Source organism: Chiloscyllium plagiosum, unplaced genomic scaffold, assembly GCF_037043375.1.
Source record: "Chiloscyllium plagiosum isolate Xiang-an unplaced genomic scaffold, Cpla_swu_hap1 HiC_scaffold_46, whole genome shotgun sequence".
NCBI lineage: Eukaryota > Metazoa > Chordata > Chondrichthyes > Orectolobiformes > Hemiscylliidae > Chiloscyllium > Chiloscyllium plagiosum.
In genome coordinates this window covers 63515029-63587117 of record NW_028270184.1, presented here as the reverse complement: position 1 = coordinate 63587117, position 72089 = coordinate 63515029, and positions in this window count along the sequence as shown.

Genomic DNA, 72089 nt, shown 5'->3' with positions numbered 1-72089 from the left:
ACTCCGGATTCAACCCCATGAATCTCCTCTGCACCCCATCCAGTGCCAGTACATTCTTCTCAAGTGAGGCGGCTTAATCTTCATACAATACTCCAGGTGTGGCCTCACCAGCACCCTGTACAGCTGCAATACAACTTAGCTGCTTTTAAATCCAATTCCTTCAGCAATGAAGGGCAACATACCATTTGCCTTCCTCAGTACTGCCGTATCTGCAGACCAACCTTTTTTGTTTCATGAACATGGATACGCAGGTCCCTCTGCAGAGCAGCATACTGCAACGTTTTGCCATTCAAGTAATAATCCTTTTTTACTGGTAACTCCTAACAAATGGATGACGTCACATTTACTTACATTGTATTCCATCTGCCAGACGTTTGCCTACTCACTCAAAGTATCTGTGTTCCTCTAAAAAGTTTCATAGATCTTTGCACACTTCGCTCTGCCACTCATCTTCGTCTCATCTACAAACGTTGACACACTAACGATGCTCCCAATTCCACATCATCTCTATAAATTGTGAATAATTGCAGGCTCAACACTGATCCCCGAAGCACACCACTCGCCACTTATTTCCCAATATTTATTTAGCACTCATTTAGACCCACCCTTTGCTTTCTGTTACTCAACCAATCTTCTATCCATGCTAATACTTTACCCAAAACGCCATCCATCTTTATCTTATGCAGCAGCCTGTGTGGCACCTGCCGAACACCTTTTGGAAACCTAGATACACCACATCCACTGGGGCCGCGTTGTCTACCTTGCTCATAATGTCGTCATAAATTTCCAAAAGACTTGTTAAGCATGACCTGCCCTTCAGGAATCCATGCTGTGTCTGCGCAATGGGCCGATTTCTATCAAAATCCCTTTCTATTTCTTCCTTGATAATACAATCAAGGCATCTTCCCCACTGTACAGATTAAACTAACTGGTCTTTAGTTCCCCATCTTTTACCTACCAGACTTTTTAAACAGTGGTGTCTCATTTGCTGTTTTCCAATCTGCTGGGACTGCCCCAGAGTTCAGCAAATGTTAGAAAGCTACCACAATTGCACTTGATATTACCCCCGCTATCTTTGTTAGTACCCTGGGATGCATTTCATCAAGGTTTTGTCTGCCTTTAGATCCATTAGCTTACCAAACACTACCGCCACTGTAATAATGATTGTAAACATTTCCTCACCTACCCTCATCTCTTTGTCAATTACTGGCATGTTATTAGTGTGCTCCACGAGTAAGATCGATACAAAATCCCTGCTCAATGCCTCGGCCATTTCATCCTATCCTATAACTAAATGCTCCATCTCATCCTCTAAAGGCCCAACATTTACGTTAGCTACTCATTTTCATTTTATATATTTAGGGAATCATCTGCTATCTGTCTCCATAGTCTATGCTAGTTATTTTTTTCTTGTGTTCTATCCTACTTTTCTTTATAGCTTTTTTTCGTGGCTTTCTGTTGACCTTTAATGTTTTCCCAATCTTCTAGGCTCCTGCTGTTCTTGGCTACTTTGCATGCCTTCTCTTTAAACTTGATAGTCTCGCTTATTGCTTAGACAGCAAATGCAGATTACCCCTTTTCTTAGAGTGTATCCTTTTCACTGAATATACTTTTGATTAGGACTTTGAAAGATTCCTTTGAAAATCCTCAAACTGCACGTCATCTCTCACCATAAAGTCTTTGTTTCCAGTCGACTTCAGCCAAGTCCGCCCTCATTCTATTTTAGTCTCCCTTGTTTAAGGACAGGACCCTGGGATTGGATGTTTTCTTCACACTCTCATCTGTATTTTAATTTCAACCATACTGTGATCATTCCTTCCAAGTTGATTCCTAACTATGAGATAATTAATTATTCCTGTCTCATTACAGATCTAGCATAACTTGCTCCTCATTGGACGTGTTTTTATTTTAGAGTAGTCAAACCCAGACTTCTCGGAATCACTGCTTTTAAGACATCCATGAAAAAGAAACAAGGACAGTATCACCTTGTTAAATGAGTAGCATTGTCACAACACTACACTTGGGACTTCATCAAAAAGTTTCTGAAAATCCAAATTCACTGCATTTATTGCTTCACCATATTTTATTTCCCGGTCGGTTTCTCAAAGATGATTCGCCTTCAATAATTTGGCATTGACTTGATCCATGTTCATTACTTTCAAATTAATTTAATTCTCAAAGATCCCTGGCAAAGCATTCTTTCTAATCGACTCTTGTATTGTCCTGACTGCTTCTTTAGTGCTAAGCATACTGTAATTCCCTGCTGTCTCCCTACCTCCGTTAGAAATACTGGGGTTATATTTGCTGCTCTCAAATCTGTCAATTCAATCATCAGGAATTTGGAAGACAGCAAGCAAAGTATCCATTATTCTCATGGCCACCTCCTTTAGGAATCAGAGATAAAGATTATCAGACCATGGGGATTTATCATATTTCAGTCCAAAGAATTTCTCCAAAACTATTTATTTACTGATTTGATTGCATTTCCTTTTTTTCCTCAGTAGATCGAGAATTGCTTGGATGATTTTTTTTTCTCTTTCGTGAAGGCAGAACTGAAGTAGTTGCTTCACAGTCTGCCATTTTCCTGTTCTCCATTCGCTGGTTTCAGACTGCAAGGAAGCTACAATTATTTTCGCCAACATTTCACCTTGGTATATTGTACGTTGAGAACCTTTTACATTGCACGCTTGTTAATGTGCTCTTCCGAAAACTATTACTTCCTGTCTTAAGCTGTTCAATGATTTACTTTCCACAGCTATACAATCACAGAAGCATAGACTCTGTAGCATCAAAATACAGTACGGTCTATATTATTCCAACTTTCCTACATCAGTCCCATAGCCATGAATCGTTTGACACTTCAAGTGCTCATCCAAATACTTTTAAAGGTTGTGAGGTGACTCGTGATACCTCCCCGCCTCAGGAAGTCCATTCCGGACCCCATCACTCTCTGGGTGAAAAACAATCCCTGAATTCTCTCTCAACCTCAACTAATTCCCTTTAAAAGTGTGCTCCCCTGTTCTTGGCCCTTTGATTAAAAGGAACAGCTGCTGTCTATCCACCCGGTCAATGCCCCTCGTAATCTTATCCTTCTGAATCACGTCCCCTTCAGCCTTCTCTGCTCCAAAGTTAACAACCCGAGCTTATTCAGACTCTCTCCATAGCTGATATACTCCATCCCAGGGAACATGCTGGTGAATATCTGTACCCCCTCCAGAATAATCACATCCTTCCTGTAATGTATCTCCCAGAACTCCACGCAGTATTCCATCTTGGCCCAACCAAAGTGCTGCATAGCTCTTGCAATCTATGCCTCGACGAGTAAAGGCTATGCCTACTGTTTCCAATAATTTCTTATGTAAACTTTGATCCTTCCCCGTTACATTCAGTGATGTGTGGAGAAGCACCCGCTGAGCTTTCTCGTGTGCTGCCACTCATTGTGTACTCTCCTTCTGGTTCCTTCCTCCAAAGTGCATCACCTCATATTTATCAGGGTTACATCCCATCTACCATTCATCTGCCCATCTGCCCATTCCATCTATATCTTCCTGTAACATAAGAACTTCCTCCTCACTGCCAAACACTCAGCGCTGATCATTGTGGTGCACCAGGGGACACCGGTCTCCAGTCACACAAACAGCCTTCTACCACCACCTAGTTTCTGCAATAATTTCTCTAACACTGATCTGATACACACTGGTCTATAGTTTCCTGCTCTATCTCTACCACCTTAACTATAAAGGGTGTTCTCCAGTCCTCGGGCACCTTATCTGTGACCAGATTCTATGTAAAAATTTGCATCAGTACCTTTCATCCTTTGTCTCCAACAGAAGCCTGAGATGTAACTGAGCTGGACCTGGGGATTGGTCCAATTTTATACCAGCCAAAACTAGTTCTCCTTGCTCACATCTTACATCAATCTGTTCAAGAGCTTCCCAGTCTATCTTCTTGAATTCTGTACCTGCCTCCTCCTTTTCCCAAGTAAAACAGACGTGACGTTCTCATATAACAATCAATCAGCGTTGTCCAGCTTGATCCCAGACCAGGTCTCCTCAGCAGACCATCGTGCCTTCTGAGGGATTAATCTGGAGAATGCCCATTCAGTATATGTGATCAGTAAATTTTACTTAGATCACGACATCAAAATTGTACCGGTACAGTCCAGTTACAGTCTCCCCAACTCTCTGTGTTACTAGTGCAGAATGTCTTTACGTCTAGTAGGAGCAAATTACTGCAGAAGCTGAATCTGTACTGAAACCAACACATGGTAGAGATCACAGTGATTCAGTCAGCATCCGTAAAGAGAGAGCAAGCTAACACTTTGAGTCTAATTGATTCTTCTGTATTCGGATTCCCTTTAAATGAAGGTGTTTAAAGGGACACAGCACTGACACCTGTGGCACACAAGCGTATACCGGTCTGCAGTCGCACAATAACCTTCTACCACCACCTCTGTTCTCCAACAATTTCTCTCATGCTTACCTTCCCCTGTTTGCATATGTTCCTACCAATGCACTTTGCTTTAATGTTTTCTGCTAACTTACTGTGTGTGCTGATGAAAACTCCTTCTGAATATCTGACTGTACCACATTCACTGATTCGCCATTGTTTACAAATACAAGAGATATCTTCAAGAAAAAAAAGTTGTAAATTATAATTTCCCTTTCATAAATGCAGAACAATTCACTTGAAAGTTGTTATTACTTTGTCAGGGTCCAATAAGATCTTCGTTACAATAGGTTGCAACAGATTCCATACTGTGGATGACAGCTAACTGGCCTGTAATCCTCCACTTTCCCACTTCTTCCCTTCGTAAATCATTTGAATGCATTTATGACCTTCTGAAGTGAATACAGAAAAATACAGTGGTCCCTATTGCAATCAACATGTGTATTGCTGTTTTCTCTGAAATTTCAGTTTGAATTACATCTGGTCTGTCAGACTTATCAATACTCATCCCAGTTCTGTTTCCAAATACTACCTCATAACGGTATATGAATGATTTTAGTCTTTAGTTACAAAGGTCCCATAGTGACTTGGTATTTCTGGGAGATTTTCTGCATCTTCCTCTTAGAAGCCAGATGCAATGTAACTGTTTCGTCTCCTTGTCATTTTTCTGTTCTCTACAATAAATTATCGTATGCACACATTCGCTGTGCCACGTTTGATCTTGATTTCATTTTCCTTTCAAGTATTAACAGACGCCTTTCGCCAGTATTTACAATTAAAAAAGAAAATCACAGCACTGGAATAGGCCCTTCAGCCCTGCAAGCCTGTGTCACTCCAAATCCTCTATCTAAATCTGTCGCCTATTTTCTAAGGATCTGTATCCCTCTGCTTCCTCATATTAAATGACGCTATCGTCCCCTCCTCTACCACCTCCGCTGGCAACTCATTCCAGCCACCCATCACCCTCTGCGCAAAGAACTTTTCGAGCATATCTCCAATAAACTTTTCCCCTTTCATCTTGAATTCGTGACCCCTAGTAATTGAGTCCCCTATTCTGGGAATAACCCTGTTTACATCGCTCATGATTTTGTAGACCTCCATCAAGTCCTCCATCAACCTCCGTCTTTCTAATGAAAATAATCATAATCTACCAAACCTCTCTTTATATGTAGTTCTCTCCATACTAGGCAACATTCTGGTGAAAATCCTCTGCCCTCTTTCCAAAGCATCCAGATCCTTTCAGTAATGTGGCAATCAGAACTGTCCGCAGTATTCAGAATGAAGCCGAACCAAAGTCCTATACAACTGTAATATGGCCTGCCTACTCTTGTACGCAATAGATTCTAACAGATTCACTCCTGAGGGTGACGTGTTAACTGGTCTGTGGTTCTCCACTTCTTAAATTGTTAGAATGCAGGAAGGAAAGTATGCTGTATGCCTTCTTGATCATTCTATCGACATGCCACTTTCAGCGAACAATGGACCTGAAAACTCAGATCTCTCTGTACATCAATTTTCCCCATGGCTTTTTCCAGTTACTGTATAATTCGTTCTCGAATTGGATCTTCCAAAATGCATCATCTCACATCTGCCCTTTCTCCACCCAACTCTCCAATCTATCTACAGTCAGCTGTGTTTTCTGACACTCCCCTCAACTTTCTGCTACTCTACCAATCATAGTGTCATCTGAAAACTTGCTAATCAGACCACCTATACCTTCCATCAGATCATGTAAGAATATCGCAACAAACAGTGGTCCCTGCACGGATTCCTGTGAAACACAACACAGAACAGTTGTCCATTTTGAGAAACTCCATTCCATTACTACTCTCTGTCTACTGTTGCCCAGCCAGTTCTTTAATCCATCTAGCTAGTATGCCATGGGCGCCTTGCGACTTCACCTACTCCGTCAGTCTATCTCATCAAACGCCTTACTGAAGTCCATGTATATGACATCTACAGCCCTTTCTCCACTATCAACTTTGTCATTCCTCAAATATTTCTATTATGTTTGCTAAGATGTGACCTTCCCTGCACAAATCATGGAAAGTCTTGTGTGGAGTCCGACTTGTTTTACACTGGAGTCATACTGTTTTTATTTCCAAAATATAACTTTATAAAATGCCACAATGATTGGCTGCGTACAAATTGAATGTTGTTTTGAACAAAATACAATCTTTCCACAAATATAAATCTGCAAACACAAATTAGCTACCCAGATTAAGAAGTGTGTCTATGCGAGAGATGCGGCATGTGTGTGTGTGTGTGTGGGGGGGGGGGGGGGGAGAGGGTGTGGATGTGTATGTTTGTGTCTGTGTGTGAGAGAAAGAGGGTGTGTTTGTGTGTATGTGTGTGTATGTTTAAGGATGAGAGTGAGAGCCTGTGCTCACGTAAAGACACAGACCGATTTGGCAGATCCCTTTCCCCACACACACCCAGTCCGTGGTGTCAGAGCTTCCATGCTCTGCAGCCTCTGCTCCATTTGTTGTTCATGTTACACACCCTGATGCTGTAACTATAGTCCCATGCTCCATCCAGAGTTTGGTCACCAAATCCTCTGGTCTCCCTGAATGTCTGAGGCAGCTCACAGCCCAAACTCCAGCAAACCATCCCAGCCCCTCCATTAACTTTTCAATAACAGGAGACAATCAGACTTCCCTCCGCTAAAAGTGAGATATCTACTCTTTTATAATTATACTTCAGGGTCCGCCTCGTGTTTCTGACAACGTGATCAGCTGAGAGGGACAAACACAGGCGTTCAGTGGACAAAAACAGACCAAGTTTTAAAGACATGAGTCAAGGATGCTGAAACTCCCTGTCCAACATGGAGGATCATATGGGAAACCCCAGCAAGTGAACATCAGCCCAGCACACACACCGCTGTCCAACATGGAGCACGACGTGGGACACACCGAGAAGTGAACAGCTGCCCTACACACACAAACACCTCTTCATGAAGAACCTCAAGGGACATACCAGGAAGTGAACAACAGCCCCGCACAGACTCCCCTGTCCAAGGAGAAACACATGGAACACAGCGGGAAGTGAGCAATAGCCTGACACACGCCATTACATTATTCCTGAACTTCATAATGCCAGTATTCGATACAATGCACAACCAAAAACCAAGGCCAGTGAAAGCTATAGATGGACAGAGCGATTCACATTAAAATTGAAACGGACAATTCAGACAGAAACAGAGCATGTTGTTGAAATCTGAGAAAAAAAAGGAGTGGGTCTATCTGGAGCAGCGAGACCTTGGCTGCTCAAGTCACAAGAATGAGAACATGGAATAAACGCATTGCCAGATCAGCTGACAAAATTTGTTCCACTAAATTCTGAATTTGCCTAACAGAACAAACGCAGAAACAATACACTGGGATAAGTAGACAATCCAGCATGGAGAGCAGCGCAGTTTATGCCAGTGTATTGCTCAGTAAACCGGACTATCTGGCCAACTTGGGGAGCAGTGCATCTGTACCAGTGTATTGCTCAGTAAACTGGACTACCTGCCCAACTTGGGGAGCTGTGCAGACTATGCTAAAGTATTGCTCGGTAAGGTGGGCTATCTGGCCAGCATGGGGAGCTGTGCAGACTATGCTAGTGTATTGCTCGGTAAGGTGGGCTATCTGGCCAGCATGGGGAGCTGTGCAGACTATGCTAGTGTATTGCTCAGTAAGGTGGGCTATCTGGCCAGCAAGGGGAGCTGTGCAGACTATGCTAGTGTATTGCTCGGTAAGGTGGGCTATCTGGCCAGCATGGGGAGCTGTGCAGAGTATGCTAGTGTATTGCTCGGTAAGGTGGGCTATCTAGCCAGCATGGGGAGCTGTGCAGATTATGCTAGTGTATTGCTCAGTAAGCTGGACCAGCTGCCCAGCATGGCAGTATTGACAAGCTTTGCCAGTATATTGCTACTACATTTGCACTGCGTAACTGACTAACACGGGACAATTTGCCGCTTATACCGCGAGTGACAGTAAATGGGCTCCCACAAATTAATGTCGCTGTATCTTCATGCATGGGTTCAAGGCAAGGGGTTTTATGTGTGCGTGTGTGTGGTTATGGGGTAGTGTTAGATGTGAAACTCTTTGTCTAAGAGAGAGCACACCTGGAGGAAATCATTTTAAATGTGAACAACTGTTAGGCCTTGGTATAATGGACAGAGAGAGATAGTTCATGGGAAGCTGTTAATGACGTGCTTGAGAATAGAAAAGTAAAGGCAGTGCCCGACCCAATAGCATTATAGATCAGTGTGCACAGGAATGGTGGATGGATGGGGAGTTCTGTGTGATATCAGATATGAGCTGTTGAGTATTGACTGAGATTTGTTTCTGCAGGTTTGCAGCTGTGAGTGTCAGCAACAGACGAATGCCATCTTTAAGACTGTATTTCACAGCTCATGGTTCAAATAGCAGATGGGATGAGCCAATGAAGTATATACTGGATTTATTAGTAATTATAATTAGGAATGGTCAGGATATAGTGTCAAGAATTGTTTCATGGCCAAAGGGATCACCATTGTTGTCATTTCTCTATTTCAGCCTCAGATATTAGCCGGGGATGAGATGGAGTCAGAGGAAGGAAATGCAGTTTGTAACCTGAACAGAAGATAGTGACCTAAATGCTTTCAATATTTAGATAGCAAGTGCAGTAATACAACGAATCATGGTTCACAGTTGAAACTGTGCAGGTTAACATAGCAACCCATGAGTAACATTGCCAGAAACAAGGAGAGAGAGAGTGATTTAACAATTTAGTAGTGGTTTGTCAAGTGAATATTTGGATTTAGAGTCGTAGCAGGAACAATAACAGTGGCAAGGAAAGTAGAGTGAATGAAAGATCAGTATTACTGTCAAACATGATTTATAGAATTAAATACTGAACAGTGAGACTTACCAGGTACACCAACAAAAGCCAGGATTGGATAATAAAAATATTGTATAATGTAAAGTACATATTTGATCCGCCTCGATAATGACCATCGATCATAATATGTAGAAAGAAACCAAACATTCGAGATTAAACTCCTGTCCATTCTTGGGACATTCCAGTCTACCGTTCTCAGATTGTGATCCATTGCTGTAACATTCCAGTCTAATGTTCTCAGATTCTGATTCATTGTTGAAACAGTCCAGACTCTTGTGCTCAGACTCTGATTTCCCCTGTCTCTCTGGAGCTGCTGATTCCTGTTAACACTGTTGGTGATGCTCTCACCATACTGTGGGATAACACGTTGAACGGAGCCCACTTATCATTAAAAGATAGAAACCGTCCACTGGGGTAATTGCAACCCATGGAGACGAACATTAATCACAGTCACTGAACAAACAGGTCCAGTTAACCCCTTCCTGACATCACTTTTCATATCCCAATAAAAGGGAACATTTAGTCTGTGTGGGTGGAATGGATGGGCGTTGCTTAGGGATGGACCATAAATCTTCCAATATTCTTATTGTTTCTTCCGTGCATGTGGGAGTAGTGCCAGAACACTGCAGGACTGTGTATATTACATACTGCTTTTCAAGGGCGACAGTGAAAACGTAACAGGCCCGCTGCATAAAGTGACTGGTGGGGTAATTTCCAGAGCCAATAAACCAGTGTACATATTTATTGTCCATTTACTTTGTGTAATGTTGCTCCTGGTTTTATGTGCACTATTGTCAAATTCTTCCATAATCTTGGGACATCATTCAGAGCATCGAGACTGCTGCGCAGGAACAGGAGGAAGTAATTCTGTCCGCATGCCCCTGTTACAAAGGGACAGGGGGAGGCCATTCAGCCTCTCAAATCTGTTACAGAAGGACAGGAGGAGGCCATTCTGCTGCTTGAGCCTGTTATGCAGTAACTATCAGTTGTAAAATACATATGGAGAAGAATACTCCTAATATAAATTTTAAAGTTTTAAGTTGAGTCAGGCCAACTTTGAACGTTTTATGTTGGCACTTTGAAAAGCTGCTTTGGAGAAGCTATTGGCGGGAAAGTGGGAGGCTTCACAAATGAGTTACAGAGTCTAGCGACAGCATTTCAGTACAATGAAGGGCATGAAGGTTAGTCTGACCTTAGAGTAGGATAAACTGCCGGCACAACATCAACAGCTCAAAGGCCTGTACTGTGCTGCACTGTTCTATGATCCATGAACTAATCAGACGTACCCCAGATCTGTTGGGAAGCTAGGGAAGTAATTGTTCGGTCTCTGGCTGAGATATTTGTATCATGGACAGTCAAAGGTAAGATTGTGCCATTGGTTAAGAACAGTTGGTAAGGAAAAGCCAGGGAACTGTAGACAAGTGGGACTGATGTCATTGGTGGGTAAGTTGTTAGAGGGGATTCTGAGGGACAGCATTTACTTGTGTTTGGAAATGTAAATTCTGATTAGCAATAGTCAACATGTCTTTATGTGTGGGAAATCGTGTCCGACTAAATTGATTTAGCGTTTTGAAGAAGTGACGAATAAGATTGACGAAGGCACAGAAATAGAACTGTAATAGAACATAGACTTTATTAAGACATTCAAAAAGGTTCCACATGGTAAACTGGTTGGCATGGTGAGATCACATGTAATACAGGAAGAGTTGGAGGTAATTGGTTGGAAGGTAATAGATGAAGGAAATGTTTGTTTTTGGAGGCCTGTGACCAGCAGTGTACCACAAGGATCGAATGGATTTTTTTCATTTTATGTAAATGATTTGGATGTGAATACAATAGGAATGGTTAGTGAGCTTTCAGGTAACACCAAAATTGGTGAGGTAGTGGACAGTGAAGATGGTTAACTCAGAGTAAAACGAGACTCTGATCAGATAGGCTAAAGGGCCGAGGAGTGACTGATGGAGTTCATGTTAGACAAACGGAATGTGTAACGTTTTGTTGAGGCAAATTGTGTCAGCACTTATAGGTAGGATCCTGGGTAGTGTTTTCAAAGACAGGCAGTTACATAGAAATTATATAAGCCCTGCAGTGTGGAACCAGGGCATTTGGCCCTTCGAGTACACACTGACCCTCCAGATAACATCCCGACCAACAACCCATACGTTACTCCAGTAACTCTACATTTCCCATAGACAATCCACCGAACCTTGACATCCCTGAATACTGTGGATCAATTTAGTGAGGTCACAAACCTAACCTGGACATTTTTGGACTGCGAGAGGAAAACCAAGCACCCAGAGGAAATTCACACAAACACAGGGAGAAGGTGCAAACACCGCACAGAGAGTCAACAAAGGGTGGAATCGAACCCAGGTCATTGGTGCTGTAAGGCAGTATTGCTAGCCATTGTACCACTCAATGACCAGCTGCGAGAAACTGCATCCTCCCTCTTTCTCTGGATCTGTCACAGCCTGTTCAAATGATGTCGAATTCCAGGGTGGTGCTTCTGCCAAGACCTCCTTTACCTTCACCCCAGGATTCACATTCTGGTGGACAGAGCCCTATTTTGTGACTGACACATTGCCTGCTCTTCTGTCCTCACCTCTTCCCCTTCTTCCCAGATCAAGCTAGCCATTAATGCTGCAGCATGCAAGATAATTGCTGATCTAAAATAAAACAAAGAGCTGCATATACTGGAGATCGGAAACAAAAACGGTTCCGATGAAGAGTCCACAGATTAAAAATATTGACTGACTCTCTTCCTACAGAGGATTAGGAAAAAGTGAATTCAGAAATGAATTCCCAATGAAGGGCTTATGACTGAAACATAGACGTTCCTGCTTCTCGGATGCGCCCTGACCTGCTATGCTCTTCGAGGGCCACACTTTAGACTTTCTTCCTTCAGATGGTACCAGACCCATTTGGTTATGCCTGCAAACGCTTGTATATCTAATTTCCTGTTTATAACATACACGATTCTTTTTCCCTGCAGTATTTACTTCCTTACACATCTCCCACCAGTGTTTGTTTCAATCTCTTGTTTTTCAGGTCCAGTTAAACTGTTTCTGTGTAATCTGTTTGCCAGGGTGAGATGTGTGGTAGATTCAGCGAGATCTTTCCTGAGGCCCTTCTTGATGTCACAAAGTAGCATTCGGCAAAATAAGCCAGTATTACCAGGAATGATGGTGAACAGGATAGAGGTGTGAGTTCAGATGATGGAGAGTTTTGGATGAGTTCTTGTTCTGCAGCTCTGTAACGCTGAATGGGGTCAGCAGAGTCTTCAACTCATTGGTCTGAATCTGACAATAATGTATCTTTGTGTAATTTTCATTGGGTGTAACAGAGGGATTGACAGCACGAAGCTGAGCTAGTTTCCTGGTGCTATCATATAGAAGTCACCTCATTAACTACCCACCCTACCCCATGGTATCCCTCTCATTCAATGCCAGCCCGATTCTTCCACCCGTATTGGCTGGAGGTACCCACCATCGCCCATATGCTCCTGGATATTCCATGATCCCTGGCACTGGTGCCATCTTTAAAAGGACAATGGGCACAAGATTGATCTTTCCTCAGTTTGGAGCTGCCCTGTACAGTTTACCCAGAACATTGCAGATTAAGGCCAATTACACTCCGAGTTGCCAACAGGGTCACGGATGTCCTGGTAGATAGATTAGTACGTCTCTTCACAGAGTAGGCCACACCACCAGACCCACCGAGCATGGTCTGAGCTCACCACCTCGCTCAGTGCAGTATCTTGGGTCTAGAGAATGTACAGTAACACAGGACAAGCATCAAGAACCTTCCCCACTCTGTCAGGATAAGGGTCACCGTATACTCTCTGCTCCCTCACACTCAATGTATATCTGTTATTGCACCCGACAAAGCTCATGCTCCACCACTCACAATTCTGCATGCAGCACCTCCCCCCGCCTCTCTCTCTCTCTCTCTCTCTGTCGCTTGCCTTTGTAATACCCCCACAGAATGTAGAATGCTCTGGAGAATGGTGATTATGGAATGTTCCAGATAATGTGGGTGGCACGGTGGTAGTGGGCGGCACGGTGGCACAGTGGTTAGCACTGCTGCCTCACAGCGCCAGAGACCCGGGTTCAATTCCCGCCTCAGGCGACTGACTGTGTGGAGTTTGCACGTTCTCCCTGTGTCTGCGTGGGTTTCCTCCGGGTGCTCCGGTTTCCTCCTACAGTCTAAAGATGTGCAGGGTCAGGTGAATTGGCCATACTAAATTGCCCGTAGTGTTAGATAAGGGGTAAATGAGGGGGTATGGGTGTGTTTCACTTCGGCGGGTCGGTGTGGACTTGTTGAGCCGAAGGGCCTGTTTCCACACTGTAATGTAATCTAATCTAATCTAATCTAATCTAATAATATTCCAAATAATTCCAAGTTTCAGGAAAATGGCAGTGCCCCAGTGTGTAAAATATGAGGGGAAGGAATAGAGTGTTTTTTTTAATCACACGCATTTAAAATCCATGATGAGACCATTCAGCCCTTCAAATGTGCTGTACCATTTAATGAGATCGGGGCGATCTGACTACCTTCTGAGCTTCACATTGCAGGAGCATTCAATCATTCAGCCCCCTGGTTTCCTGTCACTGATCAGAGGACACTCAGGCACTTTTTACCGCGGGTTTCTTCACGCATGTGTTCGGGAAGCATTTCCCATGGCGATGGACCCTCCAAATATTATGCTGCATCACCTTTTTACTTTCATGCGATGGTTAGCATGCTTCACAAAGGCCAATCAAAAATATGCCCTTATTTTATGGTTATCAATATCAAATCATAATTAGTAATTCTGGTTATTTCGCTTGTGTCACCCTATTTCATTTAACCAAAGATAACATCTAATCACCTGTCTCGTTATAAAATACAATTTCCAGTGGAGATTTTTTTTCCTCAGCCGTTAACTTCACCATTGTACCTTTTCCTTCTTATCAACGTTTATATTTTACTTTGACTTTGGCTATTTATGTCTATAGCAGTTATGCAGTCTCCCACTCTGTTGGCTGGATGGCTGGCTTGTTATGCAGAGGAAGGCAAATAGCACAGATTCAATTACCCACACAGAGAGAGGTGACCATGAAGGGTGCGCCCTCTCAACCTCACCCTGTCACCCGAGATGTGATGACCCTTTTTATGAACAACAATTTGTGGTCTCTCTAATGAGAAAGTGGTCCTTTGGGACTCGATTCTATCCATGTTAACATGTTAATTTTTTCAAAGATATTTTTATTTAGAGAAAATCTTTTTTTAGTGCTACAATGAACCAATAACTCAAAAAAAACAATGCAAATTGAACAAAATTACACCCATGTGCATGTACATACAAAACAAAAAAAGGCAAATAAAGGGACAGAAGAAGAAGAAAGATAATAAAAAATGAATAATAGAACTCAGTGTAACAAAACTATAGCTCCCAAATTTAAAGAGCATTAACTAATACACGTTCATTTGTCCGTAATTCTTCCTGCCTGGACATTAGATTCATTAGTCAAGTTCGTTATAGCTATATAAAAGTCCTTATTAGAGTGGCAGATCAGCCTGTACTTTGGTAATTCAAAAAGGCCTGCCATGTCTTATAAAAATCCATTATTATCTGTTGCACAATACCTTTAAAAATGTCCAGTGGGCTATGCTCTATAACGAGCTTACGAAAACCCAACAGACCCAGGGGTTTTTCAGACAACCAACAGAACAGAATTTTTTTTCTAAACACAGAGAGTGAGTGTATTAAAGTATTTTTTCCTATGCACAACTGAGTAAGGTACACTGGGCACGCCCAGGTAACGGGAAACCCGATCCATCTCCAATTCGGACCCCATGATCCTCTCCATAACACCGCTCCGAAAGCGCCGGTGGAAGGTCAACAAGCAATGAGTAAGAGTGTCCATAGTCGTACTGTATTTCATACATACTCCCATTTTGAATTTTGAGAGAGGATCTGGGGCCAGATAGACTCTATGAAGAATCTTCTACTACATGGTAAGAGTCTTCTTACAGATCAAAATCTTTCTTGCATTCTCACAGATGTCCTCCCCTGTATCCAAAGAGGTCTGAACGCCCAACTCTCTTTGAAGACCTCAGAAAGGCACAAAGCCTCGTCTGAGGGGCCACTCTCCAACAAATGATAAAGGGTACTGACAGAGAGTGTGGTCTTAGCACTAAGCACCCCCTTCTCTGTATCGGATTTGTACGGGTCTGTTAAAAGCGTGGTTCTTTTTTGAATAACATCTCTGATCTGATAAAAAGAAAACAGAAGAGATCTCTGCTTGGTAGTCTATAGTTACGACTTATTTGATCAAAGGACATCCTTGTTTCTCCCTCAAATAAATCATCAAAGCAAGATACACCCACGAGTTGCCCACAGTTTAAACATGGAATCCAATAACCCCAGTCGTAAACACGGTAAACCAAGTTTTGGGGTAAGAAATGAGATTTGGCTATATTGCTCTCGATCGGACACGTTGCCCTCAATGCTTTAAAATTATTGATACTTATTGGGAAATGGCAATACTCCATAACTATCCTCATTGTGTCCATGAATAGCAGACGAATAATGGAACACTTTGCCTGAGAAGCTTCAATATCGAACCATATTGACGCCGAGGCCTCAGTAACATCGGGTAAAGAAGAGCTTAATTAATAGCATTTAATATCCGGGAGATCTACTCCCCACAAACTGTGGGGTCGTTGTAATTTGGTTAACTTGATAAGGGGTCGCTTTGGAGACAAATCAAAGAGCTAAATCATCCATTAAGCCTCCTAAATGTCTGTCTGGGAAACATCAAAGAAAGTATTCGCACGGGCTATAGCAAACAAGGGAGGGAATTCATTTTAATAAGAACTGTCCAATCTAGCCAAGATATTGGAAGTCCCTACCATCTTTGAAGGTCTTGCTTAATTTTGTCAAACAAATGGACAAATTCCACGTTAAATATAAGTTCAAACATAGGATTAATGAATATGTCTAATTAGGGAATATCCCCATAACCCCCCTCCTCTGCCCCCCCCGCCTCCGGAACGCTGAAAAAGCAACCAGGACTCTCCCTCGACATCAGGTATTTCCCTATGATTGCCATTAGGCATGGCCTCCGACTTTGTAAAATCAATGGTATAGCCGGAAAAGACGCCAAACTAACTGATGCATTACATGAGGTGAGGAACCAAAACTGTGGGATTTAACAAAAATATTAGACCATCATCTGCAGGCAATGTAATCTTACGTGACTTCTCTCCCACTTCTGGGGCAGATATGTTGGTGTCCTTGCAGATGGCCTTCACCAGTGGCTCAATCACCAACTTAAACAACACCGGCGAAAGGGGTCTACCTTGTCGACTGCCTCTAGGAATATTAATGTTATAGGATCGCACAATATTGGTGAGTAACGTGGCCAGAGGATCGCTTTCAATGACCCTCATCCGCTTGATAAAAACTTTGCCTCGACCAAACCAATCTAATGTATAGAATAGATACAGCCACTCATCCCAATCAAATGCCTTCTTTGCGTCTAAAGGGATCACTAATACCTATATAATTTGTTCTGGACACGCTGGGACCATATTGAGTAATCTCCTAATATTGTTGGAGTATCTGTTGGAGTGGATAGTGAGGAGGGCTGTTGTCGGCTGGTGCAGAGATATGATGCAGAGCTGGGCTGAGGAGTGGCAGATGGAGTTCAACCCTGCCAAGTGTGAGGTTGTCCATTTTGGAAAGACAAATAAGAATGCGGAATACAGGGTTAACGGTAGGGTTCTTAGTGAGGTGGAGGAACAGAGGGATCTTGCGGTCTATGTTCATAGATCTTTGAAAGTTGCCACTCAGGTGGATAGAGCTTGTAAGAAGAGCTATGTTGTATTGGCGTTCATTAGCAGAGGGATTGAATTCAAGAGTCGTGAAGTGATGTTGCTACTGTACAGGAGTTTGGTTAGGCCACATTTGGAGTACTGTGTGCCGTTCTGGTCGCCTCACTTTAGGAAAGATGTGGAAGCTTTGGAGAGGGTGCAGAGAAGATTTACCAGGATGTTGACTGGAATGGAGTATAGGTCGTACGAGGATAGGTTGAGAGTGCTAGGCCTTTTCTCGTTGGAACGGCAAAAGTTGAGGGGTGACTTGATAGAGGTTTATAAGATGATCAGAGGAATAGATAGAGTAGACAGTCAGAAACTTTTTTCCCGGGTACAACAGAGTGTTACAAGGGGACATAAATTTAAGGTGAAGGGTGGAAGGTATAGGGGAGATGTCAGGGGTGGGTTCTTTACCCAGAGAGTGGTGGGGGCATGGAATGCGCTGCCTGTGGGAGTGGCAGAGTCAGAATCTTTGGTGACCTTTAAGCGGCAATTGGATAGGTACATGGATGGGTGCTTAAGCTAGGACAAATGTTCGGCACAACATCGTGCGCCGAAGGGCCTGTTCTGTGCTGTATTGTTCTATGTTTTATTTTCTATGTCTAAGGCAAGACGCTATTTGGAGTTACCCCTGGAAGATCCCAGATCTTGAAGAACCTATCCTTATAATGCTCAGTCTGATATAATTAGGAGTAAAATCTCACTGACCCACTTAAACTACATATTCCTGTTCACTCTGGGTAATTTAGCATGGCCAATCACTTTAGGCTGCACACCTTCGGACTGTGGGAGGAAACTGAAGAACTGGGAAGAAACCCACACAGACACGGGGAGAATGTTCAAATTCCACATAGAGGGTCGGACGAGGTTGGAACTGGCCTCAGCTCCTTGCTGATATGAGGTAGCAGTGCTAACCACAAATCCGCCATGCTGCTCCATTAGCCCTATTAGTTACCTGCGGCTGATGAAAGAAACCTGCCTGTTCCTATCACTGAACCTGACCCAGTCTGAAACCTTTATAATCTGTCATATCACCAACCTGGTTACATTTAAAATGTGTTGTGAGCAGTGGAGGAGTGGGACAAGAAAAGGAAACTGTTGACACCCTCCAACCTCAGTCAGAACCGGAGTGAGGGGAAATTCTCAAAGTTGGATATCATTCAAGTGGGAACTCTCTTTCCTAGAAGTTTGGGATGGCTGAAGAGATAAATGAGAGGAGGGCGGGGTGGGGACAAAGTAACATAGAGTACAATAGGTGAATGGGGGTAGGGATGAAGGTTATAGGTCGGGGAGGAGGATGGAGTGGTTAGGTGGAAAAGAAATACTCATTTCCCCTTCCCCCACCTCACCCTATTTCCAAACTTCCTGCTCAGCACTTGCCCGACCTGACTATCTTCTTTTCCACCTATTCACTCTACCTCCTCCCTGACCTGTCACCTTCATCCCCTCCCCCACTCACCTATTGTACTCTATGCTACTTTCTCCACAGCCCGCCCTCCTGTCATTTTAATATCCACCCTTCATGCAATATGCCTGTATTCCTGATGAAAGGCTTTTGCCCGAAACGTCGATTTTACTGCTCCTCGGATGCTGCCTGAACTGCTGTGCTTTTCCGGCACCACTAATCTAGAATCCGTTCCAAGTTTGTTGCTCCCAATATTTCACATTGCATCCCTATTTTGATTCAGACAGACAGAGGCCGAAACCAACTTATGATGTGGTCAAGTCTCATTTTAGTCAGGTTTTATAGAGGGGGTTTCTCTCCATAAAGTGAAGTGCATTTTCTCATTATACCATCCCCAATCTGCCTCATTAACTACCCTCCCTGGCCACGTGGTTGTCTTCTCTTCTGATACTAACGCAATGATTTTTCCCCTTCGTCATCACAGCTGCCCACTGCCTGGATATCCCAGAATGCAGTGGCCTCCCTGTTCCAAGTGCCATTTTTAAAAAGACATTACACTCTTAGATTGTCAATCTGAAACTGCCCTGGACATGGCAGAGGAGTAAAACTGGGGCTTCACTTTGTGGACAAGCCCCTGAGCTTCTGATGAATGGCATGTTGTAGGAGAGGGACAATATCTTCCTCCAGGACTGGCAGGGAAGGCTATGACACCAGACTATGCCAGCTTGGTACGAGGCTGACCCCTGGGTCAGTGAGGTGCCAGCCTTCTGGGTGAATGCCCAGCAGAGTAGGAAGAAGGTCAGTGACCTTCCCCACTCTACCAGGGGAAGTGCCACCATCTGCATTTTGTGACCTTTCCCTCACTCAATCTCTGTGTCTGCACCCACCTCCCACCAAGGCTCATGTTCTCCCACTATCACTGAATGCAGCACCTATTTTCAGTCTCTCCAATCTCATCACTGCCCCTCTACCCAACTCTGCCTGGTGTCTGTGCTGCTTAATCACTCACTCAGGACACCTCACCAGCTTACCCCCAGCTGTACAAGCACCAACAGCTGCACCAACCTTTTCCATCTCCCTTAATACCTCTTGCCATTTTTTACATTCCAGAAGGAACCATCCCACAATACGAGAGAAACACTGTTCCACCATTACTCTGTATTCTATGACCAAGCAGTTCTCTATCCATCTTACTAACTGACCGCTGATCCCATTTCACTTCACCTTCTATATGAGCCTGTCATTCGGAACCATATCAAAGGCCTTGCTAAGGTCCAAACGGCGAGCATCCAGTCCCATGCCCTCACCAATCAATTTTCTCACTTCCTCAAAATAATCAATCAAGTTTGTGAGACAGGATCTTCCCCACACAACTGTGTTGCCTGTTGCTAGTAAGTCCATACTAGAGTACTGTTGGAGCTGCAATCATTCAGATAATTGATTATTCCATCATATTCCCGACTTGAACCTTGGAGAGTAGATTAGATTCCCTACAGTGCGGAAACAGGACTATCGGCCCAACCAGTCCACACTCACCTTCCGAAGAGTAACAAACGCAGACCTATTTCCCTCTGACTAAAGCACCTAACACTATGGCCAATTTAGCATGGCCAATTCACCTGACCGGCACATCGTTTGCCTTTGGAAGAAAACCCACGAAGACACGGGGGGAACGTGCAAACTCCACACAATTACCCTAGGTCCGTGGTGCTGTGAACCACGGACCACCATGCCGTTCTTGATGGCTACCGGAGAGAAGGAGGCATGTTGGATCGTGATGGTTACTGTACAGTCGGAGGTGTGTCAGGCCGTGATGGTTATTGTACAGTGGGAGGTATGTCGGGCCGTGATGGTTACTGTACAGTGGGAAGTATGTCGGGCCGTAATGGTTACTGTACAGTGGGAGGTAGGTCGGGCCGTGATGGTTACTGTACATTTGGCTGTATGTCGGACCGTGATGGTTACTGTACAGTATGAGGTATGTCAGGGTGTGATAGTTACTGTACAGTGGGAGGTATGTTGGACAGTGATGTTTACTGTACAGTGGGAGGTATTTCGGTCCGTGATGGTTACTGTACAGTGGGTGGTATGTCGGGCTGTGATGGTTACTGTACAGTGGGTGGTATGTCGGGCAGTGATTGTTACTGTACAGTGGGAGGCATGTCCGGCCGTGATCGGTTCTGTACAGTGGGAGGTATGTCGGGCCGTGACGGTTACTGTACAGTGGGAGGTATGTCGGGCCGTGATAGTACTGTACAGTGGGAGGTATATCGGGCCATGATGGTTACTGTACAGTGGGAGGTATGTCGGGCCGTGACGGTTACTGTACAGTGGGAGGTATGTTGGACCGTGATGGTTACTGTACAGTGGGAGGTATGTCGGGCCGTGACGGTTACTGTACAGTGGGAGGTATGTTGGACCGTGATGGTTACTGTACAGTGGGAGGTATGTCGGGCCGTGACGGTTACTGTACAGTGGGATGTATTCCGGGCCGTGACACTTACTGTATAGTGGGAGGTATGTCGGGCCGTGATGGTTGCTGTGTGGTGGGAAGTATGTCTGGCTCTGAGGTTGCAGACTGCATCTTTTGTGCAGAGTATGATTCTGCTCCTGCCGATGGCCCACTTCACTTCATGGATGCATCATCATTAGTTTCTCAATCTATTTAAAGACTGTACCATTCACTGCCCAGGGGGCTACATATCATGGTGAGGGGGTGGGGGCGGCAAAATGTGAAGATAGCCCTTGCTCCCCAATAAGGACTGTGCAGTGAACATTATTACCGATATATGAAACGGAGAGGTGTACCTGCAGAAGGCAGATCGGTGATGATGTGGTCAATTATATGTTTCCCTTTTATTGATTCCCCCATAACCGGCCGCAAAGCAGTCTCGCAGCCACAGGATCCAGCATCAATACTGAACACTATACTGACTATATACCAAGGAGCTGCCCCCTCAGCCTGGCTATGTGCTGCCGGTGGGGCAGACCCCACCAGAGAGGGTGGTGACCTTGCCTGGGACATAGTTCTGTTCACAGAATCCTGCTTTAAAGACAATATCTGACTGTTGCTTGATTAGTCCGTGGGAAATATGCAACAGGTCACTTTTCCTTTTTGTATAATGAAGAGTTAATATCACTTTGTTTCTTACACATTTCAAATAAACCAAACATCATTATTTTTCAGTTGAATACTTGAAGTGAACAATAATTGAATTACTAGAGCGCACACCTAACTATTACACAATTCGGTAACTGTAGTAAACAGCTGATTGATGTTCAGATCAGTGAACACACCATCTTGCAGGCAGCAAAGCTGTTGAAAAAGACTTTGAGAAAAAGCCTGAATTCAGACACAGTGTTACTGGACCTCACCATGACCTCCAAAACAATGGCCATCTCCAAAATCTGGCCAGAGAGCTTCCAAACTGGAACTGGGCAGTTACCCATATAATCCCTCACAATGGCCTGGTTAGAGACATACCTGAACAACGGGGAGATGTGAGTGGGGAATACTGGTCAATGGACTAGCACGTGGCGCTGGTCTAGACGCAGTTCAACATTTGTAACAATGACCTGTAAACAGCCATGTCTTGCAGGTATATCTCTTCTGGTATGGCCCCTAAACTCTGTAATTCTGCACCTTGGACCCGATACTGAATGAAGGTGTTAAAAGGTGCTGGGCTCCTTTAGCACATAGCATCATACATTGAATCCCTCATAAACCATATCCAGTGTTACAGAATTGTGCAGCTCCATTGATGGCCAGCGTGATCCCAGCCCAATGACCTTGTCTGTGACTTGAGCTGGAAATCTCTGTGTAAATGTTTGCAGCATTGTTCTAACCATTAACAGCAAAGTCTCTTTACTGAAGGTACGATATCCTTTCCAAAGACCAACGTTTAGATTGTCCAATAAGCAAAATTCACCCATTTATTCCATTCACTTTTATAACAATGATATGATGAAAGCAGTGCCCAACTCACAGTAAGGAGCATTGAAATGATGAGTCTCATTACCACACCCAAGACCAAATTATTATTAAGTGCAAGGACTTTGAAAATATGCAATTATTTTCCTTTGTATTACTATTGTGAACTAATAGTTGACCCTCCTGTTCCTCAGATGCTGCCTGAATGGCTGTGATTTTCCAGAACCACTTTTTAACTCTGAAATGCCGCATCTGCTGTCCTCACTTTCTCCCTGCTAATATCCACTCATAATCATTTTTTTGGCAACAATATCACTGTGTGTTTAAACATGTTACAGTCAGATATGAGTATATTTTCAATTGCTTCTGTCTATCTCAGAGCTCATTAATGTGTGATGTGAATGTCAGTGTCTGTGTGATTCTCGGGATGTAGGCCATGCATCTGAAAGACTGACAGATTATTTCAAACAACATATCCCTTAAGCTGTTCACAACAAGCAAGATACTGCCTGGACTCATGAGCTTACAAAGCCCAATACTCAGGGTACAGCAGTTGGCATGTTTGGACAATATTTTTCATTTTAATTTCTTCATGGAACATGATTGGGACGGTATTTCCTGCCTGTTTCGTGTTGCCCTTGAGAAGGTGGTGTTGAGCTGTCACAATGATCCGTTGCAGTTCATGTGCTATAGATATGCATTAGCGAGGGTCTTTGAAACAGTGGCACTGAAGGAACAGCAATATACTTCCTAAATCAGGATGGTGGGCGGCTGGGATCGGAACGTGAACATGGTGGGGGTCCCATGTGTCTGTTTCCTTTCTCCTTGTTGATGGTCGGGATTCAAAGGTACGTTGTAAGGAGCCTTGGTACATTTCTGCAGAGCACCGTGTAGATGGCAGGTATTGCTGCTACTGAGTGTCAGTGGATGAGGGGTGAAGCTGCACTAACAGGCAAACGGTGGGTATTTCATCACACACACATTCAGTGTGTGTCTTCTAGATGGGTGACAGGCTTTTGGAAATCATGAGATAAGTTATTTCTGCAGGATTCCTCGCCCCTGACATATTATTGTAGCCAATTAATTTATGTGCGTCAAAATGTAACGCTGGAAAAGCACAACAGGTCAGGCAGCACCTGAGGTACAGGAGAGTCGAGGTTTTAGCATAAGCCCTTCACAGGAATGGATAATGAAATTATATGGTCAGTCCAGTTCTGGTTAACGGTAATCCCCGGGATATTGCTAGGTGGGAGTTCAGTGATGGTGGTGGCATTGAACGTTAGAGAATATGGTTCAATTTTATATTATGAGAGGTAATCGTTGTCTGGCACATGTGTAATGGAAATGGTACTTGTCACTATTAAGCACAAACCTGCATATTTCCAGGTCCTTGTTGCATTTGGATAAGGATTGCTTCAGTACCTGAGTAAATCATAAATGGTGTTGAACATTGTCCAATCATTAGCAAGCATCTCCACTTGTGATTTTAGAGCTTAGGGATGGTCATTTATGATTAGGCTTCGGACAGAGAGCACTCTGAGAGCTCACTGATTCTCTCCCTCTCTCTGAGCTAGGAAGCTGGCTTCGAGTTCGAACTGCTCCAGAGGTTTCTGATAACATATCTGAACGGATTAATGTTACAATATTTATCCCAAGAAGATGAGTGAGGACTTGGTTAGCTCAGTCAGTTGGATGGTTAGTTATTAATGCCAACAGTATCGGTTCAATTTCTGCACTAACTGGGGTGACTAACGGACTGTCCTACTCAACCTCGCCCTTACTTGAGGCATGATGACTGTCCAGTAAAATTGCCACCAGTCGTCTCTGTCTATCAAGAGAGCATCCCTATCATTCTGTAGGAGTATGGTGGCTTACTCTTCCATATCTGATCTACAGGCTTACCCAGAAACCCCTCCCCTGCAGAACTGCTGCGGAGCTGTCCTGGAGCCGAGATGGCTGCTGCCCACCAACCCCAGTCACCTATCTTTGTACCAGGCATAACTTTAGCCAGTGCGGACGATTCCTATTTGCTCCAGTTTTGCCGTCAATCCTGGATACGACACTTGATCAAATGCAGTTATGATGAAATTAAGTGCAGTCACTGTCGCCTCATCTCTAGAATTCAGCAGTGTGTTTTCTTGTTGTACATCGTTAAACCAAGGCTTCAATGAGCACAAAGGATGAGAGCCCAAACTGAGCTTCAGTGAGCGGGTTGGTGCTGAGGAACTGCTGTTTGATCCCACTGTGAGTGACATCTTCCATCACTTTATTAATGATAGGGATTAGAGCAATGGGGCAATCATTAATTGTCTGATGTTTTGTCTGTGTGTGTACAGGGCACACCCAGATAGTTTCTCACATTGTCAGGTAGGTTCCAGTGCAATATCCCTGCAAGAACAGTTTTAATGGAATGTTATCAGGGCCTACATCCTTTGCATTATCCCATCCCCCCAGCCGTTTGGATTTACCACACACCGTGAATCAAATTAGCTGAAGACTCCATCTGGAGAAGACTAAAATAGATCATCTCATCGACGCTTCGGTCTGAACATTGTTGTGAATGTTTCATCCTTAGCTTTTCCATTGTTGTGCTGGGCCCTTCCATAGTTGAGGAATGTGATATTTGTGTATCCTATTCTTCCAGTGAGTTGTTTAATTGACCACACAATTCACGCTGATTGCATGTGACAGAATTGCAGAAATTAGGTCTGATTTGTTAGTTAGATCTGTCTGTCACTGGCTGTTTACGCTATCTGGTGAATAAGTGGTCCGGTTTGGTAACGTCACATCATTGTGCGGTGTATTTAGTGCTGTTCTTGACCGGCCATCCTGTGTTCTTCATTGAACAAGGGTTTATCCCCTGGCCTGATGGTCAGGGTAAAGTGGAGCATATACCAGGCAGTGACAGTGAAAATTGTGCTGAAGTACAATTCTGCTGCTGTTGGTAATGACCCGAATCACCTCTCACAGGCTAGTGCTGAGTTCTCGATCTCTTTGAAATTTGTTCCGTTGAGCATGGTGATAGTATCCCTCACATGTATGCTCTCACTCTCACTCTCACTCTCACACTCACACTTCTCACACTCACACTCACACTCACAACCACAATCACTTTCTCACTCTCTCTCACTCTCTCTCACTCTCTCTCTCACTCTCACTCTCTCTCACTCTCTCTCACGCACTCACACAATTCACAATGTAAAAGTGGGACTTTGTCTATAGAAATGCTGTGTGTGGTCGTCACCTTTCCCAATATGGTCATCAATCATTGTGCCTGAAGCCGGTAGGTTGGTGAAGATAAGGTCAAGAATGTTTCTCCTTCTCAGTAGTTCCCTTCCCACTCAGTGCAAACCCAGTCTTGCAGCTATGTCCTTTTGAACCTGACCATCTCGATAAGCAATGCTGCTGCTGAGCCCCTCTGGGTGGTGGTTCTGGGTGGTATACCTTCTCCAGCTTTGTCACTCTCTCATGGCTTCCATCAGATAGACACTGATCCATCAGCTGAGGGAAGGGAGTCATCAGGAGGTTTCCGTGTCAGTGTTTGATCTGACACAATGAGGTTTCGTTATGACACATTGTTGCTTGAGTTGTCTGTTGGTCCCTGTCCCACATCTAACCCGAGCCTCCAGATGTTAGGAAGGAGGGATTTCCAGGGTCTGTAGGGCTTTAAATTTTTTTGTCATTATCAATCAAAGGGCCTCTTCTGTGCGGTATGACACCCACTCTATGACTTTTGTAATTGGACGGTCCAAGGTCTCACTCCTTCAGTTCCTCCAAGTACCTGTCTATTCCACAGATTTCTACAATATTGTCTCCATTAAGACATTGCATAGTTCCGTTTTTAAACTATCTACTTGTATTTCTGTATCTTTCCCTGTCATCTGCTCCAGCTACAACATTCATTTGTATCTCAGTAACCCTCCGTATCACTACAATCTTTATCTCTTAGTCCAGTACCATCTATCGCTGTAAATTCGGCCAGCCCCTACACCCCTCACTATCTCTCTAATCTTCAGTTGCTTCATCCTTTCCCATATTCTGTAAATGAATTTAAAAATATCTCGATAACCTATTCTAGCATGCACAGGCCACACTATCTCTGTAACATCTCCGGTCTTGCTTTCCTGTATCTGCAACATCGCCAGCCTTGTTCTCCTATCTCTGTAACATCTCTAGCCTTGCTTCCCTCTCTCTCTGTCACATTTCCAGCCTTGCTTTCCTCTCTCTGTAACATCTCTAGCATTGCTTTCCTCTCTCTGTAACATCTCCAGCCTTGATTTCCACTCTCTTTGTAACATCTCCAGCCTTGTTCTCCTCTCTCTGTAACATCTCCAGCCTTGCTTTCCTCCTAATCTGTAACATTTGCAGCCTTGTTTTCCTCTCTCTCTGTAACATCTCCAGCCTTGCTTTCCTATCTCTGTCGCATCTCCAGCCTTGCTTTCCTATCTCTGTGACATCTCCAGCCTTTCTTTCCTCTCTCTGTAATATATCCAGCGTTGCTTTCCTATCTCTGTAATATCTCCAGCCTTGCTTTCCTATCTCTGCTTTCCTTCTCACACCTCAGTGAATTGGTTTTTACGCACCTTAGTGAATTGATTATATATCTGCTCCTGTATTTTCATCTTCCTGGGGCTCTATAAAGTATACCCAGCAGTGTGTTTGTCATCATGTGGACACTACCCTCGACCCATAAAGCCTCATTTGAAGACACTTCCAAGATATCGTCCCTCCTTACTGCAGTAACTGTTCCTTAATTAATAATGCAATACCACCTCCTGTTCAACACCCTCTCCTGTCCTGCCTGTAGTTCCATTCCAGCAGAATATTGAGTTGTTAGCCCTGACCTCCCTCAAACACGTCTCTGTGATGGCAAACATGTTCCACGTCCACATGTCAATTCATGCCATTGTCACGTAAATCTGTCTGATAATGCTCCCAGAATTAATGTAAGCTGGAATATAACAACTGCAATACTCTGTATCTCGGAGTTCCTCAATTATTCTCTATTTGTTATCAGGCGGCCCAAACCATGAACCAAAATTGTAACTCTGGGATTGAATGAATATTTGTAGAATTGCAATTTATTTTTTTTAAATGTATTTATCAAGTGCAACTTTCCAGAACTGAGCAGTCAGCTCCACATACAATGAGTTGCTGATGGTTAATTTACCACTCAGTGTGCAGAGGAGATATCCCTCAGTAATGAAGAAAGTGAGGACTGCAGTTGATAGAGATTAGAGTCGAACAGTGTGGTGCCGCAAAAGCACAACAGGTCAGGCAGCATCCGGGGAGCAGGAAGGCGATGTTTCGGTCATAAGCTCTTTATCAGGAAGGCATTGGTGCATTCCTTTTTTAAAAATCTGTGATTCGCAGGACGTTGGGAACCGTACTTGTTCAGGAAGGCAGCACTGTATATAGCATTGAAATCGAAAGCATTCAATCAGTTAGTTGGACAGGGTGTAGACAAGTTGAGCGTAAGTACAGACTGATTGAAGTACAAACATAAGAAGAGAGAAATCCCCTGGGCCAGATGGGGTATACACGAGGTTTTTCCAGGAAGTGATGGAAGAGATTGGTGTGCCTTTGATGATAATCGTTGTGTCTTCACTGTTCACTAGAGTGGTGCCAAATGATTGGAGTGTGGCAAATGTTATTTCCTTGTTCAGGGAAGGGAATAGGGATAACCCTGGGAATGACTGAACAATCAGTCTTACATCAGTAGTGGGCAAAGTATTGGAGACGCTTCTGAGAGACAGGATTTACAATTACTTAGAAAACGATAATTTGATCAGAGATAGTCAGCATGGCTTTGTGAGGAGCACGTCATGCCTCACAAACCTTACTGAATTATCTGAAGATGCGAAAAAAACATGTTGATGAAGGTAGACTGGTAGATGTGGTGAACACGAATTTTAGCAAGGCCTTTGATAAGGCTCCCCAATGTAGGCTCATTGAGAAGGTGAGGAGGAATGGGACGCAGGGAAATTTGGCTCTCCGGATACGGGCATGGCTGGCCCATAGAAGACAGAGGATGGTAGCAGATGGAAAGTATTCAGCCTGGAGGTGGTTTTGCACAGGGATCGGCTCTGGGACCTGTGCTGTTTTTGATTTTTATAAATGACTTTGATGAGGAAGTGAAATGATGGGTTAGTAAGTTTACCGTAGACATGCAGGTTGATGGAGTTGTGGATAGTGTGGAGGGCTGTTGTAGGTTGCAACAGGACATTGACAGGATGCAGCACTGGGCTAATAAGTGGCAGAAAACGTTCAACCTTATAAAGTGTGAAGTGATTTGTTTTAGAAGGTTGTATTTGAATACAGAATGCAGGGTTAAAGGCAGAATTCTTGGCAACGGGGAGGAACAGAGGGATCTTGGGGTCCATGTCCATAGATGCCACAAAATTTTTACCCAAGTTGATAAGGTTGTTAAGAAGGTGTATGGTGTGTTGGCTTTCATTATGGGGGATTGAGTTTAAGAACGACGAGGTAGATGCTGAGCTCAATAAAGCTGTGGTTCAACCACACTTGGAATATTGAGTTCAGATCTGGTTGCCTCAGTATAGGAAACATGTGGAAGCGTCAGAGAGTATGCACAGGAGATTTACTAGGATGCTGCCTGGATTGAACAACATGTCTTAGGAAGAAATTTTGAGTGAGCTAGGGCTTTTCTCCCTGGAACGTAGAAGAATGACAGTTGACTTGATAGAGGTATACAAATGTTGGAAGACAAAGATTGGATAGCCAGAGTCTTTTCCCATGGCAGGGATGGCTATCTACAAGGAGCGTAACTTTAAGGTGATTTGATGAAGGTTTAGGGGTGATGTCAGAGGTAGCTGCTTTCCACAGTGTATGGTCGGGTTGGAATGCACCACCAGTGATAGAAGGAGTCAGATTCATTAGGGATAATTAAGTAGACTCTTGAATAGGCACATGGAAGCTAGTGCATTGAAGGTTATCTAAGTTATTCTGATCTTAGAGTAGGATAAAAGGTCGGCAACGCATTGAGGGCTGAAGGGCTCTTATTGTGCTGTACTGTTCTATGTTCCAAGTTTCTCTCAGCTGGTGGATTCTCATCAGTTGGTGAATGTGTGAGGGAGTGTGATGTGTGAGGTCAGGAAGCTGGAAGGGGCGTTAGACCAAGACTTCCAGTTATGGTGTGCATGGTTACAGTCAGCTGAGTGCCAGCACAATATGTATGGTTACCTAGAACAGACAAACTCCACCAAGTTTAGATATAAAACTGATTATTGGTTTGTCGTTAGCTCCGGGTTTCTTCAGATACATTCTGTTTGGTTACCAATGTATTAATATCTGACCATCCACAGGCAGGTACAATTTTATTTTGATACTGGTGAATGTGAAGGTACATATATTGGATATAATTTCAGAGGCTTCACTGTGAGAAACAAGATGCTGCAGAAAGCTGTCAATTTTGAACATTTTCGCACAGCGTTTGGACCAGGTAGCAGATGTAGGAAGTATGTGGAACATGCCAGATGTCAGCACCGTAAGCAATACCATGTGATTCTGACACTCCATGTCCATACAATGCTCTCTGCGTCATGCTCTGACTGAAGATGAATTTGTAAGACCTGGTTCCTGATCAAACGTTGGTATCTTATTTAGACAGTATTTGTAACTACACTGAGAACATGGATAGGTAAAAACAAGGACGGCAGATGCTGGAAACCAGAATCTAGATTAGAGCGGTGCTGGAAGACCATAGCAGGCCAGGAAACATCAGAGGTGCAGGAAAGTCGACGTTTCGGGCAAAAGCCCTTCATCAGGAATGATGACTGATAGCATGTTGGCTAGATTCCTCCTGCCCAAGGTGTAATCCAAATGATTTATTTGAAGGAATGTTTGAATAATGTCCTGAGGAGAAAGTGAGGACTGCAGCTGCTGGAGATCAGAGCGGAAAAATGTGTTGCTGGAAAAGCGCAGCAGGTCAGGCAGCATCCATGGAGCAGGAGAATCAACGTTTCATGCGTCTCCGCCTCCACGCCGACCTGCTGATTGTCCTGACCCAGTTTGGATACTTTCTGGTCAGATTCTGGAGCAGACCAGTATCTCACTCAGTGTCACAGGCAGCTGTGAGGTCCAGTTGCACGGTGCCTGAATTCAGGCCTTTTGGAATCCATTTTTAATGTCGGTCATGATTGCAATGTGGTGGGTTTACTGACGAGAACAATAATCAGGAGTTAGCCATGTTTGTGAATTGGGCAATGATGAGATATGAACTACAATTATTCAACTGAACAATAATTGCATCATCTCTGAAAACAATTAAGTTGGTTCTATATTGATGGAACTAAAATGTAAACACCTAACAACCTTTTATGATACAAAAGTAAAGAGTGTGCGTTTTGTTTTATACCAAAAAGAAAATGTTGTCTGATTATTCTGGTGATCACAATTACACACTAAATGCCAGTATTCAAATGCATACATTGTCGTTATATCATTTGCAATGTGGTTGACCTCTGACTGATTGCATATTCAGGATGATCAAACGATTGAACAATCAGATAGAATTATCATTCTGGCACATTTATATATAATCAATCGATTTAATTCTCACTGAAGTGTGTGAGCTTCGGCTATCTGCCAACAATTCTAATAGTTTTAAAATAGTGATGGGAAATGATAGACCAAATCTAAAAGTTGAAGTTCTAAATTGGAGTAAGGCTAATTTTGATGATATTAGGCAAGAACTTTCAAAAGCTGACTGGAAGCAGATGTTCGCAGATAAAGGAGCAGCTGGAAAGTGGGAAGCATTCAGAAATTAGATAACGAGAGTCCAGAGACAGTATATTCCTGTTACGATGAAATGAAAGGCTAGTAGGTATAGGTAATGCTGCTTGACGAAAGAAATTGAAAGTCTGGTTAAGAAAAAGAAGGGAGCATATGACAGGAACAGACAAGGTAGATCGAGCGAACCATTAGAAGAGTACAAAAGACAATACGAGTATAATTAAGAGGGAAATCAGGACGCGAAAAGCGGACATGAGATAACATTGGCAAATAGAATTAAGGAAAATCCAAAAGCATTTTACAAAGACATTAAGGACAAAAAGGTAAATAGGGAAAGAAAAGCGCCCCTCAAAGATAACCTTGGAGGCCTTTGTGTGGAACGCAGGAGTTGGGGGAGATACTAAATTAGTATTTTGCATCAATGTTTACTGTTGGAAAGGACATGGAAGATATAGAATGCAGGGAAATAAATGGTGACATCTTCAAAAATGTTCATATTACAGAGGAGGATGTGCTGGATGTCTTGAAACGTATAAAAGTGGATAAATCCCCGGAACCTGATCAGGTGTACAGAGAACTCTGTGGGAAGCCAGACAACGGATTTCTGGGCCTGTTACTGAGATATTTGTATAATCGATAGTCATAGGTGAGGTGCCAGAAGACTGGAGGTTGGCGAATGTGGTGCCAATGTTTATAAGAAAGTTGCTAAGGGCAAGCCAGGGAACTATAGACCAGTGAACCTGACAGTGGTGGTGGGCAAGTTGTTGGAGGGAATCCTGAGGGATAGGATGTACATGTATTTCGAGAATCGACGTTTCGGGCATAAGCCCTTCTTCAGGAAGGGCTTATGCCCGAAACGTCGATTCTCCTGTTCCCTGGATGCTGCCTGACCTGCTGCGCTCTTCCAGCAACACATTTCCAGCTCTGATCTCCAGCATCTGCAGACCTCACTTTCTCCTCATGTATTTCGAGAGGCAAGGACTGAGTAGAAATAGTCAGCGTGGCTTTGTGAGTGGAAAATCATGTCTCACAACCTTGTTTGAGTTTTTTGCAGAAGCAACAATAATGATTGATGAGGGCAGAGTGGTGGACGTGATTTATTTGAACTTCAGTAAGCCGTTCGACAAGCTTCCCCATAGGAAACTGGTTAGTCAGGTCAGATGTCATGGAATAGAGGGAGAACCAGCCATTTGGATCCAGAACTAGCTCAAAGGACGAAGACAGAGGGTGGTGGTGGTGTAGTGTTGTTTTACAGACTAGAGATCTGTGACTAGTGAAGTGCCACAAGGATCGGTGCTGGGTCCACTACTTTTTGTCATTTACATAAATGATTTGAATACGAGCATAAGAGGTATAGTTAGCAAGTTTACAGATAACACCAAAATTTGAGGTGGAGAGAACAGCAAAGAAGATTACCTCGGATTGCAACAGGATCAGATGGGCCAATGGGCTGAGGAGTGGCAGATGGAGTATAATTTACATAAATGTGCGGTGCTGCATTTTGGGAAAGCAAATCATAGCAGAACTTATACTCCGAATGGTGATATCCTCGTGAGTATTGCTGACCAAAGAGACCTTGGAGTACATTGTTCCTTGAAAGTAGCGTCGTAGATAGATAAGATAGTGAAGAAGACGTTTCATATGCTTTCCTTTATTGGTCAGAGTATTGAGTACAGGAGTTGGAAGATCATGTTGTGGCTGTACAGGAAGTTGGTGAGGCCACTTTTGGAATATTGTGTGCAATTCTGGTCTCCTTCCTATCGGAAGGAAGTTGTGAAACTTGAAATGGTTCAGAAAAGATATACAAGGATGTTACCAGGGTTGGAGCATTTGACTTGTAGGGAGAGGCTGAATAGGTGTTAGAAATTGGGAAAAGTGTTGTTTTTGCAGATATAGCAAAAGCATACAGAAAAGGTGTACAACAAGAGAACTATTAACTCTGCACGTATTTAGGGAAGAGTATCTCTACTTTTCAGTGTACACTTGTGGTTAATTAAATGCTAACTTTGGTGTGTAATTATTATTGCAAATACGTTCTTTCTAAAAATGATGTTTTCAGCAAAAAGTTGAGATAACCAAAATGCTTGGGCTGTACAAAATGATACAAGTTAATGAAATGTCCGAGGATGGAATGTACCAGTAGATTTGATATCAAATGTTAAAAAGATTGACAACGGTTTTTGCTGTCTGCTATTGCCGCGGGACGGGGCGCGCATTCTAACAGGTAACTCTAATATTAGTGATTTAAGTGTAGAAGGGAAAATTAAAGGGATGTCTGAGGACCGCATTCCAACGGACAGCCCTTTAGGAAAAATGTTACGAGATTGGAAATACAATCTTTGGGCACGAGGAAAGGATAAAAAACAAATTATAGAATCTCAATAGAAAACAGCCTTCCAGTCAGGAGGAATCAGATTATGCTTCGTGTCAGAAGGGCTAGTAGCTGAAGGGCTACTGTGGGTACACTTCGTAACTAACATATAGCCAGACATCCAGGAAATATTCAAAACATAGAGGAGTCATTACAGGAAACTCAAAGTGTCTGTGAATTACAGTTTCTCTGTGTGTGTGCGTATGTATGTGTGTGCGTGTGTGTGTGAGAGAGAAGAACTTTAAAGCTCGTAGAAAGTTTTACCCTTTGTGATTCAGTCGGAATGCATATTTGTTTGTTCGTGATTGAATGTTCCCTGGAGCTTGAGATCCGGGACTGTTTTGAATCTAATTTCTATTATGGAAATTTTAACATGATTTCTTTTAAGGTAAAGAATTTTGCAAGATTTTGAACTAAAATGTTAACACCTGCTCTTTTTACAGGTTATGAATACCTTACTATTAGTTTCTAACTAATCTCTTTTATCCTTACATAAAAGCGATTTGTGGAAGACAGTTGAAGTCTCAGTTCAACATTAGATTGTAATAAATAAAAAAAAAGAAAATCCTATGGTTAAAATCGGTGACCTTGGATTCGGCCATTATTCATGCATTAGAAGTTTATTTTTTAAATGACCTATAGCATTGTAATTGAACAATGACTGGTCACTACTACTTAAGAATACTAATTTTGGATCAAGGGACTAAAACCGGGTAATTATAGTCGATTTCAAATTTGGGAACTGTATGCATTTTACATTTTAAATATTAAACACTGAATAAATGAATTTATATATATATATATATATATATATTTATATGCAAGTAAGATTCCTAAATGTATATTTAGGCTTTAAAGTTAGACAAGCATAAGTTGATATTTGAGATTACAGGGAGCAAGAAATATTGCAATATTTCTTTCTTTAAAAATCAATGTCTAAACAAAACATTGGGTGATGAGGAATGGCCATGAGGTTGCCCTAAAGCTGTTCAGTTGGTTAAGTCGGCTCAGCAATTCATCTGGCAACGTAACCTGAGAAGCAGAAAGAAAAGGACAAAACTAAAAGGAGAACGAAACCGGAATGGTGGCGGGAAGTGTGTTGAAAATAAAGGGAGGAAAATAGATCAGGGAGGAGATATTTAAGGGGTCTGATGGACAGGAACAAGGACCAGAGTGGAAATCCCCTCAGGCGGGATGTTATTACAGTGGAAAGACAGGACACTTTAAGAGAGAGTGTCCAGATCCGAAAAAGGAAGTAAAGGCAGTGTCGTTTATGAACCTTGATACAAAATAGGGGTGTCAGGGGTTCCTGCCCCCGGGGACCTATCAGGAACCCTTGATAAATTTAAAGGTGGGACCTTACAAAGAGGACATAGTTTTCCTAGTCGATATGGGGGCAGCAAGGTCATCCTTAAATTTTAAGACCAAGGGAGTGGGATCGAAAAACGTTAATTGGATTATGGCAACAGATTTGTGATGAGAGACACGAAGAATCAGTTTTGCGCTCATGACTAGATATTGCCACCAAATCGGGGATTGAATTAACCACAAATGGTGCTATGGAATCTGTTGAAGTTCTTAAAAATGAATGTGCTCGAGCAAAACAATTACAGAAACAGAATGAGAAGTCAGAAGTGACTAGTAAACAAACAGAACTGCGCGATTACAGTTTTTAAAATGTACACAAACATTATCTAAGCTAGTCCTAGAGACTCGATTACCATGGACAAAATGATTACCTATCTCATTGCTACGCATTATAAGATGATTTTTTGGATTACCTTTCTTGGGTGGAAGAGGGGAATTACCAACTGTAGAGTTCAATGATAACTTTTTAAAAAAAAAACTATATTGTGGCGTTTGTCTCTTCTTTGTCTGTCCTTAGGAAGAAGGCTCTGTTGACCCAGATACCTCCACATGAGTTCGACAACCGGGTGATTGGATCCTGATCAAGACCTGGAAAGATACCAAACTCCACCCGAGCTGGGAGGGACCATTCCTAACCCTCCTCACGCCTGAGACACTTATCCGGACTGCTGAGAAAGGGTGGAGCCATCACATTCGCGTCAAAGGTCCTGTGAAAACCCGATTGGCGGAGTGGCATGCTCATCCTCCAGGCAACCCTCTGAAAGTTAAGCTGAGAAAGAGGGAATGAACTAAGATAAAAGACTCTTTTAATGTTTGCTGATATATATATTGTATTGATTGTAAGGGTTGCGTGGATTCACCTCTCCCTGGCACCTAAAAAGATTAAGATAGGGCGATAGGCAGGGTTCCGAGATGGGTGGGTACTGGTATAGTATTATAACGTTAGTAGTCCTAACTCTTCAAGGAAACAGGAAAAATCACTTTACTACACTATGCCAAAAATATGCTAAAAAAGAGGGACTTGCCGACGGTTGAGTCTGTGCAGAGGTCCCACACCATGGCTAATCTGGGATCCTGACCTCGGTAATACCGCTCACCAAAAGAGAAGTGTATGATGTACAACAATTTGACTCAGGCTCATATAATACAAAGTGGGAAGATGAAAGGAGCAAATATAACTTTGCGGGATGGTTCCCAAAGCCAACCCCGAAAACCCAGGGTGTTATCGATAGCCTTAGAATTTCCCCACAGAAAGGAGCCGTGAATACCACCTGTTTCTATAATCAGAATAACGCCACACCCTTCCAATTAGAAAAATCATCTTGTGTCTACACCAGCCAAGCCACTGCCATGACCACTCCCCGAATATTAAACAGAACATATTAGGTATGTGGTTTGAAGGCCTATCCATTTATTCCTGATAAAAATAATACATTCGCGTGACCGAATGTGTAGAAATAAAAACTGCCTCACAACCAGTAAGGCTGGAGTGGCTGCTGTTACCTTGCTTATATTGTTCTTCACCTCCGAATAGAAAAACATGAGTCCAACCTGAGAAAGGAGGGCGGATAAGATGTAAGACCCGAGAGGTCTTTCAAGGAGACCGTCTGTTGTGGACACTACTCCCAAACTACGGCACGACAAGGGCAGGGGTGGAAATACAGAAACTGGTGGCTGCCCTTGAAAATGTAATTAAAGATATTGCCGGCGCAATGGGAGAAACTCAATCGCAGGTATCGGCCATAACCACCGAAATGATAGCAACAAGACTAACAGCTTTACAGAATCGAATGGCTTTAGACTACCTCTTGGCCGATAAAGGGGGAACCTGTGCGCTGATTGGTAAGGAATGCTGCAAATTCATCCCAGATACCTCTTCCATCGATGAAGATAAGGCAGAAATACTAATGAAAAAGATCAAGAACAAAAGAGAAATTGCGGATGAATTCCGAAAAGATGAAAGATGGTGATGGGGTTATTGGGGACTGACCGGTTGGGGAAAATGGTTAGCTAATTTAGGCATTTATGTATTACTAATAATAGTAGGTTTAATAATAGGATTTAACGTGTTAAAGTGGATAATGAATAAGTTGATAATGTTCTTAGGAGGACAACAATCAATGATGATCATGACAAAAGTAAGCTCACAAGAAAGAGAGAGTAATAGATTTCTCCTAGAGTTTAAAAAAAACAGACTTAGGAGAGCAGAAACGGCAGGATTGTGAACCTCTACACCTTAGGGTGAAAAGAGGGCAGAAAATAAAAATTGCAAAAACAACAAATGGTAAAAGAAAAGAAATGGGGGAGTTGATAGAAATGGGGAAAAGCGTTGTTTTTGCAGATATAGAAAAAGCATACAGAAAAGGGGTACAGCAAGAGAACTATTAACTCTGCAGGTATTTAGGGAAGAGTATCTCTACTTTTCAGTGTATACTTGTGGTTAATTAAATACTAACTTTGGTGTGTAATTATTATTGCAAATAAGTGCTTTCTAAAAATTATGTTTTCAGCAAAAAACTGCGATAACCGAAATGTTTGGGCTATACAAAATGATACAAGTTAATGAAATGTCCGAGGATGGAATATACCGGCAGAATTGATACAAAATGTTAAACCAGATCTTGATGTACTGTCGACAAAATAATGTGTGTGTCAGCACTTACAGAGAGGAAGGTTGCCAATCTGGGGAAGGGGGAAGTCATAAGGGTGGAGCGCAGCTGGGCAGTGGTATGGCACAGTAAGAGAGATTGGGTAATTAGGAGTCTGGAGAGATGACCTCACGCAGCTCAAAGGTATAACCGTGTAGTGCTTTGAATTCTCTTCACTTCAATTGCTCTCTGCAATTGGTGTCATTTCTTGCAAGATCGTTAATTAAATTGTCTTGTTTCCAGCTTTGGCGGTCTCGTATAATTTTATTGAGTTTGTATCTTAAATTAGACTAGGGCAGTTTTCCCTGGAGTGTCGGAGGCTGAGGGGTGACCTTATCAAGGTTTATAAAATCATGAGGGACATGGATAGGGTAAATAAACAAGGTTGAAAATGTGTTGCTGGAAAAGCGCAGCAGGTCAGTCAGCATCCAAGGAACAGGAGAATCGACGTTGCGGGCATAAGCCCTTCTTCAGTTCCTTAGATGCTGCCTGACCTGCTCCGCTTTCCCAGCAACACAGTTTCAGCTCTGATCTCCAGCATCTGCAGCCCTCACTTTCTCTAAATAAACAAGGTCTTCTCCTTGGTTTGGGGGCGTCCAGAACTAGAGGGCAGAGGTTTAGGGTGAAAGGTGAAAGATATAAAAGAGACCGAAGGGGCAACGTTTTCACGCAGAGGGTGGTACGTGTATGGAATGAGCTGCCAGAGCAAATGGTGGAGACTGATAGAATTGCAACATTTAAAAGTCATCTGGATGGGTATATAAATAGGAAGGGTATGAAGGGAAATGGCCCGGGTGCTGGCAGGTGAGACTAGATTGGGTTGGGATATCTGGTTGGCATGGACAAGCTGGACCAAAGGGTTTGTTTTCATGCTGTACATCTCTATGACTCTGACTCTAATTTAGAAATGACAATAATTTAACATGCACTGTCAAATAAATAAATGGTTTCTGTTATTAAATTGTAACATACAATAAGTTGAAAACTTACAATTTTTAGAATGAAAAATAAAGAACGAAGAACAAAGTAAATTCTAGCACAGGAGCAAGTCCTTTAGCACTCCAAGCCTGCACTGTTCCAGATTCTCTGTCTAAATCTGTCGCAAACTTTCTGAGGGTCTGTATCCCTTTGCTACCTGCCCATTCATGTATCTGTCTAGATATATTTTAACTGATGCTATTGCAAAATACTCCAAATATGTCTGATCAGAGCCTTGTAAAACCTCATAAATCCATCCCTGCTTTGATATTCAAGTCCTCTCAAAATAAATGCCATCACTGCATTTACCTTTCTGAAGAAGGGCTCATGCCAGAAACGTCGATTCACCTGCTCCTTTGATGCTGCCTGACCTGCTGCGCTTTTCCAGCAACACTTTTTCAGCTCTGATCTCCAGCATCTGCAGCCCTAACTTTCTCCTCCTTTCTGTCCGGATAGGCCACCAGAAACAATGAACACATGATGGACATTAATAAACTTACCACGGAATTCTAAAAATGAACAATGATTAAAGCGTGTTGGGAAATGGATGCCAGCTTTGAGTAAACTCTTTGCTAATCCATATGCTACAGAATCCAGACAAGCTGCAGCTACCCACAGACGGTTTGCAAAAAAAAAGACAGCTACAGACTCTGCAATACCCACCTGAAATTGGACTTCAATACCCACCTGAAATTGGACTTCAATGGTACAATGGAATGTAGCCCTTGTGCCATCAATATGCTGACCCCTGGTTGAGTCTGATTGATCTGGGTAAACGAACTTGATCATTCCATTGGCAGATCCTCCATACCCTCCCAAGGGCTTTAAGACTGGGAAGGGTAAGAATCACCTCAAAACCCCAGAGTGCAGCAACTGGAGAATAACCACTGAGAAAGAAAACAACTCCAAGACCATCGGAAGAATAAAAGACATCACCACATGGAGCCTGCATAAGTTCTAGTGTGGTGGTACACGATCAGCCAAAGTTAAGTTAAAAATAAGACGGTTTGCAGTACTTTTCATTGCTTTATAGTAAACTTTATTGTACTAACATTGAGTATGCTCAATAAACAAATGTTATTGTTTGTAAGAGTTGACTCATTTCTTTTGCTGAATGGAAGAATTTCAGCAAACTGTGCAGCAGATGCAATACCTTCCTAACTATTGACTCAACCTGGAAGTTGACCTTGAGACAATCCTGTACTAGAACTCGCTACTGTCTTTGCTTTTCGGACTTCTGAATTTTCTCTCCATTTATAAAATAGTCCATGCCTATCTCTCTCCTCACAAAGTGCATCACATGAGGCTTTTCCAAGATGTACCCCATCTGCCACTTCTTTGCACACTCTCCTTCCCTGTCTAAATCCTTCTGCAGCCTCCCTGCCATCTCAATGCTGCCTGAAACCTCTACCTACTTTTGTATCATCTAAAAACCTAGCCAGAATACTCTCAGTTCCTTAATGTAGATCGTTAATGCACAAAGTAAAAAGTTCTGGTCCCAACACTGAGCCATGCGGAACACCAGTTGTCATCGGCTGCTATCCCAAGAAGGACCTTCTTTATCTCCACTCTCTACTTGCTGACAGACAGCCAAGCTTCTGCACACACTAGTAACTTACCTCGAACAAAATGGGGCCTTAGTTTTACTCAGCAGCCACCTGTGTGGCACCTTGCCAAAGTCCTTCTTGAAATTCAGGTGGATAACATCCACTGGCTTTCCTTGGTCTCAGTTGCTTGTTACATCCTCAAATAACTTTTACAGATATATGAGGTATGACGTCCTCTTAATGACACCATACTGATTTTGCCTAATTTTTCAGTTCACTTGAAAGTATTCAGAAATTTCATCTTTTACAAAGGATTCCAGGATCTTACACATGACTGAGGTTAGGCTAATTGGTCTGTCACTTTCTGCCTTTTGCCTTATTCCCTTTTTAAAGAGGCTGTCACGTTTGCAACTTTCTAGTCTTTTGAGCCTCTCCCTGATTTCAGAAATTCATGAAAGATCACCACAAATATCTCCATTATTTCTTCAGCTATCTCCCTTGGAACTCTGGAATATTGTCCAACTGGTCCAGTTTATTTACCAATTTAGGTTTTAAAGCAACGTCTCGTAATAAGCTCTGTCCCTTCGCTATCTTGATGTTTTGGGGATCCTATTCGTGTCGTTTCCTGTGAAATGTGACGCGAAATGATTGTTCAGTTTCTCAGCCATTATTTGTCCCCCGTTACTATATCTCCAGCGTCATATTCCGCGACAAATGTCCATTTCTGCCTCTCTTTTTCCCTTTACATATCTAACGAAACTCTTACAGTCTTTTATATTACTGGCTAACTTACCCTCATATTTAATCTTCTTTCTACTATTTCTTATTTTGTTGCCCTCTATTGGTATTTGTAAGCTTCCAAACCCTCTGGTTTCCCACTGGCATTTGCCATGTTATCTGATTTCCCTTTTGTTTTTACGCTAACCCTGATTTCCCCTGTCATCCATTGTTGCCTCATCCTCCCTATCCCATGCTTCTGTTAGCTTGGGATGAATTTCTGCTGTGTGTCCTGACTTATTCCCAGAAACTCCCGCTATTACTGTTCCACTATCTTTCCAGCTAGCCTATTCTCCCAGTCAATCTAATCCAGTTCCTCCCTCATGCCTTTGTAGTTGCTTTTATTCAGCGGTAATATTGTTCACTCTGATTCTACCTTCACCCTCTCAAATTGAAGAGTATGTTCAATGATATTATGATCATTCCCTCATAAAGGTTTCTTTACCTTATGCTCCCTTATCAAGTCTGCCTCATTGCACAACTCTAAATCCAGTATTGCCCGTTTCCTCGTTGCCTGCACCATAAGCTACTCCAAAAAGCCATCTCATAGACATTCCACAAATTCCATTTCTTGCAAACCACTACCAACCTGATTTTCCCAGTCCACCTGCAAATTGAAATCCCCCCAATCACTTTCCTACACATCTTTTCTATCTCCTGATATGTCCTCCGCCACAGCTCCTGACTGTGATTTGTAGGCCTGCACATAACTCCAACTATGGTTTTTCACCTTTTCCGTTCCTCAATTGTAACACTCGGATTCTAGACCATCTGTTCCTACTTTGAGTTTTGGGAACTGAGTGATGGGAATATAAAACATTTTAGCATTGTCACAAGTTCATAGTTTAGACATTGATTAAAACTATTACATTGTCAATTCCATTGGCCACAATCTAGTTATTTGGCCAAATATTCTGTCTGTATTAGGGAAGAATGCAGACATTTGAAACTGTTCGGAAAGCAAGGTATGAAGAGGACGTGAGTCTATAAATAGATTAAGGTGGGTCAAGTGAACAGACAAATATTGTTGTATGCAGCATCGTATGAAAAACTGTGCGCTCAAAGATGTTGCCGGGTAGAATTGAAAGGCAGTGTATTATTTCAATGGAGAGACTGGGTTGAGGCACAGAGGAACCGGGCACTCGGATTACAAAATAAAACTTTTAGGTGCACATAAAGTTTTGAGGCAGGTAAGATGAATGTAGAAACTTGCTCAAACACAATACGTTCAAAATTAGGGAAGGTTTTCCACAGTTTTGCAGGGTAGTGGTGAGTCCACATTGAGAGAGTCATGACCATAATGACATGCAAATCAGTTCAGAGAAGATTCACTCAACTAACTCATGTGAGGAAGTTTATTTCAGTAGGAAATCTTGAACTGACTGACTCTGGATCTGCTCGAATTTAGGCGACCAACATGTGATCTTGGTAACACCAGAATATTCCAAGTAGTCTTTGCAATTTGAACTCTGAAACAATATTTCAGTTTGTGAGAGAGATTACCAGGAGTGAATGGACAATAAAACAAAAGAATATCTCAATAAAGAAGATGCTGGTTGTTTTAACCCACTCAAAGTTTGTGTATTTGTGAACTCTCTTCCAAGATAGCAATGAAAGATAAGACATTGAATACTCCTAAGGCAGAAGCAGGTAGATTCTTGACTAAGAGTGACGCACTAACGTTGTAAGGGCAAAGTAGGAATGTGTGATTGAGGTCACAATCAGATCATCCAGATCTTATCGCATGATGGAGCTGTATTGGTGACTTACACCTGATGCTAGTTTCGACATTTCTGTTGTTTTTTTAGATACTGAAAAATTATGAGACGATTCTCATGAACATGCAGACTTCTCCTTTCAGATTATTAGGCACAGCTTTCCACATGTGACTTTTAAACAGCCCTGGAAAAAAGCACTCAGGATAGTTTCATGGTTTTGGAGAAAGATCAGGAGCATAGGGCAAAGTGAAAGCCTCCCTTGAAACTGCTTTGGAAATCAGATTGGGTCGAATGGATGTCTTTCGTAGTACAGATTCCTTTCAGTTATTCTTGGGAGGTGAGTTTCGGAAGCAAGGCCGGCATTCTGTGGCGTATGTCTAATTTCTATTCAGAATATGGAACCCAGGGGTTCTTGTGGTGCAGGAACACTAACAGCTGTGTTACAAAGAGAGAAACGGGGTTCTGAACCATTTGATAGTGAAGGGAGAATGATATAGCTTCAAGTCGGTGTGCTGTATGACCTTGGAGATTGTATTCTTACCCATTTGATGCTCACAATCTATGGAAATAGTGAGACGACATTCTCTGTTTTCAACAATGCAGGTGATAGTCACACAGCATACAAACAGGCCATCAGCCCAATGCATCTACGCCAGCCAGAAAACACCAAACTACATTAATCCCAGTTTCCTGAAGATTAATATCCTACTATGCCGTGGCATTTGTGTTTAAATGCTGCGTTATCTTATCATAGTCATGACTTGAGCTTTTTTGTTCTTTCAATATATTTCATGGAAATAGATCACAAAATTTCAAAGGCAGCGTCATACCCATCAGACCAATAAAATTTCTACATTGTTCAATAATTATCAGAAAGTCGGATTATCTTTTCAATTCATTTGGGATTTTAACAGAGCTCGACCAGGATTATATGCCATTCCAGTCCAGTTGATGTTGGTCCATCCAAGTGGCTGTTGAGAGGGAGTGCCAGCAGTGCATCTCTTGTGCTGGTTTAGCTGGGAGTAAATATTACTGGTCGTGGATTACGTGTTAAACAAGCCACCATGCTGTGATGAATAGCTCGCAGGAAAACACAGGAAAACTGACTCATTGACAAAGCGAACGTTTGGGATGGAATTTATTATTTTTCAGAGAAATGGCAACCTTACTGCTACAAGTCTGTGTAATAATGAAGGGAAGTCTGATCTATGGTATTGATTTCCTTTAAATAATAGTGTCAAACAGCTGGAATAACCTTAGTGCTTTTGATGAATGATGCTTGCACTGAGCATGTGAATTATCTTGGATGTTTTCAGAGATGGCTGGGCTGTCCTAAGTTGAGTAAGTGTTGATACTCCATGGGATGATGCCGGTTTGTAATCTCGCCACTTACTGAGCACAGTTCGATGGAACAAACCAACAAGTCCCATTGGCTCGTGCTTTACAATATATCAAAGCTTTCATGGCTGCCACCACATGGAATCATGTAATAAAGACAAGGCCCATCGAGTCTGGAACATCCAGTGTTGCTACAAGTGTTTTATAAAGTTTTTGAGGTTACATTCCTAAACCATACTCCCAGGCAATGCATTGCTGACATATCCCATCCTCTGGGTTCAAAACAGACTCCACAAAAGCTCTCTTAGCATCTTCTCTTTCATTTAAAACGTATGTACATTTGGTTTTGACCCTTTGACTAAGGGGAACAGCTATTGTCTGTTCACTCTGCCCATACCTCTCATGCTCTTATACACCGCTGTTAGGTTCACCCCTCACCCTTCTCTGCTCCAAAAGCAAATCTAGCCTATCTTCATGGTTTGAGTTTTCTCTTGTCTTGTTACATCTTCCAAAGTGCAGCATCTCACATATTTCAGTGTTGCCTTTTATCAGCCATTGATCTGGCCATCTGAACAATCTGTTTGTCCCCTCCTGTACCCTAACACGTTTCTGCTTACTGTGATCCACCCGGTTTATCATTGTGTCATCCATAACATTCTTTATCACCCTCCAATATCCCCACCATCTCCCACATTCTTATCATCAACATTTATGAATTTCAGAAACAAACCTTGATTTTCTTCCTGTTCTGTAGATGCTGTTGCAGAATTGGGAATTCCAGCCTCTTGTTTTTCCTATTTTAGTGAATTTACAGCGTGAATCAGTTGTGGTCTTTTGTGAGGGAGCCACAAATAGTTTTTGGGCATGGAGCTGAATTCTGCTTTAATAACCCTCCCCTCCGCATGTATTATTCATAAGGCTTGGAAATCATTAACCTTGGACTAGCTTTTGGCACCTTGCCCTGCAAACGTTCCATTTGACGTGGGCCTGGAACTTATTCTTTACAATATTCGCTGCAGTAGTCAGAGCTGAAAGATCTTTTTCATCTGCAGGATGGACACAGGCTCATGCATTAATTTTGTTTGAAAGAACTAAAACAATGATGATAGAGATTGATTTCAATTCTGGATTATAAACACATTACAGAGCAATTCACGTTCTCATTTCTACGTTGAATTGGAAGGCAATTAAAAGAACAAACACCCTCCGATTTGAACATTGTTTGAAATGTGATGTCATGTTGAAGTAATGCATTAAGGAAGACCATGCATCAATTTTCTTTTGCATATTGTGAGGACATTTTTCAAACAAACAGTGTTCTTGTCTTTTGCTCCTTATTCTTCCAACTGACATTCCAATGTAATTTGAGGTGAGATCAGAGTGACTGCCCTTTCAGTTGAAGCAGGACTTGACTGAGGGTGGAATCAAGGACCCTGAGCAAAACTGTGATTAATGGGAATTAGAGAACATTCTGCACTAGTAATGGGAACAATGGGAAATGCAGTCTCTTCAATGTATCTTCCAAGTTGCATGTCATCCTGACTAGGGAATAATTTGATGTTCCTTCACAAATGTATGTTAAAAATCTTGGAATGCTCCTACAAACAGCTCTGTGTGGATTGAAGAGGTAAAACAGGGCAACTCTGAGTCGCTTAGTTCAGAGCCATTGGGGATGACAAATAAACTCTGCCCTTCCTACTGCCTTCCCAAACCCTGCATGAATATGTCCTGTGACATCAGGAGCATGATAAGACATTGATAACAATTGGGATCAGTACTTCAATCAGTTACTTTAAGAGGATTGATTGTTTGGTGTCATGACCACCGAGTTCAACATTTTCAAAATGCATTCTGACAGTGGCAATACATTATCGGCATTTAGGGAGCTGTCACACACAGAGTTTTAATTTTTCATTCAAAAACCATAACCAAATACTTGGGAGTCAACTGAAATGGCAGCTTCACTATTCCCTTTCAGATCAGACAAATATCCACAGTCCAAAAGAGTAACTACGTTGAAAGTGCTGAAAAACCATAACAGGTTCTGAGCAGAGAGAAACACAATTAACCTTTTGAGTCCAATATGAATTTTTCAGAAGAGGATTATATCAGACTCAATATGCTCCCTCTGTTTCTCCCTCCAGAACCTGAAACATCTGTGGGATTGGTCACTGTTTACTGTTTGCATTTCAGGTTTACATTTTTCACAGTATTGCCGAGCACAGTGACCTCGTTTGGTGGTTGGGGAGGTTTGGGGGGGGGGGGGGAAGGGGAGGGGGAGGGGGCCATTGAGTCTCAGTGGTTAGCACGACTGTCTCACAGTACCAGGGACCCAGTTTGGTGGAGGAATGGGAGTGGGGCATGGTATCTCAATGGTTAGCACTGCTGTCTCACAGTACCAGGGACCCGGTTTGGGGGCAGGGGAGGGGGTCATGGTGTCTCAGTGGTTAGCACGGCTGTCTCACAGTACCAGGGACCTTGTTTTGCGAAGGGGGCATGGTGTCTCAGTGGTTAGCACGGCTGTCTCACAGTACCAGGAGAGTACCAGGGAACAAGGTTTGGGGAGAGGGGGAGAGTGAGGGGGCATGGTGTCTCAGTGGTAAGCACAGCTGTCCCACAGTACCAGGGACCCTGTTTTGAGAGGGGGGCATGGAGGTGAAGGGGACATGGTGTCTCAGTGGTTTGCTCGACTGTCGTACAGTACCAGGGACCCGGTTTGCGGGAGGGGGAGGGGCAATGGAGCATGGTTTCTCAGTGGTGACCTCAGCTGTCTACCAGGGACCCAGTTTGGGGGGATGGGGAGAGGGCATAGTGTCTCAGTGGTTAGCACGGCTGTCTCACAGTACCAGGGACCCAGTTTGGTGGAGGAATGGGAGCGGGGCATGGTATCTCAATGGTTAGCACTGCTGTCTCACAGTACCAGGGACCCGGTTTGGGGGGAGGGGAGGGGGTCATGGTGTCACAGTGGTTAGCACGGCTGTCTCACAGTACCATGGACCAGGATTGCGGGAGGGGGAGGGGAAATGGAGCATGGTTTCTCAGTGGTTAGCACAGCTGTCTACCAGGGACCCAGTTTGGCGGGAGGGGGAGAGGGCATGGTGTCTCAGTGGTTAGCACGGCTGTCTGACAGTACCAGGGACCCTGTTTTGCGAAGGGGGCATGGTGTCTCAGTGGTTAGCACGGCTGTCTCACAGTACCAGGGACCGGGTTTGGGGAGAGGGGGAGAGTGAGGGGGCATGGTGTCTCAGTGGTAAGCAGAGCTGTCCTACAGTACCAGGGACCCTGTTTTGAGAGGGGGAGCATGGAGGTGAAGGGGACATGGTGTCTCAGTGGTTTGCTCGACTGTCGTACAGTACCAGGGACCCGGTCGGCGGGAGGGGGAGTATAAATGGAGCATGGTGTCTCAGTGGTTAGCACAGCTGTCTCACAGTACCTGGGACCATGTTTTGGGGGAGTGGGAGGGGGAGGGGAACATGGTATCTCAGTGGTTAGCACTGCTGTCTCACAGTACCAGGGACCTGGTTGGGGAGGGGGCGGGGAGGGGGAAATGGTCTCTTAGTGGTTAGCACAGCTGTCTCACAGTACCTGGGAACATGTTTTGGGGAGTGGGAGGGGGAGGGGAACATGGTGTCTCAGTGGTTAGCACGGCTGTCTCACAGTACCAGGGAACCAGGTTTGTGGGCGAGCGGGAGGGGGACATGGTGTCTCAATGTTTAGCACGACTGTCTCACAGTACAAGGGTTTCAGTTAGCTTCCACCTTCAGGACTGTTTGTATTGAGTTTTCACCTTCTCCCCATGCCAGCAAGTGTTTCCTCCAGGTGCTCCAAGTTCTTCCCACAGTACAAATAGATTTGGTGAATTGATGATGCTAAATTACCCATCGTGTGCAACTATGTGTGTTCGCTATGGGAAATGCAGGGATACGGGAGGAGGCGGGCTAGCCAAGGGATGTGCAGGAATAGTGAAGGAGGTGGGTCTGTGTGCAATGCTCTGCACAGGGTCAATGTGGACTCAATGGGCCAATGTCCTCTCAAATAACAAAAATAGAAGCCAAATCAAACAAAACAAGATACTGCAGATCTGAACCAAAAAGAATTAGAGTGCTAGGGAAATGGAGCAAGTTTGGCAGCCTCTGTTCTGAGAAAAACCTTTGGCATTTTGAATCCCCTGACAATATAGCAGATCTGAAAGATGGTGGGAAATAGTGTAATGTGTGTTGCTGAGATGAGATGAATGTATGGAGAAATAGAGAGATGGAAATAAAAGGGATTATTGTTAATCAGCTGGGATGAAAATAAAATGTGAAAGTATTTTCATTTATTTTTCACCTCTTCCCATATTCCCGAGTATCGTGTTCGTGTAGGTACATGTCCAAGTCCTTGTTTGAAGTGAATTCTGTCCCCTCTATCTCTCTTCCCTAAGTGCGATTATCTTCTTTACTTCATTAATGGGATGTGGGTCGTGTTGGCTGGGCCAGCATTTATTTGTCTTTCCCAGATGCCCTTGGGAAGGTGCTGGGGAACTGCCTTTCTGAACTACAGAACTTCGACGTGCTGTCGGCTGCCAGTGTTTAGGTCTGTCTGGTTTCACTTCTTTGAGACCTCGTAGTGTTATAACTGAATGACTGGCTTAGCCAGTTCAAAGGGCATTTGAGAGCCTACTATTGCTGAGGGTCTGAAGTAATATGTAGGCCAGACCAGTGAAGACAGCACTTTTCCTTCCTTGAAGGACACAAATGAGCCAGATGTTTTTAGTTTTAACAACCATCAATATTTCATTAGAATGTTCAATCCAAATATGTCATTTAATTCAAATTTCACCATCTGGTGCGGGGGATTGAAGTCCGGGTTTGTGTCATTACCTGGATCCCTGGATTTATCGTCTGGAGAAAATACCGCTAGACCGTCACGTCCCCAACATCTCCACCAGCAGTAGTGGTGTTGTTATTATCATAACTGAGGTACAGAAACTTGTGCAGTCACATTGTCAATGACTTCCATGGAGAGCAGAACTATTCATATTTCAGGTCATGGGACTGCACAGAAATGTAACAGTTTATCAGCCAAGTATAGAAACGGAAGAGAGTTAGACATTTTCAATACTGAGTGGTTGTGCCATGTATGCAGGGATTGACTTGCTTCTGTCATTGGAAAGTCAGTGGAGGTACTCTGGTTGGTTTTCACAGGTTTGTGTGTCTGCTACTGCATACATTTAGGGAGACCTGAAGTTCTGTTGTCCCCACTCTGGACAAGGTATGGGGTATCTAGGTCTGCAGAGACTGCATAGTGGGGAGCAGGCCACTATACTTTCCTTGCTGGGATTTCCACAAATATTTCCCAACGTTGAACCTTTTCCAAGTGCAAACTGTGAAGCCAGTTTATTTCAACTAAGAGGAGGTCACTGAGCTGTGCAAATTCCTTCAGCATAAACTGCAGTCTCACACCAGGAAGAGGACTGTACACAATATGCCCATCAACAGTTTTGATTCGGGAACGTTCCAGGCAGACGTGGATGACATATCAATGATGACACAGTCCCATCCTCTCCCGATTTCATGAGGTGACAGAGACCATCTCTGTCTGGTGAGGTGAATGTGTTGGTTCTGTCAAATCAGCGAATGCAACAGAAAATCTTTTGGAAATATTAGAGAACAGTGTAACTGGTAAAAGTGAGGAACTTCATGAAATTCAGAATTAGTAAAGTTGAAGTACTGGAAATAAATCATTGTATTGAAGGTTGGTAAGCTACTGGACCAGATAAGTTAGGAAATCAAAGGGTTACAGAGATGGGGGTGCGAGAATTGAGCTTGCTGGATGACTATTTTCGGAACTGGTGTAAACACGATGGGTCAATGGCCTCATTCTGCACTGTCAATTCCTTAATCATATGTTAGAGGTCAAAGTTCATCAAAGCCCTTTATATTATGGAAGTGATCCTCCAGACTGGCAAGTAGCTACTGCGACCACAAATATTTTAAACAGGACGCAGAGTGAAAACAGAAAACCAATTGGTGGATAACTTGATGACAATTGTGAGGAAACTACCAGCATTCTTTGTAATGAATGATAACTAGATCCTTGGAGAATAATGATATGATTGTGCAGCGTCATCCTAGATTCAGGACAGGAAAACCATCTTTGAAAAACATACTGGAATTTGTGGACGATCCTGGTTGTGACATCACTGAATGAGAACCAGTGGGAATGGTACATTTGAATTTTTAGATGTTTGACATGATTGTACACAGGTGAGTGACAAAAGTTAAAGTCCTTGGGTAAGGGGGGATATCCTTTACGGTTTGAGAATGGGATGTTGGAGAGAATACAGAGAGTAGGGTCCTCCTTTGGACAGAACGCCACTACTCATTGTGTAACACATGTATCAGTGCTTGAAGCACTGCTATTTGTAACACAAAGAGATTTGAACGTGAACAACGCGTACAGTGTTTTTCATTTTGTAGTTATTCGATGTTGAGAGGTTGGGAAGTGCTTTTGGCAAAAAGGACCTGGGTGCCCATAGTTATAAGTAACTAACAGACCTTATGAAGGGCATCTATTAATCAGGACAGGAAACTAAATGCCAGCCTTCATTACAAAGTGAATCATGTAGAAGAGTAAAGACACCTTCCTGCAGTTATGGAGTGTTGTTGAGGCGGTACTTGGGCTATTATGGGCAGACTTTCTCTCCTGTATAATCAATGATCTCTTTGTCACAGAGACAATACAAAGGAGTTCTATCAGAATAATCTCTGGGATGATGGTACCATGAGAAATCGTGAAGAAAATGGATGTTCAGTTTGTAGCGCAGTATGATAATAAGAGCTAACTGCATTCAAGCTTGAAGATGATGTACTAACACGCATTATTTCCATTAAAAGACATTGGTAGCATGATAAATTGCATTTTTCCCAAGATGCGTGCTTCGTGATAGTTTATATATCTCAGTGGAGCTCTTATGTTGGTTGAGAGAGAGCTCTAGGTTGTGAATGAACTCTCATTGCCTCAATATGAAATTGGTGGGTGACCCTGAACTGAACGTCACATTGTTCACAAACCTGTCAGCAGATGCAATGTCTTACCTCTGAAAGAGTTTGCCATTCCCAATAGCTTCTGACCTCCATATGGAATACCAGTCTGCCTTCTTAGAGATGTCTTCCCAAACATTTATCTTTCCTATTCACTGTAAACAAACCACATTACTATATCAATTATGTACCATTAGCAATGGAGCCAGGAGGAACAACATGGAGCAGTCTATCCGTGCATTCTCTGCTTCATTGGTTTGTCACGTTGGGGTGTTGATAACATCCTCCTTTTCCTGCATACGGGCCTGAGGGGCAGAATGTCCGCCTTCTGGTCTCATGGGAGAAACTCAAGAACCTGACTGGGCAGCCCCTGGTTCCTGTTTAACAGCTCAATGTGTTTGACTGGGTTTTTCTCTTCCTGCGTAATCGACAGGAGGGAGTGAATGAGCTATCCATATTCTTATCCAATAGTATTGTTGGACTGAATGACCTTCTCACATTACTGTGAAGTGAGGTGCTGAATAAGCTCCTCCCTTTACTGTGGTAATCATGATTTGGAGATGCCAATCTTGCTCTGGGGTGTACAAAGTTAAAAATCACACAACACCAGGTTATAATCCAACAGGTTTAATTGGAAGCACTAGCTTTCGGAGCGACGCTCCTTCATCAGATGATAGTGGAGGGCTCGATCGTAACATAGAATTTATAGCAAAAATTTACAGTGTGATTTAACTGAACTTATACATTGAAGAATTGATTGTCTGTTAAGCTTTTCATTTGTTAGAATACAGTGATAGTTTCACTTCTTTCATGTGTAAATCACAAAACTTTTTTTTTAAAGTTGCATTCTCGGGTTAGCTACCATCATTGTTAACAGCTAACCCGGGAATGCAACTTTAAAAAAAGATCCATTTTCTTCGGGTTCCTTGATACCAGCATCAGTTAAATCATGTCTCGTTAGCCGGGCCACTCTTATCTTGCATTCCTATCTTTTTTTGATGTCAATAGGTCACACGGTATGTGTGGGGATTGTTTCCTTCTCACAGAGGGAAGTGACTGTCGGGACGTCTCCATTCCATAGAGTTAGGGGAGGTAGAATCCTGCGATAGTTGGAAGACAGAGATGGATGGATGCTTGACACCTTCGGCACTCCAGAAGTTGGGGCCTACAGCAAATCACCCATGATCCCATTGAACGGAAAGTCAGACTGTGAGGGCTGAATGACCTTCTCCTGCTTCTTATGTTCTTGCATTCTGTTATTCGAAGATTCATCGTTGTTATTTTTCTGGAGGTCCTGTGAAGGAATGTTGTAGTCAGGGAGCCCAGAGGATTTTGTGAGCAATAACTGGGTACAGCATGGGGGCATTATTCACTGTGAATCTGGGCCTACAATATGACAATCAAATGGAGACAGGAGGAACGTCTGTGAAGAGAGAGGAGGGGACTGTTTTACAGTAAAACCCACTCTTTTCCAAAGAAAGTTTTCCAATCCACACTAAACCATGTTGGACTGTCTTCATGGAATGAATGGTATCCTCTGTTTCTGTGCACCAGCTACCAAGAGCAAGTGGTCTCCAACTGCTCCTGAGAAGCAGATTGAATGGCTGAATAGAATGGGGCAAAGTAGGACTGAGGAACAGGAATGGGACCCTGCTCCACCAGGCACTAAAGTTATGGCTGATCAGATTGTGGTCTCAACCCCACGTTCCTATCTGCCATTCATTATCCTTGAGTTATTTTCCCGTCAAATACTTAACTAACACACCTTTGAATAAAAGCAAGAACACAGGTATTTGTAGGGAAGAGATTTCCCGCTCAAACTGTCCTTTGGGAATTGCCCCCTATCACTGTTCCTACCGAGGTTAGTCATTGTTCGTTTTTCTATTCCCACTCCTCCATAGGTCACGACAAACTATTAATGTAACCATGTGTGTGATATGGCAAATGATATCCGTCTCAGAGTTAGTAACAAGTCAGGCAGTTTTCTTAAATTTGTAAAAATAACTAATTTAATACCAAAGCAAAGGTACTTGAATTACGATGGAAAGATAAATGACTAACAGTTTGGGCATTGACAATATGTACATTAACATTTCTTTTCCTATAAATCCGAGACACAGAAACACACACCGACACAGAAACACACACACACACACAGAAACACACACAGACACAGACACACACACACATGCCTGAAGGCAAACTGAAAAAAAAAAACTCTGCAGAATATTAGTTCGGAAGATCTTCATGCAAATAATAGTAAATTTCTTGACAAAACGAAAATTGAGATCGTCTTGATTTTATTGCTCCCTCAAAGAAGCTGCTAAAAATGATGGTTCTTCCTGGAACAGTTGGATTTGGCTGAATTCCCTTTGCTGCAGGGAGTGGATATATTCCAATGAATCCTCAAAAGGAACCCTCCATGAGTGATAAAGATGACTGATGGATTTTCAGCTCGCATATGTTGCTGTCGAGAAGAATAAGTAAAGCGATGGAGCAATCGCTGTTGCTTCTCAGAAAGGTTACATTTTATCCCTCTCTGAGCTGAAACATACAATAACGTTATCCGAGAACCAACCTGAGCCATCTTAAGTCTAGTTGAACATTCCCCTGATTGCATGAATCCATCCCTGTTGTCTGCTACATTTAGGAATGATTTGTAATTTATAGCTAGAACAGGGACAGGATTGGCTGTTGCAGGTTCCGGGATTTAAATGTTTTAGTAGGGTCAGAGGTGGGGGTAAAAGAGGGGGAGGTGTGGCATTGCTTGTCAAAGATAGTATTACAGCGGTGGAAAGGACGATGGATGAGGACTTGCCATCTGAGGTAGTTTGGGCTGAGGTTAGGAATAGGAAAGGTGAGGTCACCCTGTTAGGAGTCTTTTACAGGCCTCCTAATAGTCCTAGAATCATTGAAGAAAGGATTGGGAAGGTGATTCAGGAGATGAGTGACAGTAATAGGGTGGTTGTTATGGGGGACTTTAACTTTCCTGATATTGATTGGGAAAGCTATAGCTCAAGTTCGTTAGATGGGTCAGTGTTTGTTCAATGTGTGCAGGAGAGTTTTCTGACACAATATGTAGACAGGCCAACAAGAGGTGAGGCCATACTGGATTTGGTTCTGGGTAACGAACCAGGCCAGGTGTTAGAATTAGAGGTAGGTGAGCACTTTGGGGATAGTGACCATAATTCGGTGATTTTTACACTCGTGATGGAGAGGGATAAGTGTGTACTACAGGGCAAGAATTATAGCTGGGGTAAGGGAAATTATGATGCGGTGAGGCATGACTTAGGATGTGTGGCTTGGAAAAGTAGACTCCAAGGCAAGAGTGTAAATGATATGTGGAACTTGTTCAAGGGGCAACTATTGAGTGTCCTTGATAATTATGTACCTGTCAGGCAGGAAGGAAAGGGTCGTGCGAGGGAGCCGTGGTTTAATAAGGAATTGGAATCCCTTGTTAAATGGAAGAGGGCGGCCTATCTCAAGATGAGACGTGAAGGTTCAATTGGGGCGATTGAGAGTTATAGGGTAGCCAGGAAGGACCTGAAGAGAGAGCTAAAAGCAGCAAGGAGGGGACATGAAAGGTCCTTAGTAGATAGGATTAGGGAAAACCCTAAGGCTTTCTATAGGTATGTTAGGAATAAAAGAATGACTAGGGTAGGAATAGGTCCAGTCAAGGATAGTAGGGGGAAGTTGCGTGTGGAGGCGGAAGAGATTGGGGAGACACTGAATGAATACTTTTCTTCAGTATTCACTCAGGAACAGGGCATTGTTGTCGATGAGAATACTGAGGCACAAATAAGTAGAATGGATGGCTTTGAGGTATGTAGAGAAGAGGTGTTGGAAATCCTGGAAAAGGTGAAAATAGATAAGTCCCCTGGGCCTGATGGCATTTATCCTAGGATTCTCTGGGAAGCAAGGGAGGAGATTGCAGAGCCATTGGCCTTGATTTTTATGTCCTCTTTGTCTACAGGAGTAGTGCCAGAAGACTGGAGGATAGCAAATGTGGTTCCCTTGTTCAAAAAGGGGAGTAGGGATAGCCCTAGTAACTATAGGCCGGTGAGTCTCACTTCTGTTGTGGGCAAAGTCTTAGAGAGAATTGTAAGGGATAGGATTTATGCACATCTGGATAGGAATAATGTGATCAAGGATAGTCAGCATGGTTTTGTGAAGGGCAGGTCGTGCCTCACAAACCTTATTGAATTCTTTGAAAAGGTGACGAAGGAGGTTGATGAGGGGAAAGCGGTAGATGTGGTATATATGGATTTTAGTAAGGCGTTTGATAAGGTTCCCCATGGTAGGCTACTGCAGAAAATACGGAGATATGGCATTGAGGGTGAGTTGGAGGTTTGGATTAGGAATTGGCTGGATGGAAGAAGACAGAGGGTAGTAGTTGATGGCAAAGTTTCTTCATGGAGTGCCGTCACTAGCGGTGTTCCGCAAGGATCTGTTTTGGGACCATTGCTGTTTGTCATTTTTATAAATGACCTGGAAGAGGGGTTAGAAGGTTGGGTGAGCAAGTTTGCGGATGATACGAAAGTCGGAGGAGTTGTTGACAGTGAGGAAGCATGTGGCAGGTTACAGCAGGATATAGAGAAGCTGCAGAGCTGGGCAGAAAGGTGGCAGATGGAATTCAATGTAGCTAAGTGCGAGGTGATTCACTTTGGGAAGAATAACAAAAAGATGGGGTACTGGGCTAATGGTCGGATACTTGGTAGTGTGGATGAGCAGAGGGATCTTGGTGTCCATGTACACAGATCTCTGAAAGTTGCCACCCAGGTAAATAGTGCGGTGAGGAAGGCATATGGTGTACTGGCTTTTATTGGTAGAGGAATTGAGTTCCGGAGTCCTGAGGTCATGATGCAGTTGTATAAGACTCTGGTACGGCCGCATCTGGAATATTGTGTGCAGTTTTGGTCGCCATACTATAGGAAGGATGTGGAGGCATTGGAACGGGTGCAGAGGAGGTTTACCAGGATGTTGCCTGGTATGGGAGGAAAATCGTATGAGGAAAGACTGAGGCACTTGGGGCTGTTTTCACTAGAGAAAAGAAGGTTTAGGGGTGACTTGATTGAGGTGTACAAGATGATTAGGGGGTTAGATAGGGTCGACAGTATGAACCTTTTCCCGCGTATTGAGTCGGGTATTACAAGGGGGCATAGCTTTAAATTAAGGGGGGGTAGATATAGGACTGATGTTAGGGGTAGGTTCTTCACTCAGCGAGTCGTTAGTTCATGGAATGCCCTGCCAGTAACAGTGGTGGACTCTCCATCTTTATGGGCATTTAAGAGGGCATTGGATAGGTATATGGAGGATAGTGGGTTAGTGTAGTTTAGGTGGGCTTGGATCGGCGCAACATCGAGGGCCCAAGGGCCTGTACTGCGCTGTATTCTTCTATGTTCTATGTTCTATGTTCTATAATTTGAATGTAAGTTTTAACGTGTCTGCATAATTTTTATACAATAAATTCATGTCTTCATAGTACCTGTGTTATACCGAGTATGTGTTTTCTAAAGGTACATCATTCGTTTTATTCTGTCATCCCTCAGCTACACCCCAATACACTCTCCCCAGGGTCTTATATGATTCAAGATGAACATCTCTCGTTCTCAGGCCTGACGTGCTCTGACCTTGTACAGGCCATGAGGGACACGGATACGGTGAGCAGCCAAGATTATTTTCCGAGGCCGGAGGAGTTCAAACCAGAGGCTATAGATTTAACATGAGGGTGGAAAGATTTAAAAAAAAACCAAAGGGGTAACTTTTGAACACAGACAGTAGTGTGTGTATGGAACGAGCTGGCTGTAAAAGTGGTGGAGGCTTGTACAATTACAACATTTAAGAGACAATGCATGGGTATGTGGATAAGAAGGGTTCAGAGAGTTATGGGTCTAATGCTGGCAAATGGTTCTACATCAGATTGGAATATCTGGTCGGTGCAGATGAGCTGGACTGAAGGGTCTGTTTCCGTGCTGTATGAAACTATGATTCCATCAGACCCTCATTCCAGCAAAGAGTAAAGTGAAACATCTGTGAAAAGCTTCTAAAATAATTGCAATTTTTTCGTTCAGTTCAGGGGTTCATTACTACACACAATGCATCAAACGTCGTCTCAGAATTTTCATATACTGATGCAGTAAAACATGCTGATGATTATGCCGAATAGCCTTTGCACAAAATAGCATCATTCGATACACTTTCCTAACCATTTGATGAATCTGATGACTAAGTTTATGTGATTCATCTTCTGCAACATACACGGCCTACTGCACCAATGAGTTCTGCGAATTTCTCTTTAGTTAAGTAGCTAAACGTTTTTTCACCCTTTCGTCACAGCACTGACTTCCCTTAAACCACATTACACTGTTTTCTGCCAACGTTTTGTTCACTATCCTCCCTGTATGTATCCTACTGCAGTCTAAATATCCAGTTAAATGACTATCTTAGTGAAAAACTAATTGGAGCTACAATCCAATAGTCCCCTTATCCAAGTCCTTGGTATAGATTGTAAGTAGTTGATAATGTCACACTGATCCCTGAGACACCCCATCAAGTTACAACTATACAACATGAAAACAAACATTTATCCGAATGTTCATTCACTGATAGTTAACCAGGTCTCCCCTGTCGCTGGGAAGCAGGCTAGAAAGGTTGGATGGCCTCATCCTACACAGTGAAATGTACTTAATGGGCTGAATGACTTCAATCTTTTCCTGCATAAATCCTTGGAGGGCAGAATGGTCTCGCCAGTCTCATTATAACAATGCTGGCTGGCTGAATGGAATCTTTCTTTACCTCTGTTACATTACTGAGTGCTTGAGAGAATAACACATGGGGCAGGAGCACCATCTGGCCATTCAGCACCTCGCACCTGCTGCAACATTCTGAATGTGCTTTATTGATGTCACTGTAATTAAACATCCCTCTCCCGTCAGTTCCTAATAAACAGAGACTCATTGTTTATCAACGATCTATGGAACCCAATCTTGAGTGTTTTCAGTAACCCAGTCTTCACTGCCCCCTGGGATGACAACACCATTGATCACACAACCCTAACAACAGTCTGAAATTGCAAGGTCCTTATTCTCAAAATGTGTTACCCTTAAACCAATCGCCACTCTTTTAAGATACAAGGAGATGACAATTAGAAATACATATCGACCATTCAGCCCCTCATACCTGTCCGCATTCCCATTAACTCTCTTCAATCAAATACTTACCAATTTGAGTCTCCACTGAACTTGCGGGAAGACAAGATCATATCAGCATGAGTCACTGGAGCAGAATTAGGCCATTCAGTCCATCGAGATTGGAATGGTACTGGAAAAGCACAGCAAGTCAGGCAGCATTCGAGGAGCAGGAAAATTACCGTTTCGGGCAAAAGCCCTTCATCTTTCATTCCTGATGAAGGGCTTTTGCCCGAAACGTCGATTTTCCTACTCCTCGGATGCTGCCTGACCTGCTCTGCCTTTCCAGCATCACTCTAATCTGGACTCTGATATCCAAAATCTGCAGTCCTCACTTTCGCCATTCAGCCCATCTAGTCTGCAATGGCATTTGATCACGACTGAAATGTTTGTAAAATCCATTCTCCTGCCTTCTCGACTGACCATTGATCGCTTATTAATAAAAAGAAAACTTATATATCTCTGTATTAAAGCCACTGTGTGTGCCTGTACATGGAGGTATGTTGGTGCGTAAATGCCCATATCTGTACGTGTATCTCTGTCTCTAAGTGTTATGTATGTTAGTGTCAATATCTAAGTTTATGTGCACCTCTGTCTGCATCTTTGTGCAATGCTGTCTTTGATGTAAATACATTGAAAATGGAATCAAAGTCTCCCTCCACTCTCTCTCTCTCTGCCCCCGTAGTTTGTAGAGTTCATAGGATCCCTACAATGTGGAAACAGGCCCTTCGGCCCAACTCATTCACACTCACCCTTCGAAGGTTAACCCACCCAGATCCATTTCCCTATTCTCCCACGTTTACCCCTGACTAAACCCCCTAACCTGACATCCCAGCACAATATGGGCAATTTAGCATGGACAATTTAACTAACATGTACACCTTTGGAAACTGGAACAGCCGGTGGAACCAAATTCAGACACAGAGAGCATGTGCAAGCTCCATGCAGACAATCGCCCGAGGGTGGAATTGAACCGGGATGCCTGGTGCTATGAGGCAGCAGTGCTCGCCTCTGAGTTTTGTGATTAGATTCATACAATACCACTCTCTGCTAGTCTGCCCACACCACTGCATTAATGGCACAGTTGTTATTTTACTCTGAGAAGATAACAAGTCCTTTACAGTGACAGGCCCAAGTATAATTGCAACCCTCCATCTACCAGCATTGTGTGTGTGTTTGTGTGTGTGTGTGTTGTGTGTGTGCTGTGTTTGTGTGTGTGTGTGTGTGCGCGTGTGTGTGTCTTTGTGTGTGTGTGCGTATGTGTGTGTCTGTGTGTGTGTGTGTGTTGACGGTGCTGTCAGTTTGAATGATGCTGTGAGATGCTGCCCTCTCTCTCTCCATCCCAAACCGAATCCGTGAGGGTCACCACCCTCTGCTGCTATCGCTGCAGTACGGTGGGGAGGCCAGCTGAAGAAGAGATTGTGTCATTTTAAGTACCAGAGAGACGGTCAGACCTGTACCTACGTATAGGTTATCGTAGAGTCAAATACAGACACACAGGTACGAAGGATGATGGGGAGACGGATATCGGGAACTCTGCCACCCGGCTTGACACTTTCTGTCCTTTTCCATGCTGTTTTTCCTGGAATGTGAGAAAGGGAGGGAGTGACGTTGGGAGTAGGTGGCCCTCCAATTAGTTCTGGTGTTTGTGGAGGGTAGCTGGTAACGTGTGCAGAGGGAGTCAGTCCACCGTGTTGCATCCATGCAGTGTTATTAATGAGTGAGACAGTGTAGAGGGGAAATAGAGAGAGAGAAGGATCTGCTTGCAGCAATGAGAGTGGTGGAGCATGAGGCTTGTTCGGGGGTATTTGCTATAACAGATATAAAGTGAGTGTGAGGAAACAGAGAGAATACAGTGACCTTTATCCTGACAGAGCATGGAAGGTTATTGATGCTTGTGTTGTATTGCTGGACATTTCTTCAGACCACAGATAATGCACTGAGCTGGGTGGTGAGCTCAGACCATGCTCGGTGGGTCTGGTGGTGCGGCCCCTCTGGGAAGAGAATGCTCCCCCTCTGTACTAGTCCATCCCCCAGGACCTCGGTGCCCCGTCGACAAATCGGGGTGAAATTGCCCCTTATCCGCCACGCTCCCGGGAAACTGTGCAGGACAGCTCCAAACTAAGAAAGCTCAACCGTTTACCCATTGGCCTTTTAGAGATGGCACCAGGGATCACGGAAGATTCAGGGGCATCAGAGCAATGGTGAGTAACTCCAGCCATGATCGTTGGGAGAATCGGGTTGGCATTTAATGAGAGGGATACCATCGGGTGGGATAAGTAGTCAATGAGATGAGTTCGATAAGATAGCATCAGCAAACTAGCTCAGCCTTGTGCAGATGATCCCTCTGTCACACTTAATGAAAATGACACAGAGACAAATTATTATTAGGTTCAGCCCAATGAGTCGAAGACTGTGCTAATCCCATTCCCAGTTACAAAGCTGCAGCAGCTTTATCAATGCTCTCCATCACAGAGAAGGAGCAAAATATGTTCTACTCTTAGGAAATAAAACAGTGGGTAATGGGGTGGTTGAGATATCATTGGGAGAGCACTTTGTGGCAAGTCATCATAATTCTATTAGTGTTAAAATAGAGATGGAAAAGGGTGAACCGGTCTAAAATTTGAATTTCTAAATTGTTGAAAAGCCAATTTTGATGTTATAAATCAAGAACTTTCCAAAGTCGATTGGCATAGATATTGGCAGATAAGGTGCTAGCTGAGAAGTTGAAAGCCTTCAAAATGAGATGTCAAGAGCACAGAGATAGATTGTCCCTGTTATGGTGAAGGGTAAGGCTGGTAGGTGTAAGGAATGTTGGAAGATTGGAAAAATTGAGGCTCTGGTCCCTGACAAGAGAGAAGCACACGTCAGGTAAAGACAGCAGGAATTGAGGTTTTTTTCTTAATTCATTCCTGAAATGAGGACGTCGCTGGCTAGGCAAGCATTTATTACCTATCTCTAATTGCCTAGTGGACAGTTAACCATCAACCACATTGCTGTGTGTCTGGAGTCACATGTAGGTCAGAACAGGGAATGATGGCATATTGATTCTTTCAAGGACGTTAGTGAACTAAATGGATTTTTCTGACAATTGAAATGGTCATTATTAGCTGCGTAATTCCTGATTTAAAGTGAATCAGTTGAAGAGTCGGAAGGCAACAGGAGTATACTTAAGAGGGATCTCGGGAAAGCAAAAAGGGGACATGTGATAGCTTTGGGAAATAGGGTGAAGGGGAATCCAAACAAATTCTACAAATACTTTAAGGATAAAAGAGTAACTCAGGAGAGAATAGGGTCCCTTAAAGATCAGAAAGGCCGCAGATGTGCATAACTGCAGGAGATGGGTGTGATACTAAATGAATATTTCGTATCGGTATTTACTGCTCAGGAAGATATGGAAGCAAGAGAAGTTGGGAAATAAATAGTGATATCTTTTAAAGTATCTGTATTACAGAGGAGATGCTGGAGGCTTGAAAATGTACAAAGTTGGGTAAATGTCCAGAACATTATTAGATGTATGCTAGAACTTTGAGGGAAACTGGGAAGTGATTGCTGGGCCCCTTGCAGAGATTTTGTATCAAAGATAGCCACAGGTAAGGTACTGTAGGTTGGCTAATGTGGTGCCACTACTTAAAAGACATAACAAGGGTGATAAGGAAAAGCCAGTGACCCTGACGTCAGTGGTTGGTAAGTTGTTGCAGGGGTTTATGATCGGTTTGCATTTTGAAAGGTAATGACTGATTAGGGATAGGTAACATGGCTTTGTGCAAGCGATATTGTGTCTCATTTACTTGTCGGAGTTATTTTGAAGAAGCAACTAAGAAGATTGATTGAGGCAGAAAGGTGTACATTGTCGATATGGACATTGGTAAGGCGTTTAACAATGTTTTGCATGGGCATCTGGTTAACAAGGTTGGTTCATACGAAATACATGGACAACTAGCCATTTGGATGCAAAATTGGCTCGAAAGCCGGAGACAGAGGGTAGTGGTAGAGGGTTGCAATATACCGACAAAGGTTTGCAATGCTCCCCAGGCTGGGCAGATAGTCCAGTTTACAGAGTAATCCACTAGCACGGTCTGAACAGCTCTCCATCTGGCCGTTACTTTGTCCTGGTTTATAGTGTCTGGGCTGGTTCTGTGAGACAGATTCAGACTTTGAAGCAATGAGCCATTCCAGCGATTCCAGCAATGTCCTTATTCAATGTTCTCATTCTTGTGATTGGGCCCACCATTGTGTCACTTCTCCAGTTACTCTCTCTCCTCTGTCTCATTATCCATATTTGCACAAAGTTTATCAGTTAATTAATTCTGGGTTTTTTTTTTGTATCTTTCCATGGCCTTGGATTTTGGCTCCCTCGTGTATTGAGTGCTGGCATTGTGAAGCTCAGAAACAATGAAATGGTGTGTGTCAGGCTGTTTTTCACTTCCTGGTGTGCCTCATGTAGGGCACGGCGAGTCCAGCAGTTTTGACTCACGCCTTTGAAACTTGGTCTGTGCCTGTTCACTGAACACCTGTGTTTGCCCCCCTCAGCTGATCATACAGTCATTAACATGAGGAAGTCCCTCGAGTATTATTGTAAAGGACCAGGTCTCTAACTTGCAGCTGAGGGGATTCTGACTGTCTCCTCTTATTGAAAGTTGACTGGAGGTGCTGGTGTAGGTTGCTGGTGGTTATGCTGTGAGCTGCCTCAGAGATTCAGGGAGACCTGAGGATTCGGTGACCCAACTCTGGACGAAGCTTGGGGACTGTAGTGACAGCATCTGGGTCTGTAACATGAACAAAAAATGGAGCAGAGGCTGAAGAGAGTAGAAGCCCTGAAATCACGGACTGAGTGTGTATGGGAAAAGGGATATGCCAAATCTGTCTGTGTTTTAACCTGGACAGGCACACACACCCTCACTCTCCCCATTGCATACACTGATGCACTATCTCCCTATCCGCTCCACATACACATACACATGTACACACGCACACTCTGCTCTGTCACAAGCATGCACACTCACACCCACTCTGTCTCCCTCCAGCACTCACACACACACTCCCCCTCAGTCTCTCTCACTTAAACACACTTTTTATCTCTCTCTCCCCTTCGCACAGACACCCCCCACCCTCACCCCCCCCCCCCCACACACACACACACAAACACATGTATACGCACATGTAGCACGTATAAATCTGCGGGGTGAATTTGCATTTGCATGTTTGTATTTCAGTTACACTTTATTTTCTTCTGAAAAACATACAATTTGTATACAATGAGTCAATGCGGTATTTTATAAACTCCTACTTTGGGAACAAACCCAGTCTGATTCCAGGTAAAGACACAGACAGACTCCGAACAAGACGTCTCACCTGATATATATGTCTGACTGAAGGGCTCACCTCCTTTACATCGATAACACCTGAAGGTATCTCCAGGCAGTGACTTGAAAGAAATTCTACGATTTGATTAATAATCAATCAAAACACGCACCTCCATTCTAAGTGATTATGGATTTAAGACTCTTCATAGATGTGTACAATTCGTGTGCATAAGATGTACAACACTTTGATATTTACCTTATAACTTCTGTGTTTAAGGTCTTCCGCTCTCTCTAACTCCTGATAAGGGAGCAGCGTTATGGAAGCTTCTGTTTTCAAATAAACCCGTTGGACTCTAACGGACTATCGTATGATTTTTGACCTTGTCCGACCCAGTCCAAAACCAGTGGCTCCATATCGTAGCTTTTTATTGCTTAGCCAATCATCTCTCTTAGCAAATAAATTTTCCTTTCCCCATGTAGTCCTGTTTTGCATATTAATATTTTGTGAGGCACTGCTGTCTGGAAATTCGGATACAATACAAATATATAAGCCCCATTATCCAACTTGTTTGTCACTTTTTTTAAAGAAAGCAAGTCAAATCATTCAAACGTGATTTATCCTTCATAAAACTATGGCGACTGTGCTGGATTGTGGCATGATTTTGAACATCTCCTGTTATTAATTCCTTGCATAATGGATTCTAACAAATTGCTTTCTATCCCAATAGTTTTCTCACTACGTTTCATTCCCAAGTGAAGCTGGTTATTCTAACTTCTTTGCTTTCTATATCCTCTACGTTTCCTTTCACAACTCCTGTGTACAGGCACAAGCCTGTAAAAGATCTGTTCCAATTGCTGTGTAAGAGGCATGAGTGGCTGTTTGGACTCATTCTGTTTCTGCTTTACAAATTCGCTGGGCTGAACGTCCTCCTGGTGTTCCGACGTTATAGTCTCGATGGGCTGAATGTCCTGCTGATGTTCCTACATTATAGTCTCGATGCCTTGCATGTCCTGCTCCTGTTCCTGACCAAGCCGTTCTCGATCTCAACGGCCTCCTCCTGATACTAAATGACAGGTTTGGGGACTTATGCAATCTCCATGCTCAAATGTCACTTTTCAAGGGCTGAAATATGCAGGCAGGGTTGCATTGTCCACAATGGGTAGCTCAGTGGTTAGTACTGCTGCCTCACAGTGTCAGAGATCCGAGTTCAATTTCAATCCCCAATTTCCTCCCACAGTCCCAGGATGCCTCACAAACCTTATTGAATTCTTTGAAAAGGTGACGAAGGAGGTTGATGAGGGAAAAGCGGTAGATGTGGTATATAAGGATTTTAGTAAGGCGTTTGATAAGGTTCCCCATGGTAGGCTACTGCAGAAAATACGGAGATATGGCATTGAGGGTGAGTTGGAGGTTTGGATTAGGAATTGGCTGGATGGAAGAAGACAGAGGGTAGTAGTTGATGGCAAAGTTTCTTCATGGAGTGCCGTCACTAGCGGTGTTCCACAAGGATCTGTTTTGGGACCATTGCTGTTTGTCATTTTTATAAATGACCTGGAAGAGGGGTTAGAAGGTTGGGTGAGCAAGTTTGCAGATGATACGAAAGTCGGAGGAGTTGTTGACAGTGAGGAAGGATGTGGCAGGTTACAGCAGGATATAGAGAAGCTGCAGAGCTGGGCAGAAAGGTGGCAAATGGAATTCAATGTAGCTAAGTGCGAGGTGATTCACTTTGGGAAGAATAACAAAAAGATGGGGTACTGGGCTAATGGTCGGATACTTGGTAGTGTGGATGAGCAGAGGGATCTTGGTGTCCATGTACACAGATCTCTGAAAGTTGCCACCCAGGTAAATAGTGCGGTGAGGAAGGCATATGGCGTACTGGCTTTTATTGGTAGAGGAATTGAGTTCCGGAGTCCTGAGGTCATGATGCAGTTGTATAAGACTCTGGTGCGGCCGCATCTGGAAAATTGTGTGCAGTTTTGGTCGCCATACTATAGGAAGGATGTGGAGGCACTGGAACAGGTGCAGAGGAGGTTTACCAGGATGTTGCCTGGTATGGAAGGAAGATCGTATGAGGAAAGACTGAGACACTTGGGGCTGTTTTCACTAGAGAAAAGAAGGTTTAGAGGTGACTTGATTGAGGTGTACAAGATGATTAGGGGGTTAGATAGGGTTGACAGTGTGAACCTTTTCCCGCGTATGGAGTCGGGTATTACAAGGGTGCATAGCTTTAAATTAAGGGGGGGGTAGATATAGGACTGAAGTTAGGGGTAGGTTCTTCACTCAGCGAGTCGTAAGTTCATGGAATGCCCTGCCAGTAGCAGTGGTGGACTCTCCCTCTTTATGGGCATTTAAGCGGGCATTGGATAGGTATATGGAGGATAGTGGGTTAGTATAGGTTAGGTGGGCTTGGATCGGCGCAACATCGAGGGCCAAAGGGCCTGTACTGCGCTGTATTCTTCTATGATGTGCAGGTTAGGGGATTGGCTAAATAACCCATAATGTCCAGGGATATGCAGGCTCGGCGGGATCAGTCATGGAAAATGCCATGTTATAAAGATTGTGTAGGGTGGGTGGTGGTATTGGATGGGATGGTCTTCGGAGGATCAGTGTGGAGTCGATGGATCTAATAGCCTGCATCCACACTGTAGGGATTCTATGATTAACATGAAATTAAATCTGTACACACTACTCCAGATGTTATCTCACTAGGACTCTGCACAGCAGCAGCAACAATGTACCAGCCTGCTGTAAGGTTCCCACACAGGTTAGAGCAGTCTCAGCTCTCTAGGGGAATAGACAGCATTGTTAAGAGACCATCGTCCTTCTCTACTCCACCAGCATAACGGGAGATCTGGAGAAAATGTTACAACGATGGTTGAAAAGAACGGGTAGGATGTGATGAGATAATGTCAATGTTGAGATATGTCTCGGCAAACATCTCACCTGAATCGAGCATTAAACTCCCCAGAGCCCGCGTCACTCAGATTCCACAGAAACTTAGAAACAGCAAGGAGAAGCAAACATCGATGGGATTATATATGGAAGTTAAAATTGTGGTACAAATGTTAGGTATGGTCCAAAACAGGAAAATATATATAAAAGTTTGTGGGTACTGCAGTAATAATGGACAGCTTCAAGCTACATCTAAACAGTGATAACCCAAGTGAATGTTAATGCTGGGAAAATGGATTTCATGAGCATCTATGAGATGGGTCGCTTTAACGGTATGTTGAGCACCGAGCTAAAGATCAGGCTGTTTTAGAATTGGTGATGTGTGATCAGAAAAGCTAATCAAAGACTTTGCTGTAAAGGAGATTTTGGGGAAAGTGATCTTAATAATTTGACATTAAATAACATCTGAACAGTAAGAAGTTTTTTTTTTTCTTATGTTACTGGTATATACCTGATTCGTATAAGCCATTAAGATTTGAGGATAAAGTTAGTTTCAGTGAATTCGAAAAGTACATTAAAATGATTTAATGAAAGACAGTCAATATATGTTATTTGTACATACACTGTAAAGTCTGTAAGGACATTCTCGAGATTAATCCCTCAGATGGCAAAAATTGACTGATGAGCGAACGCTTCCTGTGTTCCATAGAGTTTCAGAGAATGAGAGGTGATCGAAATGAAATTTTAAAAGAAAATCACTCAGAGGGGAGTGATGAACACAGGGACATTGACAAGTGCAAGCAATATTAGCATGAATGCCAAGATATTCCACAAGGACATCAAGCAGATCAGAATATCCAGAGAATAATTAGGGCCCATTAGAAACGAAGGGGGAGATCTGTGTGTGATTCTGGAAAACATTGATAGATTGTAATATAAGAGCTTCACATCTTTTTTAGTTAGGAGAAGAAGGAGGCAGATACACATTTCGAGAAGACCAGACTGGGAAGCTCTTGAGCAGATTGACATAAAATGCGAGGAGGAAATGATGGTTTTTACTGTAATAAATTTGGACATATCACCAGGTCTGGAAGAGTTGTATCCCAGGCTGCAGTGGGAGACAAGGGAGGAAATGCCCTAACTCAAATGTATATGTAGAATCTGGTCACAGCGGAGGTGCCAGCGTAATGGAGACCACCCTTTACAGGAAGGGTTGGTGGAGATAGACCAGGGAAGTGTAGATCAGTGAGTATCAAATCAATGTCAGGGAATCTACTGGGGAAAACAGGGAAGGAGAAAACTGATCTTCATTTACAGAGGCAATGTTTGATCAGGGATAGTCAGCATGAAATCGTCAGAGGATGGTCATGCCGAGCGATTTTTATTGATTCTTTTCGAGGAGATTGTTTATATATTTTCTTCAGCAACGCTTTTGATAAAGCCTCACATGCAAAACTGATAAAGAAAATACTATTCCATAGTATCAAGGGAAACTTGGTAAATGACATTCAAATTGTCTGAGAGGCAGAAGAAAGAGAGTGGTGGGAGAAGGCTGTTTGTGTGACTGGAGACCAGTGACCCCTGGTGTACCCCAGGGATTAGTGCTGTTTCCCTTACTATTTGTGGCCTTCATAAATGATGTAGATGTGAATGTGGAGGGGGAAGGTAAAGTGTGATAAATAAAGTTATAAATCACACAACACCGGGTTATAGTCCAACAGGTTTAATTGGAAGCACACTAGCTTTCGGAGCGACGCTCCTTCATCCGGTGATTGTGGAGGGCTCGATCGTAACACAGAGTTTATAGCAAAAATTTGCAGTGTGATGTAACTGAAATTATACATTGAAACATTGATTGTCTGTTAAGCCTTTCATCTGTTAGAATACAGTGATAGTTTCACTTCTTTCATGTGCAAATCACAAAACCCTTTTTTTTAAAGTTGCATTCTCGGGTTAGCTGTTAACAATGATGATAGCTAGACAATATGTTGAAGGTGTTAGCCCCCTGTGTTCTCTGTCTATGACCTGTTGTTTAGATTGATTCCAATATAAAAAGTGAAATATAAAAAGAGTTTTACATAAATTCATGCAGTTTTTGAGTCAGAGTTCGACATGAATCTATGTGGTTTTTGAGCAAAGTGCAATGTAACTTTGTACCAAAAAAATTCACCACACACAATATATATGTGTGCATGTGGGTCTTTGTATGTCTGTGTGTGTGTCTGTCTGGGGTGGGGGTTGTGGGTGTGAGAAAGTGTGTGTGTGTCTGTGTGTGTAGTGAGTGCAGAGTGTCTTAAGTCTGTAAGGGGGTGCATGTGTGGGAGTCTGTGTTTCTATAAGGATGTGTGTGGGTGTCTGTGTGCGCGTCTGTGTGTATCTGTGTCCGTGTGCATGTGAGTGCGTGTGTGTGTGTGTAGGAATATCTGTGTGTGTGTGTGTGTGTGTGTGTGTGTGTGTGTGTGTGTGTGTGGTGTGTAGTGCAATGGTGATCACCTGTAATGTGACATGAACCCAAGGTCCCGGTTGAGGCCCTCCCTATGGGTACCGAACTTAGCTATCCGCCTCTGCTCAGCCACTTTCCTCTGCTGCCTGTCCCGAAGTCCACCTTGGAGGATGGTCACCCGAAGGTCCGAGGCTGAATGTCCTGGACCAATGACGTGTTCCCCAACTGGGAGGGAACCCTCCTGTCTGTTGATTGTTGTGCGGTGCCCATTCATCCGTTGTCGTAGCCTTTGCTCGGTTTCCCCAATGTACCATGCCTCTGGGCATCCCTGCCTGCAACGTATAAGATAGACAATGTTGGCCGAGTCACATGAGTACCTGCCATGTACACAGTGTAATAGTGGTATCTATGTCCACAATCTGACACGTTTTTCTGCGTCCACCGTGACAGGGTTGTATGGAGTTGTCCTGAGAGCCGGGCAGTTTGCTACGAACAATGATCCGTTTTAGGTTTGGCGGTTGTTTAAAGGCAAGTAGTGGAGGTGTGGGGAAGGTCTTGATAATGTGTTGCAGGTCGCGAAGAACATGGCGTAATGTTTCAGCCCCTGGGAAGGACTGAACAACGAAGGGTACCCTGTCAATTGCAGCCCCTGTCTGTCTCCTGAGGAGGTCATTACAGTTCCTTGCTGTGGCACTTTGGAACTGGCGCTCGATGAGTTGAACATTGAACCCCGTTCTTGTGAGGGCATCCTTGAGTATTTCCAGGTGTCCGTCACGTTCCTCCTCATCTGAGCAGATCCGGTGTATGCGTAGGGCTTGTCCATAGGGAATGGCTGTTTTAATATGTTTTGGGTGGAAGCTGGAGAAGTGTAGCATTGTGAGGTTGTCTGTGGGTTTGCGGTAGAGTGTGGTGCTGAGATGCCGTCCTTGATGGAGATGCACGTGTCCAAGAATGAGACAGACAGTCGAGAGTCGACCATGGTGAGTTTGATGGTGGGATGAAAATTGTTGATGTCACTGTGTAGTTTTATCAGTGACTCCTCGCCATGGGTCCAGAGGAAGAAAATGTCATCAATGTACCTGGTGTACAATGTCGGTTGGAGATCCTGCATAGAGAAGAAATCTTGTTCGAACCTGTGCATAAAAATGTTGGCATATTGGGGTGCAGATTTGGTCCCCATGGCTGTTCCCTGTGTCTGGATGAAGAATTGGTTGTCAAAGATGAAGACGTTATGATCGAGGATAAAGCGGATGAGTTGTAGGATGGTGTTTGGAGACTGGCAGTTGTTGGTGTTGAGTACTGAGGCTGTTGCCGCGATGCCATCATTGTGGGGGATGCTGGTGTAGAGTGCGGAAACATCCATTGTGACGAGGAATGTTCCTGGTTCGACTGGTCCATGGGTGCTGAGTTTCTGTAAGAAATCCGTAGTGTCGCGACAGAAGCTGGGGATTCCCTGTACAATGGGTTTGAAGATGCCTTCCACATAGCCGGACAGATTCTCACACAGGGTCCCATTGCCCGACACGATGGGACGTCCATGTGTGTTGGCTTTGTGTACCTTTGGAAGGCAGTAGAAGTCGCCTACACGAGAAGTACGTGGGATGAGGGAGCGTAGGGAGCTCTGAAGGACTGGATCCAAAGTTCTGATCATTGTGTTTAATTTCCAAAGTTATTGTCTAGCTTTCACCATTGTTAACAGCTAACCCGAGAATGCAACTTTAAAAAAAAGGGTTTTGTGATTTACACATGAAAGAAGTGAAACTATCACTGTATTCTAACAGATGAAAGGCTTAACAGACAATCAATGTTTCAATGTATAATTTCAGTTACATCACACTGCAAATTTTTGCTATAAATTCTGTGTTACGATCGAGCCCTCCACAATCACCGGATGAAGGAGCGTCGCTCCAAAAGCTAGTGTGCTTCCAATTAAACCTGTTGGACGATAACTTGGTGTTGTGTGATTTTTAACTTTGTACACATCAGTCCAACACCGGCATGTCCGATTTGTGATAAATAAGTGTATTTTCGACACAAAGATTGACCAGGTGATTGGCAATGTGGAGGAAGGTATACTTGCCGGAAGATAAAGCTTGAATGGTAAGACGGTTGGATCAATAGCAGGTGGAATGTAATCCTGATAAATATGAGGTGATGCACTTTGGAAGAAGGAACCAGACAGGGGGGTACTCAATGAATGGCAGCACACCAAGAAGCTGAGATGGTACTTCTCCTCACATACCTGAATGTGACTGGCCAGGGTAAATTGTAGTTAAGAAGACATTGGGAATAATAACTAGCCTTTACTCATTGGAATGTAGATTATAAGAGTTATACAGGACTTTGGTTCCGCCAAGATGGAATTCTGGGAGCCACATAACAGGAAGGATGCGGTTCCACTGGAGGGAGTACAGAGAAGATTCACCAGCATGTTCCCGGGAATTGGGCATATCAACCATGAACAGAAGCTGGATAAGCTCGGGTTATTTACTTTGGAGCAGAAAAGGTTACGAGGGGCTTGGACAGGATGGATAGACAGCAACTGTTCCTTTTAGCCAAAGGAGCAAGAACAGAGGAGTACACATTTAAAGTGAAGTGTTTGAGGATTAGAGAGGATTTGCGATTGGTTTTCACCCTGATGGAGTTGGGGTCTGGAATGTACTTCCTGAGGTGGAAGTACATGGTAAACTCATAACTGCTAAATAGTACTTGGACAAGCTGTTGAAGTGTCATAACATTCACAACTATTCGCTCAATGTAGGAGATTGGGACTCGTGTAGACCGTGCTGTATTTCTGACAGCACAAAGACTATGCTCCAGTGATTGCATGGTATGGACATGAATTGATGGATTTCTGAAGAGAGAAAGTGAGGGCCGCAGATGCTGGAGATCAGAGCTGAAAATGTGTTGCTGGAAAAGCGCAACAGGTCAGGCAGCATCCAAGGAACAGGAGAATCGACGTTTCGGGCTTAAGCCCTTCTTCAGGAATGAGGAAAGTGTGTCCAGCAGGCTAAGATAAAAGGTAGGGAGGATGGACTTGGGGGAGGGGCTTTGGAAATGCGATAGGTGGAGGGAGGTCACTGTGAGGGTGATAGGCCGGAGTGGGTGGGGGCGGAGAGGTCAGGCAGATGATTACAGGGTAGGAAGGCGGTGCTGAGTTCGAGGGATTTGACTGAGACAAGGTGGGGGGAGGGGAAATGAGGAAACTGGAGAAATCTGAGT